This window comes from Podarcis raffonei, chromosome W (assembly GCF_027172205.1).
Source record: "Podarcis raffonei isolate rPodRaf1 chromosome W, rPodRaf1.pri, whole genome shotgun sequence".
Taxonomy (NCBI): domain Eukaryota; kingdom Metazoa; phylum Chordata; class Lepidosauria; order Squamata; family Lacertidae; genus Podarcis; species Podarcis raffonei.
Genome location: NC_070620.1, coordinates 10304899 through 10376539, shown reverse-complemented (window position 1 = coordinate 10376539; position 71641 = coordinate 10304899). Strand labels below are relative to the sequence as shown.

At 47.6% G+C, this 71641-nt stretch overlaps 1 protein-coding gene across 1 annotated transcript; it reads left to right on the top strand.

The window, feature by feature from the left end:
• The first annotated feature begins 12251 nt into the window (after positions 1–12251).
• LOC128406057 (steroidogenic factor 1-like) lies at positions 12252–59812 on the top strand. Its single transcript, XM_053373100.1, has 6 exons — positions 12252–12441; positions 23704–23845; positions 30240–30973; positions 50463–50582; positions 51397–51544; positions 59499–59812. The coding sequence occupies exons 1-6, from the start codon at positions 12337–12339 to the stop codon at positions 59744–59746; spliced, it is 1497 nt and encodes a 498-aa protein (XP_053229075.1). The 5' UTR covers positions 12252–12336; the 3' UTR covers positions 59747–59812.
• Positions 59813–71641: the final 11829 nt, after the last annotated feature.

Genomic DNA, 71641 nt, shown 5'->3' with positions numbered 1-71641 from the left:
AACAGCTGAAGGGGCACTTTTCGCTGCAGCCCTCAGTGGTGGCTCGTCAAAATGCCTTCTACACAAAGCGGCAAGCCCCTGGGGAAACCATAACTGGGTTTGTGACCTCTCTCCGCCAAGCCGCCCGGTTCTGCAACTTCTCAGAGCTGGAGAACATGCTTCGTGACCGCCTCTTCGGTGGCCTGAAGGATGAGAAGCTGCAACGACGTCTCTACGCTAAGAAGGACCTAACGTTCCAGGTCGCTCTGGAGGAGGCCCTGGCAACGGAAGCTGCCGAGAGGTCGACGCAAGAGGCACGGCCGAGCCAGCCGTCCCAACCGGGGGTCCACCACGAAGACCTCACCGACGACTCAGGATCCAACAGGGAGGAGGTGCACCGAGTACAGCAGCGCACTCAAGCAGCCCACACACCACAGCTGCCTCGACGAGAAGGAGGGAACTGCGCAAGCTGTGGAGAAAGTCACGAGAGGAGGACCTGCCGTTTCTGCAACGCAGAGTGCAGGCAGTGCAGAAAATCGGGACACATCGCCCGGGTGTGTCGGGCTCGGCCCACCCGACGCAAGGCATCAGATGACCAATCCAAGTGCCCCAGGTCCCGGGGCCCAACGCACCAAGGCAACTCGACAGAGCTCACGGACTTCCAGGTATACCAGTTGCCCCACCCCAACGTAGAGAAAATTTATGTTGACGTACAGATAGAGGGGGCCCCATGCCGCATGGAGCTTGACACGGGTTCAACTCTATCCATAATCTCGGCAAGGACCTTAAGGAAACTGTGTCCTACTGGGGGTCCCAAACTCAGGCCGGCCCCATTCACCCTCCGGGACTTCCAGAAACGTAAGGTCCCCACAATGGGGGTGGGGACCTTCAGGGTGCAATACCAAGGGCGGACGCGGCAACTGGACTTGCTGGTGGTCAAGGGCCCCTACATTAGCTTACTGGGATTGGCATGGTTTGGACCACTGGGGGTAGCCGTCACCGGGGTGAACCACACTAGCTTACAAGTGGACGTGGATGCCATATGCAAGGAATTTCCGGGGGTTTTCAATGGGAAATTGTGACAGTATACGGGGGCCCCCCCATTGCTCTACAGCTTGACCCCGCAGTACGACCGGTCATGCTCAAGGCCCGCCGGGTCCCGTTCACCCTGAAACCCTGTATAGACGAGGAATTGGACCGGCTCGTGGAGCAAGGAGTGCTGGAGCCGGTGCCTAATGCCCCCTGGGAAACCCCAATCGCCACACCCGTCAAGCCTAATGGTTCGGTCCGCATCTGCGCAGACTACAAATGTACCATAAACAAGGCCCTCACGGCCCATGCATACCCAGTGCCAGTGGTCAGCCATGTTCTTGCCACCCTGGCTGGGTCGAAAATTTTTGGCAAGCTGGACTTGGCCCAAGCATATCAACAGCTGCCGGTAGATGAGGCCACAGCAGAGGCACAGACGGCTGCAATTCGGTGTCAGCGTGGCACCAGGCATATTCCAGAATCTAATGGACTCTCTACTTAAAGGGATTCCTGGCGTCACCCCCTTCTTCGATGATGTGTTGATTGCCGGGCCCACACCAGAGGAGTTTGAGGACCGCCTCCGCACCGTTCTGCACCGTTTCCAGACGGCGGGTCTCAAGGTGAAGCGGGAAAAATGTCTACTAGGAGTGCCTCAGGTGGACTTTCTGGGATTTGTGGTGGACGCAGAAGGGGTCCACCCGACTGGGGACAAGGTACGGGCCATTTGTGATGCCCCAGCTCCCAAGAAGAAGACTGAACTTCAGGCCTTCTTGGGACTATTGAACTTTTACCATTCCTTCCTTCCCCACAAGGCGGCGGTAGCGGAGCCCCTACACAGACTCCTGGACAAGCGGGCCCCTTGGGTGTGGGGCCAGCGCCAGGAGGCCGCATTCCAGGCAGTCAGGGACTTGCTTGTCTCAAACTCGGTCTTGGCACACTTCAATGAGAGGCTGCCGGTGGTGCTAGCATGCGACGCCTCGCCCTATGGAATTGGCGCTGTCCTGGGACACCAATTCCCGGATGGAAGAGAGGTACCAGTGGCATACTTTTCCCAGACACTCAACGCAACCAAGCGGAACTACTCGCAAATCGACAAGGAGGGTCTAGGAATCGTGAAGGGAGTAAAAAAATTCCATGATTTCTTGTACGGGCGGCCCTTCACCGTGGTGACTGACCACAAGCCGTTGCTTGGCTTGTTTGCCCCTGAAAAGCAGACCCCCCAAGTGCTGTCTCCTCGCGTCCTCAGGTGGTCAATTTTCCTTGCCAGCTACCAGTATGCACTGATTCACTGCCCTGGAAAGGCGATGGGCCATGCGGACGCCCTCAGCAGGCTACCACTACCGGAAACAGGCCCCGACCCAGCACCTGCACAAGAGGTTATGAGCCTGGAGCTGCTTCCCGACCGCCCCATTCAGGCACAAGACGTTGCGCACCATTCCAAGAAAGATAGGGTCATCTCCCGGGTCCTGGACTGGGTGTGGAGGGGATGGCCCAGCAGCAGCCCCGGGCCAGAATTCGCCGGCTACACAACCCGCAAACATGAACTCTCAGCCCACAAGGGGTGCCTGTTATGGGGAAGCAGGGACGTTGTTCCCCAGCCCCTCCGCAAAAGGGTCCTCACAGCCCTACACGAGACACACCCAGGGGTAGTAAGAATGAAGGCCCTTGCCAGGAGTTATGTGTGGTGGCACGGGAATGACGGAGAGATAGAGGCCTGGGTCAAACACTGCCAGGCTTGCCAAGAATCCCGCCCAGATCCCCCAAGGGCCCCAGTCCAGTCCTGGGAGTCCACCCGAGCACCATGGTCACGCCTGCATGTGGACTTCGCTGGCCCCTTTCAGGGGAAAACATTCTTCATAGTGGTGGACTCCTACACCAAATGGCTGGAAGTCGCACTGGTACCGTCCACTTCTACGTCCGCAGCCATCCGGGTACTACGCAGGCTGTTTGCAACCCACGGGCTCCCTGACACTCTCGTCTCAGACAACGGGACTGCATTTACGTCAGGAGAATTCCAAACCTTCACAGCGCAGAACGCCATCCGCCACATCCGTTCGGCGCCATTCCAACCTGCCACCAATGGCCAAGCAGAACGCATGGTGTGGACCACCAAGGACACCCTTCGCCGCATGACGCAAGGGGATTGGGAGTACCGCCTTGCCACATTCCTTCTAGCACAGCACAGCACCCCCAGCTCAACGACTGGCCGGAGCCCCGCTGAACTACTAATGGGTCGGCGCCTTGCAATCAGATTGGACCGCCTTCACCCCGATAGAGCTCAGGATGAGGTAGTGGTGGGGGAAGGCAAGAACCCCCGGACCTTCGAGGCTCAGGACCCAGTGTACGCAAAGAATTTTGGGGCAGGCCCAGCATGGGTACCCGCCACAGTCACCAGGGTCACTGGCCCCGTGTCGTATGAGGTGCTAACAGATGGGGGGCAATGCTGGCGCCGCCACTGCGACCAGATATGGCGACGATTCCCGGGAGAAAACCAGGAGGAGGAAAGGGCAGAGGAGTCCCAAGGGAACAGAGGGGCAGTGAGGCCCATAGAGCACGAGGGGCCAGCAGGAGAGGCAGAAACAGTAAATACAGAGAGGACCTACGAGGCCGAAAGGACACCGTAACCAGAACCACGACTGAGCAAGCCGGTTGCGCCAGACCAAACAGCCCCATCACAGCCAGCATCCTTGGAACACGAGCCAGAACCTGAACCCCGGACCAGGGAACACCCCAGGCCGCAACGCACACGTAGGCCGCCGGCGTACCTCGAGGACTATGAATGCGACCTCCCGGGCAGGACTGGAACTTAGAGGGGAGGGGTGTTATGTACTGAGTTGAATAGGATCCAAACTGCAGCAGTCTGATTGGTCCTAGAACATTAGGATCCAAAAGGCAGCAGTCTGATTGGTCCTAGAACAATAGGATTCAGAATGCAGCAGTCTGATTGGTCCTAGAACAATGCAGCAGTATGATTGGTTGGCAGGAACTACCCAATCATGCTCCAGATAGAAGTGAATCCACAACCTGATTGGCTTACAGTAGAATTCCGGAATTAGCCAATCATGTGCAGCCCATTGTGTAAATAATGTATATAAAGCAGATACTTTGAGGGGACTTTCATTCATTCCTCCTCAACACTATGAGCTGAATAAAGAGCATGAAATCACTTTGCGACTCTGAGTATATTTCATGGAGACTCTGCTGAAAGGGTGTGCACGGGCCTTAGAATGTCTCTGAGGCTCGTGTCGCTAATTGACTGATGCTGTCCCACGGGAGACCGGTGATTGTCCGGAGTCAACTGGGGGCCTGCCTGATGCCTCCGTCTCCCTGGCAGTATCCCAACAGGGGCCACCAAGCCAGGACACAGGGATTTTTTGGGTGGGTGGGGTGTCTCAGGGGTACAGTAATGGCACCACAGTCCAAAAGGGTTGCTGAGGGCAGTCAAGTGCTGTTCTACATTTTGTGCAGAAGGAAAATCATGACTGACCCCCCCTCCTGTGTCTGTAGTCTCACGGAGGAAAGAGAGAAGCTGCTTCCCCAGATGCTGTTACTGTTTGAACCTTGAACTGTCACCCAGGAACATGGATGCTACATATTGGTTGCTTAGTGACAAATTCATTTCCTGGGCTGCTGGTGTTGGGGTAGAGGGAAGGTCCCCTGGGGTGTCTTTGTGCCTCCGTCCATTCCTGCCTGCACCACCACCACCACCCCGCCATCAGAAAGGCTGCAGTGCTAAGAAGAAGAAGAAGAAGAAGAGTTTGGATTTGATATCCCGCTTTATCACTACCCGAAGGAGTCTCAAAGCGGCTAACATTCTCCTTTCCCTTCCTCCCCCACAACAAACACTCTGTGAGGTGAGTGGGGCTGAGAGACTTCAAAGAAGTGTGACTAGCCCAAGGTCACCCAGCAGCTGCATGTGGAGGAGCAGAGACACGAACCCCGTTCACCAGATTACGAGTCCACCGCTCTTAATCACTACACCACACTGGCTCTCACACCACACTGGCACCAATGACATCCTGGAGGTGAAGTTTTGACTCCCCGGGGGACTGTATTCCCCCCTCCTCCCCTGACCACTCACCCCGTCATTCACAGCTCTTTTATCAGCAGAGCCTCCTCTTGAGACATTTCTTCCTGCAGTTCCACAATTCACACGCACACCATGCAAAGCGCTGCTTCTCTCTCTAGTGCATACCAGATGTTGGTGGGCTCCAGCTGCAGGCTGGCCAGGGCTGGTGGGAGTTGCAGCCTCTAATGCTATGGGTTCCCCATTCCTGATTTGCTCTCTAATCTTCTCCTAGACGCATTCACTTCCAGGCTCCCCAGTGCTCTCCCAGGTCCTGCCCCCACAAAGCTCCCATCCTTGTGCACATTCCATGGCTGCCCTTCCTCAGCAGTGGATTGGAGAGCTGTGTGAGCAACGGCAGGATAGTGGGAGGGAGCAGCTGGTTTAACATCCTTTTTAATAGGCACAAAGACTTTCTATTACCATTTTGCTTGTAACTGCTGGTCATAACACCCTGGAGAATAGCACCGTTTATGCTGCATGTGACTTAACTAGTGCAAGGCTTGCATGGGGAATCTGGCAGAGCGGAGTGGAGGCCTCAGAGGGGTACAGAGCCCTCATTCTCATGTGCCAAGTTCTCTCGGTCCCAAACACTGGGAGGGCATGCGGGATTCTAGGGACACAGGTGGCACTACACTGAAATACATATGTCATGGACAGAAATGTTTTTGCCTTGCCCCATAAATGCCCACTCAATGCCTTCAATTGGCAGAACTGGCACTGTTACAGGCATGACATAATATGCATTCCACACTTGTAAGAAATTGGTATTTTAGTGTGGCAGCACCTACACTTTGGAACTCTCTGCCTATTGATATCAGGCAGGCACCTCCAGTCTACTTTTTAAGGCACCTGCTAAAAACATTCCTGTTTGGACAAGCCTACCCAGATGTTTAGAAAGTTGCTGCAAGTTCTCATCTGTTTGAGTCTATTGTTATTTTTACTTTTCCAAAGTCTCAAATTACTCTTGTTACGGTAATTCTTCTTATTGATAATTGTATTGTTTTACTATTTTTTTAAACTGCTTTGAGGTTTTGTTTTGGGCTTCTTTAAAAAACAACCACAATCAAGCAGTGTATCAATCTTACGAAATTAATAACAAGCAAATAGTATATTAAGTGTATAAATCTGTCAATTGACTCAGGGCATGTCTGTATCTGGACTGCTGGGCTAGCAGGAAAACGATGTGTTGATTCCATGCTGTCAAAGAGAAAGGATACTGTGGTAGTTATAGGGTTAACCTTCTGTATGTTCTACATCTGGGGAGGAGCTTCCTACATAAATGGAAGCTGCAGTTTCTTTGTCTGTGTGAGACACTTTCACTTTTGACCGGGAAGCGAGAGAGACACACGCAATGTCTCCGAGCTCCTCCGGTGGAGTTGTTTGTTTTACCTGCTGATGTAAATAAAGGCTGTTTAGATAGAAGAAACAGCGTGCGGACTTTTCCTTTCTCTCACACGGAAAGCACTCGCTACTCGTTCTGCTGCTGCCTGGAAGATTTATGCGCAGAGGAAATGTGCCGGACCCAGGCAGTAATTCTACAGATACCCACCCAATGTTTCTTCTATGCAGACTGACAACCCTACATAGGAAGGATAAAACCCAGAGACCCCTTATGCGAAGAAGACAACATTTATTCTCCCTTTCCCCTTTTATGACTTGGACTCTATGACTTATGTACGGTAACTTTACTTATTCTATATGCCTATTTCAGGGTTCTATAAGGACCTCCCCCCCACCCCCAGGTCATCTACTTCAACCCCTTGCCATTCAAGAATCGCAACGAAAGAATCCCTGACAAACTGATATCCAACCTCTGCTTCAAATCCTGCAATGAAGGAAAAATCCCCCACTTTCCCAGGTGGTCCGTTCCACTGCCGAGCGGCTCTTACTGACAGAAAGTTCTTCCTAGTGATTAGTAATAATCTCTTTTCTTGTCATTTGAAGCTATTGGTTCGGCTCCCGCCCTCTGGAGCAGCAGAAAACAAGCTTGCTCCATCCAATAAGGGAAAGCTCCTCAGATATTTGATTATGGCTACCATATCCCCTCTCAGTCTCCTCTTCAAGTTGAACATACCCAACTCCCACAACAGTTCATCAAAAAAGTTTGTAAGAAGCTGTGCAATGGGCTAGTTAAAGATTCAGAAATATTTAATTCTGACATAAACATACTGCAAAAGCTTTTAAAAATTGTTTTGTTTTTTCATCTTTCAATTTTCACCTGTTGTTTTAATTGTTCTCTTACATTAAAAAAATATTTCCCAAAATGCCAACATCACCCCTAACCCCAAAGACTTCTACAAACACATGGAAACCTTCAGAGAGACTTGCTAGAGTGAAACTGTTCGAATCTTCCATGTGACATGATCATAGAATTGTAGAGTTGGAACAGAGGGACCACAAGGATCATCTAGTCCAACCCCCTGCAATGCGGGAATTTTTTGCCCATCATGCGCTTGAACCCACAACCCTGAGATTAAGAGTCTCATGCTCTGCTGACTAAGCTTCACCATGTCTGAATGCACCTCTATTATTCCTTGTAACTGTGTTCAACCTTCATGGGAGAACCTCCATGTTATATTTTGTTGTTTGTTCATTAAGTTTTGACAATGTAATAAAAATATTTGTTTTTTTAAAGGTGGAAAGATTTATTAACCCAAAACATTCATGTCTTTGACTCTTCCTTAGGGCTTTCATAAATAATGTAAATCCAATCTCTTAACAAAACTCAGTTAACAACATTCATCAAAACTAACGAGTCCTTTCCTTAAAAACAGTCAGCCAAAGGTCTGCTGGAATGAAACAGTCTGCCAGCAGAAAGACAGCAAGGAAGGAGCCATCCTGGCTTCTCCAGGGAGGGAATTCCAAAGTTGCCTGGGAGGAGCCAGCACTGCGAAGGCCCTCTCCTGCATCCCCACCAAAGGTCGTGGGGGCCAAGAGAAGGTCCTGAAGACCTCAGAGCCTGGGCAGGTTCTTTTGAGGTCATGTGGTCTTTTAGGCACACCTAAGCCGTGTAGCTTTTGAGTTTAGCTTCTGTTAGTTTTTAGTTGCAACCTCGCATACATATGCAAATATAAAAGTTTATTATTTATTTGGTGATTCTGTCAGGCCTTTTAAACTTAACATAGCTTAGGGCCTCAGCATGTCTTAAACTAGCCATCCGAGTCACCCTCACCTGGTGGAACCTTCACAGCGTCCAAACTGGCCCCTACAAATCACCCCGGAATGCCAAGTACCTTTCATACATATTTGTAAAAAGAGCCGTATCAAAAGCAAAAAAACCATAAGAAGGCAGTTTGTGTCTGTGAAAAGGAACCGTGATGGTCCGCTGTGGGCTAGCTGCTGTGGTTTAACCAGTGCAGAAGAAGCCAGACCACAGTGCACAGTTAAACTAGGGAACTCCCTCCCACAGGAGGAGAGGGCTATGGGAGGCTCTTGGCCACAATGGCTGTGCTCTGCATCCACAGTTGGAGGCAGAGGTGCTTCTGAAGCCGCAGGAGGGGAGAGGGCTCCTGCGTTCAGGTTGTGATTGAGGGCTTCCCATTGAAGCATGTGGTTGGCCACTGGGCTAAACGGGCTCCTTTGGCCTGATCCTGCAGGCTCTTAGGTTCTCATGGCACCAGCCTCCATCTCAGCAGAGTGCCTGGCTTGGCAGGGCATCTCTCTGCCCCGGGGGAGACCTTGCTAAGGCCCAGCAGGGCTGAGCAATAAATCAGGCTGAGTTCCTCTTCCTCCCTCATTTTTTTTAATGAGCTTCTTCTCTGGCCATGAAAGCCCCCACAAGCATCCTTTAGCAACTTCCTTTCCCCTCCTTCTTTATTTATGGCAAAGGTCCCAGTTTATCTTCCTTGCTGCCACATTCTGACGCTGGTTTATGAGCCGCATTTCATATCACAATTTCTTTTCTTTTTTTAACATGGTCACGTGGCCATGGAGAAAGCCAAGGAGGCAAATAATCTGTGTCCACCTTGGCCACCATTTGGAGGCGGGAAGTGAATTGGATGAAGGTCCAGTAGCGGCTGGGACTGGGGTGAGGGGAACCCCAGTCAATCCTTTCCGGATTGAAACCTAAGCCCAAGGATCTGGCTGTTTCTGCTCCTGGAGACTCACGTGAGGGCCCTTGGCTTCTCCAGCTCAACAGACAACGCAGAGCAAGAAGGATTTCCCAAGTAAGTGATTTAAAGCAGGCCATGCCAAGGCCATTTGCAACAGCTGCAACTCCTCCCCTCCTGAAACGATCCCAGCTGAACTGTCCATCCTGTACTCTCTGTGCATTGGTCGCTTGGAAGATTGAAACCCCAGTAAGGTACTGAACTGGGCCTAGGTTTCTGCATTGGCTTCCTGCTTCCTGCACAGATCCTCTTTTTCTTGGTGAATAAAACTGCGCCTCTCAGAGTTCTCTACCCCTGACGTCTGCACCCTAGGCGGCTTTCTAGATGTCCTGATGAGAGCCCCAGCCCTGTGTGCGTGTGAGTGGGGGTGGGGGCGGGGGGAGGCTGCACCGAGCGCCTTCAGGGGGTCCTTCCCGGCCTCTGACAAGGATCTCTTGGCCCTTTTGGCCTGGTGGGACTCTGACTCCCATCAGCCCGAGGAAGCACGGTCAATGGCCAGGGACAATGCGAGGAAACCTGTTTTGTTCGCTTTCAATTCCTTTTGCAAGTGCATTACATTTTGCCTTTTCAACTATCTGAAGCAAGTTGAACTCGTGTATAAAAAAGTGTTTCAGCTCAGCCTCTCTGAGACAACCCACGAAATAATCCAGTAGTCTATTGAAGCATTCGTCGAGATTTGCTGCAATCCATTCATCATCATCACGGGACCACTTGGTACATGCATGAAAAAAGGCAGTTTTGGCAAGGTAAGAATGGACGCGCAGCAACATCGCGCTCGCTGGCCCTGCCGGAGAGTGGCGCGCACGTTGAGGAAGAGTGCAGGGGAAGAGCGAAGCCAGGCTGGAGCGCTTCTGTCTGTTGGTAGATGTTTCCGGGGATGCTGAAGGCCTGCAGAACCCGAACCAAACCCCTGGGTCCGCCTTGCTCAGGGCCTCAGAGGCTCTCCAAGGATTTCAGGCAAGGAGAGTCTCTCTCAGCCCTGCTTGGAGATGCTGAGCGGGATACACTCGAGGACGTCCTGAGCGCAAGGCGGATGCTCTGCCACTGAACTGTGTCGGTCCTTCGACTCTGCGCCCTGTAGCGCATCAGCAGCACCCAGAGGAGACCTGGTTGGGGGAAATACTCTTGTGCGAAAGGGAGAACCGCTGCAGAAAGAGGGGCTGCATTGGCCACTCTCTTTTGTCATGTGGATTTCCCCATCACCACGTTAAAAAAAGACAAAATACTAGGAGCACGTTCTTTTAAATTGCTCATCCCTTTGTTTGAAGGTGGTTCGAAATCCTTTTTCAGGCTTGCTATGGGACATTGGTTTGGCGCGTTCCTCCGTCTTCCGACGCTTCTTTATGTTATGATGATCATGTTTAATGTATCTATTAGCGATACGTGTGTGCTGCGGCTGCTGCCCGAGAGCATAACGCGCTGGTGGCTTACAATATTATTATTACACAATAAAAAAATTAATACATTACAATATTTTATCATAATTACCGTTTATAATATGTTACAAAGTATAAATTTTAATATTATATAAAATGTATAGTGTATAATCATAGTATAACAAAAATAATATTAATGTACCCCCTGAATTAATAATAATAATATAAATATTTTATATTTTATCGTATTAACATTACTATATCTTACAGAGTGTGCTATAAATTATATAACACAATATTGTATAACAACTCTAATATTTATATGTCTTCTGACCTCAATATATTATTACATAATTATCATACATTCTAATTTATATTAACATGCTATGAATTGTAATATATTGTATTTAAAGTGTATAATGTTATGGTATAGCAGTAAGATTGATATTTCTCCCCGCCTTCCGAATTACCCAAATCTCTAATAATTTGGAGCGTGATTTGCTGAGTGGGTGGAAGAAAATAAAAACGGCACATGAGGCTGGGCGCGGGGAAAACAAATAAAAACCGCCACCCCCGTTTTCTTTTCACCGGCGGTAGCGGCATGAAGTTCTCCGGCTGACGCGTGTTCTCTTTCGACACAGGCAAAGAAAAGATGCTTCCGAGTCTTGTTTGGTTTTTTCCTGAAAACAATCCGAAACACATTTTGGAAGGGGGGGGTAATTTTCCCTCCTCCCTCCCCCACTCTTTTGCTCGGTCCCGGACTCCCCTGAAATCCAGGAAGTCTCCTGGCCGAGGCGAACCGGCCCGGCTGAATCTCCGCGGCGCCTCAGTCTGCGCGCTTTGGGCTGCTGGCCAGTTCCCCGGGCTGACCGTGAGGAGCGAAGCGCGCCACTGGGGAGGCCCGGTCGACGTCACACACGCGTGCACCCACCCAACCATCCAGGGTGAGAGAAAACAAACCCGGAGGGAGACTTTTCCCCCCAAGAGGAGAAGGCCGCTGAATACCCCCCCCCCATGCCCCCGCCCCATGTTTTCCCGAGGAGCACAGAGTTTCGGTCGCTCCAATCTGGAGTGGGGGGGTGGGGGTGGGGGTGGGGGAAACCAGGGAGGGAACCAACAGAAGGCCCTCGGCGCTGGACCTCAGTGTCCAGGCAGAACGATGGGGGTTGAGACACTCCTTCAGATATACTGGACGGAGGCCGTTTAGGGCTTTAAGGGTCAGCACCAGCGCTTTGAATTGTGCTTGGAAAGGTACTGGGAGCCAATGTAGCCCTTTCGCCTCCACTGTTGCTCCTAAGTAGCCAGTGCGCCCCGTCGGGGCCTCAAGTGCATGGAAGCCAGTCTCCAGCTGGGCTGATGAGGATGGGACGTTTCGTCTTCGGGCTGCACCAGGAGGTGGGGCAAGCGGAGATCTGCTCAAAAGGTCGCGGTGGGGGGGGGGGAAAGCACTGCCCCCATCGGGTGGGTGGGGGTTCTGACTCCCGACGCCCCACCCCATGGGTATAATGGATCCCTAACTCTCCACTCCCCAGCGCCCTCCTTCCTCGGCTGGGCGCTTCTTACTCCCGCCCATCCCCACCCCCACCTCAAGAGGCGGTGGAAGAGACTGGGCTAGCGCAGCCTCCCCGCCCAGTTATAAAGGCGGCTGCCCTCCCCTGCCCATCGGTCGGTCGGTCGGTGCCGCTGCCAGTCCGCCCTTAGGTCCCGGACCCGCCGCCACCATCACCGCCGATTAAGGCTCAGACGCTGCCCGGCTCTCCTACTTTCAGAGGAGATGATGGATTGCTCCTACGACGATGATCTGGACGAGCTTTGCCCAGTCTGCGAGGACAAGGTATCCGGTTACCATTACGGACTGCTCACCTGCGAGAGTTGCAAGGTAAGGGCCGGCCGTCGAGGGACAGCGACCCGCTCGGGACTGCCTTCCGCAGTCGAGAAAGGGGCTTAGTGGTCTTCTTCTTAGGAAGGAGAGAGGGAAGAGGTTTGAGATCAGGGATCCCCAAATTTGGACCCCCAAAAATGTTTCAGGGCAGCAGCGTGGGCTTGTGGGGTCGGATGCCCTTCTTTAAAAAAAATGCAGGCTCCCCCTTCCCCAATGAACTCCGCTCCACCCGCCGACTGAATAATGACCCCCGGATGGGATTATCATAATAAATGCCGCATTGAAAATTGGCTATCGCCCTGGGCTTCTTAACTGCAGCGCCCTAAAACACCCCAGAGCAAAACAGTCAGTGCAGAAAATTATGGTGGCGTATTTTAATACATGACGCTGGACGTGCGTATTTAAAAGAGGTTCATCTCTCGGCTAGGGATGGGGTTTACAAATATTTGCAGGGCAAAACGGTGAGTACAGGATTGAAAAGGAAATAATTAGGATGCAAACAAAATTTGAATTATTATCGCTATCACTGCTTCATGGTTATATGAAATAGTGATAACTGCTTCAGTATTATTAAAAATAATCATTAAAATTAAGCCATGCTACTAATATTAGCAACATAAATGCAAATCATTATATTGATTAAAATAGCTCCAAAATTATTGTTAAATATATTTTTCTTAAGCACTAAGCCATCCACATCGAACTCTGGATTACCCAGCGCTTCAGAACAGTATTTCATTAACCCCAGAACCTTTCCCATATTCTGTTGAAAATCCCGGTACATATTTCGACCTGTAGAAGCCGTCACTCATCTTAATTTTCTCGGGCCCATCTCTGTAGCGCAGCCCCACAACGCTCGCCCTGTAGAACCCACAATACGGCCTCAGTTCCTTTGGGGTTTTTGTTTTCGATCATTTGTGATATTTTAGAGGCCACAGGAGGACTGCGAATGTTTATCACTTCTCTTCGAACCCCGATTTTACGGATGGCGAGTTTTAAGGAGTTCGTGATCCGGCGCCCAAAATCGCATGTAACGCCGATTTGATGTCACTCCCATTCAGGAGCGATAGGTTCCCTAAGTCTGTTCCGGGGAGGGGGTGGGGGCCGGGGGGCAAATGCTTCCCCTGCGCGGCCTTTTCGTCCTTAAAACTCTTTTCGAAAAATGCGCGGTAGGAATTCTTTGGAAATCTTATCTGAGAATGAATAAAATGCTTCCGGAATAAACGAAATCGACTGGTTTGCGGGCGACTCGATCAGGAAATGTGTCCGGGAAAATGCATCCCGGTCTGGAGTTCTCAAAAGGTGATTCAATGAAGGAGATTCGTCTTTTGGGGAACCACAAGTCTTAGCAGTTAATATTATTAAAAAACTGAACCTAGGGGAGCTTTTGGCGGTTGGGGATCTGGGGACGCTTTCCGGTGAGCAGCATGTGCACGTTGGGGTGTGGATGTGATGGCAATTATTTTCCAAGAAAGTGCCTTGTAGATTTTTAGGCGCGGGAAAATATATGGCTGCGCGAAAGACGCCCGAGGACCCTGCGCGCCTCTTTCCCTGGAGTCGAGGGGGTGAACCAAATGGAGCCCCGGAGCGCTGCACTCGGCCCTTCTGTGCAAAAGGCCTAGTGGTGCTCAGGACCAGACCCGGCTGGCCCGCTCCGTCCTTCTCTCCAGGAACGGGTTTGCACCAAACAGGGTCTCCGGAGGCCGCCAGAGGACGGTGCTCGGCAGGGGCCCCTGCTGGGAAGGGCCGCTTTGCAAGCGGTGGGTGCGAGAAGGGTTAGGGAGAAATTGGGGGGGGGGTGAGGCGAATATTGCCCTCCACCCCACCCCCCAAATGATGACACCCAGCAAGGGCATCCCTTTAAAGTGAGGTTACAGGGAACCAGGCAGAGGGCCTTCTCGGTAGTGGCGCCCCCCTGTGGAACGCCCTCCCATCAGATGTCAAGGAAATAAGCAGCTATCTTATTTTTAAAAGACATCTGAAGGCAGCCCTGTTTAGGGAAGTTTTTAATATTTAAAGCTGTATTGTTTTTAACACTCCATTGGGAGCCGCCCAGAGTGGCTGGGGAAACTCAGCCAGATGGGCGGGGTATTATTATTATTATTAATAATAATAATAAAATAAAAATAAAAATGTCTGTTCTTGGTCATTTTTCTGCTTTGTGGATTTATTTATGTGCCGGGTGAGGGAAGACATTATTCTGTTTTTCTTCGTTCAGTTCGGTTTAGTTTCTTTCCAGTTCCCCGTCCTCCCTTGCTGTCTCTAAAGGTGTTTTTGCTTGCTTGCTTGCTTGTTTTGAGACGGTGCTTTTGAGATTCCCACCTTAATGGTAGGATCAAGGAAGGTGGGGGAGGGAGAGGCCCAAAGACGGAAGCCTCAGTTTACCAGGATGTGTCTCGGGGTATGTCTGTCACATTTGTCGTGAGGCTCCCACAAAGGAAGGGCAAGGTCCATGGAGTCTCTTCAAACTTCCGGAGGTGCCCCCCATCATGTGTGTGTGTGTGGGGGGGGGAATCGGCAGCTCCAGCTTGAAGGCCCGGCCGCCCCCACCCTCACCACCAGGGAAAGGTAGATGCGCTTTCCCTGGGGGACTGATAATGCCCTAAGCGCCTTGCAGGGGTGGGTGGGTTGCCAGTTAGGTCCTGTGAGAAACTCTAGTCTTAAGAAACATCTGCCACCCTGTCTAAGTCTCTTGCTGGAAAAAGTGTATTCCTTCACTTACACTTCAGAATTATAATTAGAATTATTAAATGTATTGCTCACTCTTCACCAGTAGGTCCCAGGGCGGCTTACAACAATCTGAAATTCAGAATTAACAATTGTGTGGTAAGCCGGCACTGCTCCCCCCCCCCCCGTGGTTCTTGCAGTTTAACATCCTGGCTGAAGGTTAGATTCCAGGAGGCAGAATATGACAGGGCATGGGGTATCTGCAGACAGGTGCCAGGGCTGAAGCGAGGGGGCCTGGGCAGTGGAGCCAACTGAGGAACCGTGCCCATCTTGCATTCTGAGAAGAGGCGCGCTCTTGAGGCTCCCTTTCCCCAGGGTGAGGCCACCTCTTCTAGGGATTCATCCCTGGAGCTGAGCCGCCCCCCCTGTTCTGAGTCGAAGATCTTTTTATTTAATTGCCTGAGGTTGTGACGTCATCGGCGGCATGCAGAAGTTCACAAGACAAAATGACTTGCGGAAATGTGCTTTATTTAAAATAAGCACAATATAATGTGATTCTTCTCCTTATGTGGAGGTGGTGATGGTGATGGTGATGTGATGGAATTGGAATAATAATAAGAAAAAATTATTTTTACCCCACCCATTTAATTGGGTTGCCCCAGCCACTCTGTGGGTGGCTTTCAGTATATATATAAAAAATAGTAAAACACAGTAAAACATTACACCTTATAGAGCTTCCCTATACAGGGTTGCCTTCAGATGTTTCCTAAATGTTATATAATTACTGATCTCCTGATGGGAGGGTGTTCCACAGGGCAGACGCCACTACCGAGAAGGCCCTCTGTCTGGTTCCCTGTAGCTTCGCTTCTCACAGTGAGGGAACTGCCAGAAGGCCCTCAGAGCTGGACCTCAGAGTTTTGGGTGCTTGTCGCCCCTCCTTGATAGGAGTCAGGGAGGTGGAGATGGTGGGGGCCAGAATGGGACAGCTTGATTAGATGCTAATTATATTGGAGCTGTGGTCCCCAAAGGGGTCCCTGGCTTCCCAATTCTCCTCTGCCCCAGTCAGCATGGCCACCGGACTGGTTAGGGGTGATGGGAGTTGTACCCTTTGCTATCAAGTGCTTGGGTCCAGGGTGCTCCGGTTATTGTCCCTGCTCAGCCCTGAAACTCTCCCCGGTTGTGCCACATTTCCCTCCTCCTCTCACCGTTGCTCCATTCCTGCTTTGCTCAAACGTCTCCCTCTTCCATTTCTGAGCTGCCTCATGTGGATATGATATGATATGATATGATATGATATGATATGATATGATATGATTTCACTCCTGGTGCGATGTGTAGTCTGCATGTAGTTCCAAACTGTGATAATTTACAACAGGTACTTTATAATAAGCAAACATCCAAACGTGGAAACTATTATTTTATTTTAAAAGCCACATGTTCGATCTCCAGCTTTTCTAAGTAGCGCTGGGAATGACCCCTGCCCGTGAGCTCTGCTGCCAGTCCATACAGGCAGTGTTGAGTCAGGTGAGCCAAAGTTCTGCCTAGGTATGAAGCAGATTTCCATTTTCCTGAACTGCTAAGACCAAAAAAATTAACATGGTATAAGCTTCTTCATCAGATGCATATGGGGACATGACTCTTGGGTTGTGGTATTGTTTAGAGATTGTTGTTGTTGTTTATTGTTTATGACTACTTTGGAATGTTTGTAATTGTGTGGGTTTTTTACATGTTGTAAGCTGCCTTGAATATGGTTTTAACTTTGGAAAGGCAGCACACAAATAAAATGATTGAAAGACAGAGAGAACGTTAATTGTGAAATCAGAGGGAAATTAAATGGATTTATGATTACTCATAGTATCACTATCATCTTACAAAGGGCCCCAAAGTATCTATCAGCTGTAAAGACAAAAACAGTCTATGCCCACAGACTCACCACCAGAGAGACATGGCACAAAAGAAATAAACAAGGAGGAAGGCAGAGGAAAGCAAGTGTTGGAGCAGTTGCTTCCTGACTGGCCCACGGATGGGGCCAGGTTGGTCTCCCCTTTGCAGTATTGCTGTTCCTTGAACAGTCCTTCAGATACCCGTGATAAAGGATGCAAAAATGGTTACAGTCACCCTTCCCAGAGCAGAGTTGATGATCATAATGCTTTGGTACATGTGTAGTGGGATACACTCTCTCTCTCTCTCTCTCTCTCTTTTTTAAGAATGATATTTATTGAAAATTTAAAATTACAGAAAGAAATGAAAAAGGGGGGGGGGAGAAAAAAGGAATTAAACAATACAAGTCAATAAAAAGAAAAAATAGAACAAAACACACAATACATCAAAACAAAAAACAAAAACAAAAAAAATGAAAAACAAATCCAATATTCCCATATCTTTATCTTTCATCAACTTGTTTCATCGACCTCCTCACACCTCCCTTTTTTGTATTCTAGTTATTAATTATTTCAGCAAATCCTTTCCATCTTTCACTATATTCTGTCATTTAATTGTCTTAATTTATTTTAACCTTATCTTACCATAAAAAGCCCTAAAACTTAAAACTTATTTGTACATAACTCCTTATAGCATTTCTACTAAAGCCAAATAATTTCATTCCAACATTTTTCTAACACTCATTAATTTTACAACATTTCTCTAAATAAATTTTTTAACTTTCTTCCAATCTTCATCCACCATCTCTTCTCCCTGGTCTCGGATTCTGTCAGTCCTTTCTATCCATTCCATCTAGTCCATCAACCTGGTGATCTTCTGTCCGAGGCTCTTAACTCTTTTCCATGTCCCTTCTGCAGATCTTCTTCATATTTATACCTGCACTTTACTTTGTCTTCTGCTGATCTTGTTCTTAATTTCCTTCCTTTGTCACTGAGGAGTAGATCTCGGGGAGACTCCAACCTAACAATGTCTTTATCCCTTCTCTACAGGTCAGCTCATTCTCCATAGTCAGCACTAAAATCCAAAAGATATTTCAAAGCATGTTTCAAAGTCCCTCCAAAGTTAAAGGCCCCCACAACTCCAATCTCCCCCTGGCCCAAAACCAGATCCCAGAAGCCAGAACATCCCTGCGTAGGGGGATCTATCCAACTTCCCATCTCCAATCCAAACGGGACTCCATCTCTCCAAATCTGGTTTTCTCCAGATTTGGTCATCAGAGACAACAGCTTATGTTTCTGCAAGACCACGGCTCTCTCAACTTGTATTACTTGAGGTTCAACAACAACCTCCTCCTTTGTCTTCTCCACAGCTTGCCCTGTCAAAGCTGATTCCTGGGTCAGTTCCTGAGTAGTTTCTGTATAGGTGTTCACTTTTTGTCCCCCATCAGTCATTTTTTTGTCCAAAATTGTCAATTGCAGTCGTCATCAAATCCATCTTCTCATGAAGCTGTTCCAATAAAGCACTTGTCTTGCAAAAAGCAATCACTAAGGCTTCTTCTGTCCACATTCTTGTCCAAGGTCAATGTCTAGTTCTCACGATCTTAATCTCTACAGCTGGAGAGTTCCCCAGCTCCACTCCAACAACAGTTTCAAAAGCTCCCTCTAGGGGAAACAATTTCTATTTGTATCCGTCCTTTTAAAAGCAGATCCAGCAACAAAATTACTTTCGTTTTTCAAATATTTTGCTCCTTTTGAGTGCAAAAGGAAACATTGGAATCAACATGTTTCTCTTATTTAACTATCTGTCAACATACGTTTTATTCACAGTCAATGAACTTTCCCAAAACGTCTGTCTTCCTGGCAGCCCGTTCCCAGGTTCAAAACAGTGGAAATTTATCTTTCTTTACTCTCTCTCCTGCAGGCTTAAACAATCTAAAATTTCCCCCCTCTTCTCCTGCTTCCAAGGGGGGTTTAGTAGTTTTAGCCGATGGAGATTTAATCCTTTACAAAAGACTTTCCAGACTTTAGCTTGCAATGTCTTTGCTTCAATCTATTTACAAAAGCGGAAGGTGGACTTCCTGTTTAGAGCCTTCCCGCTTCGGTGCCAAATTAAGATGTTTAATAGTCCAATTTTCCGTTCTACTCATGGGTAGTTGTTTAAAGTCCAATTGTCCACAGGAAAAAGTCAGCGCTCTCCGGCAACAGCAATGCGGCTTCACTCCGTGAAAAGAGCAGTCGATTCGAAGCACCGCGCCACTCACCCCACGTTGCTCTGGATCCCCGAAACCGGGTTTCCCCGCGAGTAGGGGAGGCGCAAAAGGTGCCAGCCGAATCCCACGTCCACAGGCTTCTCCCGCCTGTGGTTTTTGATGGGTCTCCGCCTCGCCGTGGCGGTCCAGACCCTAATTTCCACGAAGCGGATTCCTCCCGATCAGAGGAAATCCGCCATTGCCGGAGGCGCTAACCCGGAAGTCCCACTCTTACACTTATTCAGGTCTCCCGATTCCACCCTGCCGCTTTCCCAGTTGCCCCCCTTGTGTCCCAAAGAGCGCCAGAGGGAACTGGGTTTTGAGACAAGGAGCAGAGCTAGCTATCTAAACACATTTAAAAGGACACAGAATGTTAATTGGCTGAATGCCTGGCTGAAGTAAAACATTTTCGCCAGGCGCCACAGATATGTATTGGAGGCGACAGCCGAGCCTCCCTGGGGAGAGCATTCATTTTTTTTTTAATGATATTTATTCAAAGTTTCATCAATACATAAAAAATCCCCAACCCTAGCCCAAAAATAAAAAATAAGATAAAAAGAAAAAATACAAATCTCCAATTACAATTTTCCATTTGCTTAATTCTTGAACCTCCTCACACCTCCCTTTTTGTATTCTAGTTTAATTCGTTATTTCAGCAAATTCTTCCCATATTTCTCAATTTTAATTTAAATAGTTAATCATCACACTCTATCTTATTTATTAATCAACATAGCCTTTCCCTCTTTTAATATAATCTATTATTCAATTTACCTTACTCCATTTAACCTTATCTTATGTTAAAAATCTTAAAATTTCAAAAACACAACACATTCATGCATTTCTCCTTAAAAACATTTCTACTAAAGCCAATTTAGTTCCCTTCCGGCAAAATCCCTCAAATTTCAATAATATTGCATTAATTCCAAAGTTAACATAAAAAATTCCCTTCATATTTCTAATTTTCATCCAACGTCCCTTCTTCCTGGTTTCGGGTCATATCAGTCCTTTCTGTCCATTACTTAGTCCATCAATCTGGTGTTCTGATGTGCGAGGCTCTTAAGTCTCTTCTAGGCCCCTTCTGCAGATTTTTTTGTTCTTGTTTGTACTTACGCAGTTCTTTGTCTATTGTTAGTTTCTGGGGGAGTGGGTCTCCGGAGGGTTCCATCCAGTAATAATTTCCATTTTTCTTCATCTGATTGTCTCCTTCCCCCCAGTTCCACTCCCAATCCTCATCTTTGTAGTCCAAAAAGTATTTGTCCAAGTAGTTGTTCACCTGTTTCAGAGTCCCACTAGAGTAGAAAGCTTCCTTGACTTCAAATGTTTCCCAGCACTCTCCAAATTCAGTCTTCCAAGGCAATAGCTTTTGTTCCTGTAGAACTTTAGATCTTACCATTTGTGTTGTATAGGGAATAGCTACTACCTCTTCTTTCTCCATCTGCCCTTGAACTTGCCTTGTCAAGCCGGATTCCTGAGTTGATCGCTGTGTAACTTCTTTATCCTTGTTCCCTGTTAAATCATATTCACTGGCCACAGCACTCATAAAGTCCAATTTTTCATTCATCAGGCTCATTTTCCCGGACAGCTGCTCCAGCAGAGCATTAGTCCTGTCAAGGGCAGACGCCAGAGCTTCCTGCCAAGACATTTCTGTTCAAAAACAAGGTCAAACGGCTGTTCCCACGGTCCAAAACCTCACATATATAAGCTGAAACCGCAAACTGACAGGCTCCCTCTAGGGGACACAATTTCTATTTGTATCCATTTTTCAGGAAAGTATCAAACAAAGAAAGTTACTTTCGATTTTCAAAGTCCTTTCAATTTCAAATACTTTGTTTCTTTAAAGAGCAGAAATGCAAAAGGTGGCGTTGAAGTTAGTTTGTTTCTCTTTTCTTTTATTTTTTCTATCTGTCAAAATACTCCACTTTCAATCAATGGACGTCTCAAACAGATTCTGTCCCGATACCCCGTCCCCAGGTTTGGGACGGTAGAAACTTATATTCCTTCTCTCACTTCCTGCAGGATTAAACAGTCAAATCCCCCCCCCCCTTTTCTCCTGCTTCCAAGGGGGGTTTGTTGATTATGGGTGCAGGAAATTTCCAACTTTAAACAGACTTTTTAAGCTATTAGGTTGCAAGGTCTTTGCTTTAATCCGTATACAAGAACGGGTGGCGGACTTCCTGTTTACACCTTCCCGCTTCGTGCCTAATTCATAAAATTTGCAGGTTCTTAATCCGATTCTCCGTTTTTACTCACGGGTACTTGATTTAGAGTCCAAATGTCATCAGGAAAAAGTCAGCGCTCTCCGGAGATGGCTGCGCGGCTTCCCTCCATGGAAATAGCGATCGGTTCGATGCACCGCGTTGCTCACCCCACTTCACTCCCGAGCCCCCAAAATGGGTTTCCTCGTGAGTAGGGGAGGCGCTCTTGGTGCTCTGCCAAACCCCACGGTCCCAGGCTTCCTCCGCCTGGGATTTCTAGCGGGCCCCCGCCTTCGCCGCGGCGGGAAGCCCCAATTTCCACGGAGCCCGTTTCTCCGGTCGGAGGAACTCCGCCATTCGCTGATGGTGCTAACCCGGAAGTCCCCTAGGGAGAGCATTCAGCAAGCGGAGAGCCACCACTGAAAAGGCCCGTTCTCCTACTGCAGCTCTCCGGGTCTCCAGTGGAGGGGGCAAACGAAGAAGGGCCTCAGGTGGTACAGTCTTCTCCCTCCTGCACCCGAGCTTCATCTGTGTCGGGTTCACCGTGAGTTCCTCAGAATCATAGGCTCTGCTCTGGAAGGTCTGGCATATTTACTGTACTAAAGCGAGAGTTATAATAATAATAATAAATTTTTATTTATACCCCACCCTTCCCAGTTCAGAAAACTGGGCTCAGGGCGGCTAACAACAAATTTAAAACACTTAATTGAGGCAACAAAAAACAGCTTAAAATACAGTATAAAACGTGAATAACAATAAATTCAGAATTCAAAAATCAATTGGGGGGGAAATCCATCCAACAAACATTAGATGATCACCAGGGCTAGCTGGCTGAGTTAGTCCTATTTGGGCCAGCGAGGAGACCAGGGGAGAATGAGCTGTGGGATCCCAGAGCAGGTAATCTTCATAAAAAGGGGAGGGGGAGGGAAGGAAGGGGAATAAAAGATTAGGCTAAGTTCAGATTGAGAGCCAGGTGGAATAGCTCTGTTTTACAGGCCCTGCGGAAGGAATTAAATCCTGCAGGGCCCTGGTCTCATGGGACAGAACATTCCACCAGGTCGGAGCCATCACTGAGAAGGCCCTTGCCCTGGTGGAGGATAATCTGACTTCCTTAGGGCCCAGTGTGGGAATGTTCAGGGATGCAGGAGAGGATATATTGTCTGATTATATCCTTATCCAACTTGTGTTAACAAGTTCCCCAAGTTCAGCAGAGTAACACATTCCCCTTTATTTTAAGTTTGCAACGGCAGCATTTGCTCAGGCTCGCTAAAGCCTCTATAATAACTGTTCTGGTAATTTCGTCTTATTCCCTCATAAAATAGAAGAGACGACACAGTCTTTTACAAAAGTATAAAAAGAGTTTACTCACATTCTGTTCACATTCAGATCCCAGAAGGCAGACTTAGCTTAATGAAGTAACATACACTTGGAATCTATCTCTTAAGAAGACAGTCCCTTTGTCCTCTCTTGGGAAGCCAAGAGGGCATCTTTGGCTTAGTAGATGTTGTGTCTTCGATGCATGTGGTGAAAGAGAGAGAGATGGCTGCCCTGCCCTGTGCTTTTGTCATTACCTGCACAGGTGAGGCCACACCCACCTCTAGTCATATGCAGAGGAAGTCTGTCCCAGCCCAGAAGGAAACAGGAAGTTTACCTGCTGGCTGGACAAACATCCCTCCCCATGTGTAAACATGTTCACTCTAGGAATGTTGTACTTGACTGCTCTTGTGTTTCACATCCCACACCCAGGACCTCTAAACTATGATTATTCATGGACCTTAAGGACCTCTGCGGGGCATACCAGGAGAGGTGATCCCGTAAACAGTTCCACTGGGCATACTCAGAGAGCATTTTTGAATTCTCCTCCCAAGTGACAGCTGCTTTGGGCAGGGTGGGGTCTTCAAGGTGAGGAGTGTGGGACCCACCTGTGATCCCCGTTTCTGGGGAATTCTTCGCACTTCCAGACTCCTTGAACTTCTCACACTTTCCCCGCACATTTTATTAAGATGTGGTGTTAAGATGTTAAGAACGGTGGACTCATAATCTGGTGAACCCGGTTCGCTTCCCCGCTCCTCCACATGCAGCTGCTGGGTGACCTTGGACTAGTCACACTTCTCTGAAGTCTCTCAGCCCCACTCACCTCACAGAGTGTTTGTTGTGGGGGAGGATGGGAAAAGGAGATTGTGATAAAGCGGGATATCAAATCCAAACTCTTCTTCTTCTTCTTCTTCTTCTCCTCCTCCTCCTCCTCCTCCTCCTCCTCCTCCTCAGGGGTTCTTCAAGAGAACGGTGCAGAATAACAAGCACTACACGTGTATGGGGAGCCAGAATTGCAAGATCGACAAGACACAACGCAAGAGGTGTCCCTATTGCCGGTTCCAGAAGTGCCTTGTGGTGGGCATGAAACTCGAAGGTGACTCCAGTTGGCATAGTCTTGGGCGGGCGGGAGGGGGTGAGTCTTTGCAACACAGAAGGTAGGTGCTGACGGGAAAGTGCCTTCTGCCAAGTGGGTGGGGGAGGGATCCTGACATGCAGCCTATGTCCTGGATGCTGCTGCCTCTGAGCTAACCACGGCCAGGAGGGCTTCATCTCCAGCCCAAACAAGATGTGGGGACGTGAGACTTGACGTGGGCGGGAGTGGGTGGAAGGACTGGTGATTTGACTCCTACCAGCCATTTTCTTCCTCGTTCCCCCTCTTAACCCCTGTTGCTTTTCTACCTCTGAGGGGGCGGGGAAGCAAAACATATAGGTATACATGCATTTCTTGCCTAGAATGCAAAACCTTCCCTGGCCAGGACGTGTGCCTCCACACACAGCGTCCACCCAAACAACAGTGCCAGGTGGTTTAAAAGAGACTTTTTGCGATCTGCTTCCTTTATATCTTTAGCCTCTTTCCCCTCTACCCACCCCGTCCCCTAGTAATCCCCCCTTCTCCTTCTGCTGGGTTTCCATGTGTCCCGTGTGGGTCTCTAGAAGAAGGGCAGGGACCTTACCCTGCAAGGACTCTTGGAAGTGAGACCATGTAAAATGTAAAGGAGCTGAGTGCTTTCTTCTGTCAAGCTTAGTTGCAAGCCACAATATCCTTATTACTATTAATTCAGTGTTCCATTTGAGTGGAGGCCCCCTAAGGCCGTTATCATTGGGAAAGTCGGATAATGATGACAGTATTCTTGTGGTTCCTCAGGAGCCAGTGATGGTAATCAACCTGGAAGGCTTTAAAAGAGGATTGGACGAATTCATGCAGGATGATAAGGCTATCAATGGCAGCAATGCTTTCAGACGTGCTCAGATCCTGCTTGCATGTTTCCCATAGGGGTATCTGGGTGGCCACTGTGAGAACAGGATGCGGGGCTGGATGCCCCCCCCCGGCTTGGGCTCCTCTTATGTTCTTGAGGCAAAATGCCTGTGCAGCCTCTTCTGACGCTCTTATGTCCAAAGAGCGTTTCGTGCCCGCCGCCCCACCTGCGTCATAATGCTGACTCTTTGAGAAACGGCTAGCAATAGGGCGATAATTAAATCTGATAGGAGTCCCTCCCCACGTCTCATTGCCCAGGCCCAATTCCTGATGCTCGGTGCGCTTTGCTGGAGAAGTCCTGAAAAAAATCCACATTTATTTTTATATTGCTTTTAAAACCTGACTTTCCAGCTCTGTTTCCACTGAGTGAGCTGAAGATTGGTATATTTCCCATTTAGAGTCTAGCAATTAAAAAGCCGCAGTACCGATTCAATGCACACTATTTGCTGGTACTCCCAGTTTAAAACCCGACTTTCCAGCTCTGTTTCCGCTGCTGCTGCTGCTGCGGGTTGCTGTCTTGTTCGTGGGGACCTTCTTGCCTTGGAGAGCTGAGGGCTGCCTGTAGCTTGCAGCGGTGTGGCAGCCTGGAGAGCAGGATGGGGCAGCGGCTTTGAACGACATAAAGTGAAAGCAAATTCCTCCATGGGGTGGTCCCGCGGGAGGCTGCTCCACAGCATAGTAGTCTAGGTCTGGAAGGACACGTGTCTCCGGGAACCAATTGGGGTTTCAAATAATAAAAACAAGATAAAAATAAACACACAGAGAGATCATATGAGAGCCATCTTCAAATACATAAAGGGCTGTCACATGGAAAATGGACCATGCTTGTTTTCTCCTGCTCCGGAGGGTAGGACCCGAACCCATGGTTTCAAGCGACAAGAAAGGAGATTCATTCAGACTCAGCATCAGGAAGAAATTTCTGACAGCCAAAGCTGTTCGACAGTGGAAGGGTCTCCCGTGGGAGGTGATGGTCTCTCCTTCCTCGGAGGCTTTGAAGCAGAGGTTGGAGAGCCACCTGTCAGGGGTTCCGTAGTTGTGATTCCTGCACTGCGGGGGTTGGGCTAGACGACCCTTTGGATTCCTCCCAACAAAGCCCAAGTAAAGACTACCAATTTTATCAGATCATTAAGGCTAGTTCCATAGTTGCCAGGCTTGCGATGAGGGTTGTCTTGAAAATGATGGTTCTGTTGCCTATGTCATAAAGGAATGCCAAATCATATAAAGTGTCCGGAGGTTCTACTCGTCTTCAAAATCTCAGATATGTGTGCTTCTCTCCATTAAAGCTGTATTCCAGAGTGTGTGGTACAAAGTGTCCAGTGTAAGATTTTGGGCTGTGTTCCACTGAGTTGCAATTATTATTATTAATATTAATTAATTACATTTCTAGACTGCCCTTCATCCGAGGATCACAGGGCAGTGTACAATATAAAATCACCAAAAAATACATCCCTTAGTAACAATTAAAAAACAATGTCCCCCCACAGTTTAAAAGGCCACAGATGATGATGGTGATAATTATACCCCACCCATCTGGTTTGGTTTCCCCAGCCACTTTGGGTGGCTTAGCATATCTAAAAACATAATAAAATTAGCCAAAGGCCTGGCTGAAGAGGAATGTTTTTGCCTGGCACTTAAAGATATGTAGAGATGGCACCAGGCTAGCCCCCCATGGGGAGAGTATCCCACAAGTGGGGAGCCACCACAGGAAAGGCCCCTTCTCATCTTGCCGCCCTCTGGATCTCTCGTGGAGGGGCCACATGAAAAAGGGCCTCAGAGCTTATGGATAGAAGCGGTCCTTGAGGAGTGGTGCTCCTGAGCCATTTAAGGCTTTATAGGTCAAAACCAGCACTGAATTGGGCCTGAAAACTAAGTGGCAGCCAGTTGAGCCACAGTTGGCATTATATGCTCAAACTGTCTTATTCATGGTCATATATAAGACCAATTCTTTTGACAATATATTTACATTTGTATCATCAAAAATATTCAGTAACATTAATTTTGGGCAACGAACAATAGTTTCTTTAGCAATATTTATCATTTATCATTCATGTCAAGAATAAATTCCAAAAATCTTGCACCAAATTACAGTAAATGATAATATGTACGAAGTTTATTGCAGTCCCTCCAACTAGTAGGTGATAAAGAAGGAAATACAGTACTTTTGACATTTGCAAAGGAGTGCAATACCATCTGTGAAATAATTTCAAGGAGTTTTCCCCAAAAAAATCTGGAAGCAGATTTTAAGAACTGTGATTCCCAAATTTTATTCCCGTCCTTCCTAAAAAATATCCCCATATTTGTGTGCAAATATATAGTTCCCATATCTTTTTGAGGGGTTCCATAGATCCATTGATAACCTACATTAAGCAATATAGAGTATAATTAAAATCTAATCCTTTCTCTGCTCTACCAATTATAATTTTCAAATTTTGTTAAGGGTGATTGTCCCTTCACCATTTCCAGTTGCACATACAGACTCAGACATGCTTATGGGTGAGCTGTGTGATAAGCCAGTGGAGATAGGGTTTTCGTGTATGTGTGCGGGAGATACTTTGTACATGCTCAGAAGCACCCTCTACACATATCCCAAGGCATGTGGATGAAAGCAGGCAGTGCCAAGAAGGCGTGTCTGTGTGTTTGTTTGGGCACTAGGGGTATACCAATTTCCTGTATCATAATGGGATGCACTTTTGCTTAAAAACACTGAAAAAGGGACTAATTATTCTCAGTTATGGAAAAAGTTTGCCCTGAAATGAAAAGTTGGAAACACTGTATATGTAAAGTTACTACTCATAACTATCAGCACTTCTAAAAACTTCATGGAACTGTTTATAACTTTTACAGCTGCCTGGAACTTCCTAAAACTGTGGCGAATGTTCAAGAAGAATCCAAATATTGGTCTATAGGGAAAGATTTTTGGGCAAACAACTAAACTTCTTAATTTTTAATATTTCTTTCTGTGGCAATATACAATTGTGGTTGGAGAAACCCAGCTGGATGGGCAGGGTATAAATATAATCATAATCATAATCATTACAATGTCACACAAGATCCTCAATTTATTCTCAGCAATAGAAGTGATGAACCATGTATGAAACATTGTACATGTATTAGAAAATTTGCAAGCTCTATTTTTCCTGTATACATGCTATGCATAATACATTATACAGTTACATATACCAAAATTGATGTATTGATTTCAGGGTGACCTTTTTTCAAAAGGTTTGGAAATGACAGTTCATTCCTTTGTAAAAAGTTCATCTAACTAAGCTACAGGAACATGAGGTTGTAAAAAAGTTCTAACCCTAGCAGACACTTCCCTTTCCAAAGATCCCAGGGGAAAGGAATAAAAATAATATTAAGATCTGTTTTTTGTTTAAATCCCAGCAGTCCGGACATTTATTCCGGCAGGTGCTCAGCTTTTTCTACCATTGCAAGGAAATAGCCTCCTATCCTGAGCAGTACCGAGTGTCTCGGCCACGATCCCGACTCACTGGAGTCCCTTGGGCACGCCCATCGTGCAGAACCTGGCTGGCTGGAACCCCTCTGATAGCAGGCGCCATGGGGGGGGGGAGATCTGCTCGGTGGTGAAGTGCCCCCACTTTGCATGCCAAAGGCTCCAGGTTCAATCCCTGGCACCCCCACCCCCCTTAAAAGGACCCTTGGCCGGAGAGCTGGTGCCAGCACAGCAGACAATACCGGTGGGTTAGATGGACACCAGTGTCCGCCAGATTCTTCTGTTCTGTGCTTTGGCGGAGCAGGTGTGATGAAACCTTGGGCCTCACCCCGGAGGTTTCTGAGCTACAATTCCCCTCAGCCCCAGCTGATGGTGGTTGATGGGAGTTGTAGTCCAAAATATTTCTTTGTTTGCATTTGTATCCCACCTCGTTCTCCCAGGAGTTTAAGGTGGCAGAGGTACAGGGTTCTCCCTTCCCGATTGAATCCCATCGCAGCACTCTCTAGCAATACCATTGCAGTGCCTTTGAGTGCATGCAGAGTGCCCATACCCTGTGATGCCTTGCGACTGGCCTTCACGTGGCTTTATCCACCAGGGGTCGCCGCGAGGGGCGGAGAAGGGCTATAGTTCAGAAGGTCCCAGGCTTAGTCCCCAGGGACATCTCCAGCAAGCAGGGCTGGGAGAAGACTATGAGGAGATGCTGCCAGTCAGTGGAGACAATTCCGAGCTCTATAGACCAGGAGTCTCTGACTTGGCAAAAGGCAACTGCCCCACGTTCTTCTGTTCTTCTATTATTCTGCATGGAGCAAATGGGCGCACGAAAAAGGGAAGGAAAGAGAAGGAGGGGCACACATTCCAACACAACTCCCTGGTTAGATGCTATTTTTTCATTCATTACTTGCATTTATATCTCCTCTTTTCCTCGGAGAAGCTCAATGTGACATCCACGTAGCGTCCAGAGTGGCGCAATCTAATCCCAACGACAACCCTGTGAGGTAGGCTAGGGTGACAAACTTGTCCAGGGGGCAAACTCGTATGAAATATTGTGGGAGGGCAGGTAAGCCCCTTCCTGCACACACATCACATCACTTGAGTAGCAATGCCCATCAACCGGGGGGGGGGAGCTGTCCCCCTCGAATATTTTGTTAGGGGGTGGACAAAGGAACCTCGACCCCTAGGAGTTGGTTTCTATGGGCTGGCCTCTAATGCCACACCCAGGGAGCTTCGAGGCCGAGTGGGAGGATTTGAACCCAGGTCTCTCCCAGGTCCTAGTAAACTAATCACTATGCCACTATGACAGCAATTTTGGATGGCCTTGGGGTGTAGTGGTTTTTTTAGCTTCTCTTTTAGCACGTCCCATGGCGCTGCCTGGACTGCTAGTGGCGCGACCAAAACTCGGGCCGTCTCGAACACCTCGGGCTCGCAGAGGCTGAGGAATAGGCCCCACTTACGCTCCTCTGACCCTTCCGTCAGCTCATTTGCTTGGAGGCAGCAGCCGAACCGAGCAAGATAGGAGTCCCATGATTCAGAGGCTGGGGCAAATGGCAGTAGAGGCACGAGTGAAGCCATGGTTCCGATGCCGACGTGGTGGGCGATGGATGGAACACAGTGCTCTAGCCAGTATGGTCAGCTCTGAATTGGGTTCTGTTCAGTGATTTTGCTCAGTGAGTGTCCAAATGTGGCTGTGCTCTGATGTCCATCTGATCCCATCCCCGTCGCCAGTATTAAATAGTGGGTGGACATAGCAGACAACACAGAGATTTCTCCAAGTAGTTCTTTATAAGTAAGCTGGAACTGAACTGAACAGCAAACAGCTCAGCCGGCCTGCTTTTATAGGCAGCCGGCTGTCAACATTGTAACAACAACAGCCCAGGGTTTCCCACCTAAATTAACTTACGTGGACCTGAGTGAAAACTATATACACAATACCCCTGTTGGCCAGGGTGAGAACTTCAATACATAACACTGGGCCTTCCTGGCCGGATTTTGTCTGACACCTTTTCCCCGCTTTCTCTCCCTTTGCCCCTTCTTCTCCTCCCTCCCTCCTCCCTCCAGCCGTGCGTGCCAACCGCATGCGGGGTGGCTGGAACAGGTTCAGGCCCATGTACAAGCAGGACCGAGCCATGAAACAGCAGAAGAAGGCGCTGATCCACGCCAACAGCTTCAAACTGGAGACGGCGGCCCAGCCGCCCATCGTGTCCCCGGTGCAGGCGGTGGAGGAGTCCGGCGGGCTGTTGGCCTCACTGCACGGCCTGAACCAACACCACCAGCCTGAGGTGGCAAAGGGGCTACCCCCACCCAGCAGCAGCAGCTCCAGCAGTGGCGGTGGCAGCGGGATAAGCAGCTCCACCGCCATAACGCCCATTGACTATGAGTGCAGCTCCTACGGGACGCCCGCGCTGGCCATGCCGGTGCCCTCGGGTCACGGGCCGCTCTCAGGTTACCACTACCCGCCCTTCGCCAGCTGGGCCATCAAGCCTGAGTTCCTGGACCCATACGTGATGCATCCAAACGAGGCAGCCCCGCCGTACCCCTACCCAGAGGTCTACCCCAGCGGCGGCTCCCCAGCCACTGGGGCCGACATGCCTGACATGATCCTGAAGTTGCTGGAGCAGGAGCCCGACGAGGTGCAAGTCAAGGCCTGCATCCTGTCCTGCCTGCAGGAGGAGGAGAGCAAGGGCCTCCACAACAAGCTCAGTGCCTTTGGCCTCATGTGTAAGATGGCAGATCAGACCCTCTTCGCCATCGTGGAGTGGGCACACAGCTGCATCTTCTTCAAAGATCTGGAGGTGAGAGGGGGGGGCTGTTGCTTTTCACGGGGCGGGGGATGAACCCTGAGAGGAAATGGCTTCCCACGACCTACATCTCCCCGACTTGGACATGTTTCCTGCGGTTGCTTTATTTGGTCCTGGGGGTGGGGGTGGGTGGTGAGGAGGAAGGTTGAACTGTGGCTGGAGCTGGCTGAAGCGAGGCCTGCTTTGAGCACGTGCAGAGCTCAATGGTTAGAGTGTCAGACTAGGAAAAAGTTAACAGTAGATTGGGAGCAAAATTCTCTTAGCAGTCTGTCCTGAAATGATGACGAACTTAACACCAGTGTGTACCTCACAGCATACCGGTAGTTTTGAGGATAAAATAGAGGGGAGGCCAAGGTAGAATATAAATCTGATATAACAGTAAAAGGCGGGTTAGGCAAATGCGTGGGGTGTAAGGTGAACAGTGGCTACTTGCCATGATGGCACCTCCAGAGTGAATACTAGTTGCCTGGGGCTCAACAGTGGGAGAGAACTGCTAACACCCCCCCCCCGCAAATGTCCTGCTTGCGTGGCGAGTTCCTGCCCCCCCCAGTGGAAATAAAGACACATGACACAATTATTAAGGTTAATGGGCTAAATAAGGCCACAACTTTATTGGTTACAGATGATGAACAGTATTGGCTTAGGCATTGGTCCTAACCGACTATATCCGGCTTCAGCCCATCCGCTTGAAGTCCGGGAAGGGTTAACCACCAGTAGGGGGAGTCCTGCTGATGCACATCAACTAGGAACTCCCCCGGGGTCACCGATAGGGGGCGTGCCTTAGGCCCTCACCTCTGGGCAGGGAGGTGGAATAGATTGCTCCTGGGGTTTTTCCTGGGTTTGGGCTCTTCTGTCCTCTTCCAGTGACAACCTATAATTTAATAAATTATATAGAAATGGATTTCTGCCGGTGATGGGAGGCTTGAGGGTGGCTCCAAGCAATGGGAATCTGACGGGATGGGTGCCGTGGCTTGATCTGGGCTGAGGTCTTGTGATTTGTATTTGAATGGCCAGCAGGGTGTGGATGGAGAAATCTGAGGCTGGCTACAAGAAAGAACCAGTGTGGTGTAGTCATTAAGAGTGTCAGAGACCAGGGTTCAAATCCCCACCTGGCTGCCATGAAGCTCACTGGGTGTGACCTTGGTCCATTCACTGCCTCTCTCAGCCTAACCCACCTCACAGGGTTGTCGTGGGAATTGAATGAGGAAGGGGAGAAAACCATGTACACCACTTTAAGCTCCTTGGGGGGGGGGGGGAAAGCTGGGATATAAATGCTAATGCTAATGCTAATGATAAGGATAATAATACAGTCATACCTTGGGTTGCAGACGCTTCAGGTTGCGCACCGCGCCGAACCTGGAAGCACCGGAACAGGTTATTTCTGGGTTTCAGCACTTGTGCTTGCGCAGAAGCACTAAATTGCGCTTTGCGCATGTGCAGAAGTGCCGAATTGCGACCCGTGCATGCGCAGACACGGCGCTGCAGGTTGTGGATGCTGCGGGTTGCGAAAGTGCTTCCCGCACAGATCACGTTTGCAACCCGAGTGTCCACTGTAATTTAAAAAAAGATAAAACATTTCAAGATATTAGTACTGTGCAAGTGATCAGTGATGTGAATTCATGAGTCGGCACGGGGGCGGGGAGTGGTGTTGTGTTCAAACTGTGGGAGATGGAAAATGTTTTGCAAAAGTGACTCTGAAATAATTGGAGAGGGCAGGAAACTGCCTTGGTGGTAGAAGCAAAGACCCCCTCCACCCCACTCCCCGCCTCCTGCCGATAGATTGGACAATTGCAGTGTCTGGGCTCTCCCTCCAGACTGGTGTGTGGGTTCTATTTTGCAGCATTTCACTGACACAATAAGAGCGCGTTCGTGGTGGAGTTGCACCAGACTGTCCAAATATCATTCTGCTTTATTAGTTGTTCTGCAGTGTTATTGTGCTATTACTATCTGAAGGAGCAACTCTTGTGCAACAGATGCTGAATGAAAAGACGCCCCAGCCCACACAATAGCCCTCACATTTCTGGTATGAAATGTTATAGGATTTCAGCAGGAAGTTATGGGGCCTGCACCAGTTGTGCTCCCTGAAACTTTTGCAGGGGCAAACTGTCCTGAAAGTGGGATAACCTATAACCACCCTGATACCTAGAGATGGGAAGGCCTGGAAAACCCCCAGGAAAAATCGGAAAAAAAACCCAGGTTTTTTTCTATTTTTCCCCAAAACTCTTTCCCCCCGGAATTTTTTTTTAAAAATAGTTTGATATAGTTTGAATATTCCACACATTTTTTTTCAATTTTTCTTGAAAAAAACAGCTTTGGGAAAAAACAGAAAAAAGCCTGGTCCCCCCCCCAATTTTTCAATTCCCCTCCACTGACACCAGGAGGCAGGTGCTCTCACTGTACTCTTTCCAGCAACTGCTCAAAACATTTTCGTTAGGGCTGTTGTAAACAGCCCATCTGAACATATAGAAGCTGCATGCGATTTACTTCCTTTTAACCACTGCTGCCTTTAATCATCTTTTGAATACTCTTAAATACCTGCTTTTAACTGTGTTTTATCAATCATTTTAATGTTCTGTTGTATATTTTTGTTAACTGTTTAGAAGCTGTCTTACTATCATGCAGTTTATAATATATAATAACAAATTCAATTAAAAAACCCACACACACTCCTTTTCTTTTCAAACAGAGTTTGAGCCTTACTGCAACATTTCTGGGCCTGGCATGCAAAAAAATTGAAAGCTGTTTTTTATTTTTTTAAAAATGATATTTATTACTTTTCCAACAATTTCATCACAACACTACAGACAAAAAAAGAAAAGAAAAAGAACAATACAAATACAATACAAAAACACTACATAACACCAACATATTAAACTAACAAAACAAAACAAAAACAAACAAAAACAGTTTAAAAACACCTCAAACATTTTCAATATCTTATCTTTCATTCGCTTATTTCCAACAACCTCCTCACACCTCCCTTTTTGTATTCCACTTCTATTAATTGTTTCAGCAATTCCTTTCCATCTTCCTCTATTTTCTATCCTATAATTATCTTAACACATTCTTGCCTTATTTTTTCCTTTAATTTTCTATTAATCTATTTATACTTACCGTATTTTTTGCTCTATAAGACTCACTTTTTCCCTCCTAAAAAGTAAGGGGAAATGTGTGTGCGTCTTATGGTGCGAATGCAGGCTGCGCAGCTATTCCAGAAGTCAGAACAGCAAGAGGGATTGCTGCTTTCACAGCACAGCAATCCCTCTTGCTGTTCTGGCTTCTGAGATTCAGAATATTTTTTTTCTTGTTTTCCTCCTCCAAAAACTAGGTGCGTCTTGTGGTCTGGTGCGTCTTATAGAGCGAAAAATACGGTAATTCCTTATAACATTTCTACTAATGCCATATAACTTCATTCCAACATTCTTCTAACATTCATTAATTTTACAATATTTCTATAAATAGTCTTTAAACTTTTTCCAGTCTTCTTCCACCGACTCTTCTCCCTGGTCTCGAATCTTGCCAGTCATTTCCGCCAATTCCATATAGTCCATCAACTTCATCTGCCATTATCCAACACTTCAGTGCTTTCAAGAAGCAGCCATTCTCTCAGCCAGCAAAAAGCAGATGGTTCACAACAAAGTTTAGGGGTCTGGCAGGGCAAGTCCACCTCCTTCTTTGGCATCCGTCAATATCTTAAATTTTACTCGAGGCTTCCTGCCCTGCCAAACAAATCTAGAAACATCCCTCTGCCACCTCCTGAAACAATCCATCCCATTCAAAGCTTGTAATGTTTGAAACAAAAGCAACATCCCCGGCAACACAGCAACCCTCATCCCCACCACAGCAACTCGGCCCAACAATAACAACTTCAGATTTGTCCATATTTCCCAATCCCCCTTCTCTTCAATCCAACGTCCTTCACAGTTATCCTTAAATAGATTCACATTTTTGGCGGTCATACTAACCCCCAAATACCTCTCTTTCTCAACCGATGTTAGTCCTGTCTCCTCCTGAAACTCTGTCAAGCTTTCCTTTTCCAATTCAGGTAGGGCTCTGGTCCTCAAATTCGTCTGTTTTTCTTTAAGTTCAATCATAACAAATGTCAGCTTATGTTCATCAAGTTGCCTTTGAATGGATGGGACTCTCTCTCTCTCCAGTTGTATTGCTTTACATTCAGCAGCAAGGGTTTTCTCCCTGACTTCATCCGCAGTTTGCCGTATCAAAGTAGATTCCTGTATCAATTTCTGGATGGTTTCTGTATTGGTGTTCACCTTTTGTCCCAGATTATTTAAACTTTCTGCAATTAAGTCGATTTTAATATTTGCAGCATCCACTTTCACATTTATCACGTCTGTTTTCTTGTGAAGCTGTTTCAGCGAATCGTTTATTTTCACTAATGCGACCGCTAAGGCCTCTTCTGTCGACATTCCATCTGTTTTTTCCTTTCCATTTGCCATAACACTTAAGAGATTCAAGGTCAATCCCAGAGTCTCACAATTTTTTATCTTGCAGCTGGAAATTCCCCTAGCCCAGCTCCTGTAAAGCAACCAATTTCAAAAGCTTCCACTAGGGGAAAACAGTTTCTACTTGTATTAGTCAGTAAAGTCCTCTTTTAAACACAGTTCCAATAATCCAAAGTTAGTTTCAGTTTTCAGTTACTTTTACTCCTTTTTTAAAAAAAAACAAAACAGCCGGAGACAGTAGAAACAAATTATTCTCTTGTTTATTTTTTTATAAGATATTTATTAGCATTTTACAAAAAAAAAAGGTTTACAGAATAAAGGCAGTTAAAACAAAAATCAACGAGCTAGAGAAAAAACATGGAAAAAAGAAGAAAAAAGATAACAAGAAAAATACAAGAATTACCAAAAAATACATAGAAGAAAAGAAAAGAAAATACAAAAAACAAGTAGCTAAGAAAAAATTAAAAAATAAATCCATTTTTCAATATCTTTAAGCTCATTTGCTTGTTTCCTTGACCTCCTCACACCTCCCCTTTTTGTATTCCCATTTACATAATCATTTCAGCAAATCCTTACCCTCTTTCATTTATCTTTACTCTATATCTTAACCTATTATAACTATATATTTTCATCCATTATCAATCCATATTTGCATATTCTTATTAACCTTGTTACCAATACCACTTATTTTCAATCCAACATCATTTTAACATTCATTAATTTTACAGTATTTCTGCAAATAGTCTTTAAATTTCTTCCAATCTTCTTCCACCAACTCTTCTCCCTGGTCTCGGATTCTGCCAGTCATTTCCGCCAGTTCCATGTAGTCCATCACCTTCATCTGCCAATCTTCCAGGGTGGGTAAATCTTGCGTCTTCCAATACTTTGCAATAAGTATTCTTGCTGCTGTTGTTGCATACATAAAAAAAGTTCTATCCTTCTTTGGCACCAATTGGCCGACTATGCCCAAGAGAAAGGCCTCTGGTTTCTTCAGGAAGGTATATTTAAATACCTTTTTCATTTCATTATAGATCATCTCCCAGAAAGCCTTAATCTTTGGGCACGTCCACCAAAGGTGAAAGAATGTACCTTCAGTTTCTTTGCATTTCCAACATTTATTATCGGGCAAATGATAGATTTTTGCAAGCTTGACTGGTGTTCATGTACCACCTGTAAATCATTTTCATAATATTTTCTCTTAAGGCATTACATGCCGTAAATTTCATACCTGTGGTCCACAACTGTTCCCAGTCAGCAAAGTATTCTCTTGTTTAGCTACTTGTCAATGAACGTTCTAAACGCTGTCAATGAACATTCCAAAAGACATCAATCCTGCTAGCAGCCCATTTCCAGGATCAGAGCGGCGGTATTTTAACTCTCTTGACTCTCTCCTACAGGCATATTCAGTCCACCACTCCCCCCCCCTCTTCTCCTGTCTCCAAGGGGGGGTTGTTTAATGTTCTTTGCCGATGGAGATTTAGTCTTTTACAAAAGGCTTTCCAAGACTTCAGCTTGCAGCCTCATTGCTTCAGTTTATTTACAAAAGGGGGAGGCGGACTTCCTGTATTGAACCTCCCCGTTTCGATACCAAATTAAACGTTTAAAAATCCAATTCTCCCACTTCAGCTCTACTCACGGGTAATTACTTTGGAGTCAAATTGTCCACAGGAAAAAGTCAGTGCTCTCCGGCAACAGCTATGCGGCTTGGCTCCGTGGAAGAAGCAGACGATTCGAAGCACCGCGCCGCTCACCCCACGTCGCTCCGGATCCCCAAAACCGGGTTTCCCCGTGAGTAGGGGAGGTGCAAAAGGTGCCCGCCGAATCCTACGCTCACAGGCTTCTCCTGCCTGTGATTTTTACGGGTCTCTGCCTTCGCCGTGGCGGTACAGACCCAAATTCCCACGGGGCAAATTCCTCCCGATCAGAGGAATTCCGCCATTGCCGGAGGCACCAACCCGGAAGTTTGAAAGCTGTTTTTTAGAAGTCCATGAGAAAAATGACAAAGAGGAAGAAGAAATGGAAATGATAGCAGTAGTTCAGAAAATGAGATAGAAGAAACTGCATGTATATGTTGTGTCTTCTGTTTCTTTTCTTTTTTAAGCACTACTCAAAGGGTAGACCTTCTATGGAGCTTAAATATTGAGGTGGACCTTAACTTCATTTGCTGTTGGTGCTAAGGAGCAAATCTGATTATTTTTTATGTTGATGGTTTCTTGCTTTTTTTGTTGCTTTTGAGGGAAAGCGGGGTGGTTACCTGTTTCATTGCAAGCATAATACTTTTACATACATTGCATTTCATGCAATTTGTAAAACTACTCCACACTGAACATTTTTTCAATTTCCCCAAAATTTCTATTTTTTCTGGGAAAAAACAGGGGGAGGGGAACATTTTTTTCTCATGGCATCAAAATTTCTGGAATTTTTACATCTCTACTGATACCATCATGAATGTACAATGACCAGTTTTGGAACTTCGTTTGCTTCCAAGATTTGTGGCTAGTTTCCTGATGGAAGCCTTCTTCCCTGGGGCTCTCCTGTCTGATAAATACTTTGAAAGCTCATTGGAGAGTCTGTAGTGGGATGGTCTGCAAAGGAGGGCCATGGCTGCTCTTGGACTCAGCTGTAATTATCTTCATAGAATCATAGAATTGTAGAGTTGGAAGGGACCTCCAACCCCCTGCAAAGCAGGAATCTCAGCTAAAGCATCCAGGACAGATGGCCAACCTCTGCTTAAAAACCTTCAAAGAAGGAGAGCCCACCACCACCTTCCCAGGTAGTCTATTCCACTGCTGGACAGTTCTTACTGTTAGAAAGTTCTTCCTAGTGTTTTGTTGGAATCCCATTTTTTAAAAAGTTGAATCCATTCATTCGGGTCCCACCCATCAGAGCAGCAGAAAAGCAGATTGCTTCATTTGCCAAGTGACAATCCTTCATATATTTGAAGACGGCTATCCCATCACCTCTTAGTCTTTTCTTCTCCAGGCTAAACATCCCCAAATCCTTCAAGCTTTCATCATAAGTCTTGATTGTGAACATAGCTCCACCCCCCCCCCCCGGAACTCACCAGAACTTAGTTCCTGCACCTCTCAGGTGGGCACCATTGCCATTATAAGAGAACAATAGAGGCGTTCAGGGTGAGTTGCGGCACCTCTTTTTCTGGAAAAATAGCACTGGTTTTGAGACCGTTGATCTTGGTCACCCTCCCCTGCACACATTTCAACTTGTCAACATCCTTCTTAAATTGTGGCACCCAGAACTGGACACAAGACTCCAGGTGGGATCTGTCCAAGGCAGAATAGAGCAATACTATGACTTCCAATGATCGGGACACTAGACTTCTGTTGACGCAACATAGCATTGCATTACAGTCGTACCTTGGTTGTTGAACGGAATCTGTTCCGGGAGTCCATTCAACTTCTGAAAATGTTCGACAACCAAGGCGTGACTTCTGATTGGCTGCAAGAGCATCCTGCACTCAATCAGAAGCCACAGAAGCCACGTCAGACGTTCGGCTTCCAAATAACATTCTAAAGTCGGAACACACACTTCTGGGTTTGCAGTGTTCGGGAGCCAAAACGGATGAGTACCAAGGCATTCGACAACCAAGGTACGCCTGTCCTCCCCCCCTTTTTTTCTTTTTGCTGCTGCTGCATCACACTGTTGACTCATGACAGGTTTGTGGTCTATTTATTTATTTATTTATTTATTTATTGTGAATATATAGCAAAATACACCAGAAAATTTTAAAAAACCAGTAATAATAATAGCAAAATTTGTTGTTGTTTAGTTGTTTAGTCGTGTCCGACTCTTCATGGCCCCATGGACCAGAGCACGCCAGGCACTCCTGTCTTCCTCTGCCTCCCGCAGTTTGGTCAAACTCATGTTAGTAGCTTCGAGAACACTGTCCAACCATCTCATCCTCTGTTGTCCCCTTCTCCTTGTGCCCTCCATCTTTCCCAACGTCAGGGTCTTTTCCAGGGACTTTTCTCTTCTCATGAGGTGGCCAAAGTCTTGGAGCCTCAGCTTCAGGATCTGTCCTTCCAGTGAGCACTCAGGGCTGATTTCCTTAAGAATGGATAGGTTTTGATCTTCTTGCAGTCCATGGGACTCTCAAGAGTCTCCTCCAGCACCATAATTCAAAAGCATCAATTCTTCGGTGGTCAGTCTTCTTTATGGTCCAGCTCTCACTTCCATACGTCACTACTGGGAAAACCATAGCTTTCCCAGCAAAATAGCAAAATACACCAGAACAATGAAAAAACAGTAATAATAATATACCCCCGCTTCTTATAGCAATGTGTATACAGGAACAACAATGTGTTGTTTCAGCAGCAATATTATCTGACACTAAAACTGAAAGTTATGATACATTTACAGCTCCATCTGGATGGGCTCATTTTGTTGATTTGCGTATAGATTTGTGGCGGAGGTTGGCTGGGGCAGGTGGGGACAGCCTTTCCACTGTGGAGTTTGTGCTTAACTTATGTGGATGGTTTTTGAATCTAGCTGAGCTAAACCTAGATGAAACCACCCAATTCCCTTGGAATGCCAAGTAATAGGGGGAATCTCCAGTCCAATTAACTATAAGGGAGAGAATAATTTTTGTCTGCATTTTGATGAAAAAGTACCCAGTTCACACAATTTGAACCAATAACAGTATCCTTCAGAAGGATATTGAGAAGCTGGAACGGGGGCAGAGGAGGGCGACCAATGATAACGGTTCTTGAGACCCAGACTTAAAATGAATGTTTGAGGGATTTGGTGATGTTTAGTCTGGAGAAGAGGAGACTGAAGTGGCCATATTCAGATATCTGAAGGGCTGTCACATGGAAGATAGAGCAAGCTGCTTCAGAGGGCAGGGACCAAACTATCAGATTCAAGTTATAAGAAAGGAGATTCTGCCTAAACATTAGGGAAGAATTTTCTGACGGTAAGAGCTATCCAACAGTGGAACAGATTTCCTCAGAAGGTGTGGACTCTCCTTGGAGGTTTTTAAGCAGAAGTTGGATGGGCATCAGTCATGGATTCTTTAGCTGAGATTCCTGCATTGCAGGGGGTTGGACTAGATGACCCTTGGGGTCCCTTCCAACCCTACAAATCTGTGATTCTAAGTGAGTTGAAGCACAATTATCTTTCAAAATTTGTACTTCTCTGAATTAAGTAATGCGGTTCTCCATCCAGTGTGTACAAGAATGCATACATTAGGAGGAAGTGTGCCTAAAAAGGCATGCATTAGTAAAATTAGATATAGAAATGCATTCTGTTTGGGGAAACTGATTGCAGGAATGTTTTAAGTTCATCAAAGGTGCATCTAAAAATAGTGTTTGTTAGGTGAAATTCACAATTAAATGCTGATGAATTTTCATGAGGATTTCTTATTTTTTACTTGTGGAAATGTGGAAAGCTGAATTTAATATTAGAAAAACAAGAAACTGAAATTGACAGATTCCTCTCATTAGCCCCAGCCAACATGGCTAGAGGTCCGCAGCGGCGGGAGTTGTAGTCAGATAACATCCATTGGCAAGGCTGTGCAAGGAGCAAAGTTAGTTCTTTGCATTTTTTGCTTTCTTTTAGGTAGGGTTAAATGTCCTGCACACCCAGAGCTTGGGACGGAGAAGGAGAAGGAGAAGGAGAAAGTTGCAAGCCTGTTGTGCTGAACTGACATCTAGGCAGGCAATTAAACAACATCTTGTTTTCCTGATGATCTTGGTGGTGGTTGGGGGAGGGGATAGGTCAGTCACTGTGACATCTGAAGGGTGTTAACCTCTTATTAACCCCTTCAATTTGTGAAAGGTTTTGATTGTCATCTCCTGGCCCAGCTTTGTCCCTTCCCAATTGTCGAGGGGACACATCCAATCTTCACCAAATAATTGTGCCCTCTGCAACTCTCCCCCCCCCCCCCTGCTGCAGTGGCTGCATGCATAGCAGCCTCTCAGAGAGACTTATGGACATGTTTCATTTTGAGTGATCATAACAGCACAAGAAGAGGCTGCTGGATCAGGCCAATGGTCCATTGAGTCCACCATCCTGCTCTCAGAGCAGCCAGTCAGATGCCTAGGATGGGAAACTTTGGAGGCTGAGCAGAGCCATCCTGGCTAGAAGCCATTGACAGCCCTCTCTTCCTCCTCCATGAATTTGCCCGGTCCTCTTTTCAAGCCATCCAAGTGGGTGGCCATCACTGCCTCCCGTGGCAGGGAGTTCCATAGTTTAACTTTTCTTTTCTTTTCTTTTCTTCCAATATCTTCCAATATTCAACTTCATTGGAATTTCTCCACACCATGTGTAATTTTACAAGCTTCTGTCATGACGCTTCTGACTTGCCTTTTCTCTATAAACTAAAAAGTCTCCAAAGTTACAACCTTTCTTCATAAGCAAGTCACTCCATCCAATCTATCATTTGAGTTGCCCTTTTCTGCACCTTTTCCACCTTGTGGTTGGCATCCATCTGTCTCGAGAAGGCAAGCTGCTTCTTTTTAGCAGCACCAAAGTGACCTCCCTGGGATGCAAACCCAGGCAGTGTGTCTGGAGGTTCTGGGCTGCCCAGATGATACTCTCAGCCTGCTTCCAAAGGAGAGCAGAGCAAGACATTTGGCACCAGCTTGGCTGCAGGAGTTGCTGGAAGGAGGCGTGCAAGGCGCCACACTCCACATTTGTGTCGGGTTTGCTCCTTAGCTTTTTTTCCTCCCAAAGATATCTTGCAAGGCAGCAGATGTTTAAGATCAGTTTTCTTTCTTCTAGATGGGCTCCCTTCCCAGGTGGACAAGCCCCACCTACTCCTCACTTTCCTCTGCAGCGCAGGCAGAAACTGCCTTCTTGACCTGCTCTTGGTCTCATCTGTTCAATGCGTGAGAACCTTGTCTTCGCATGCAGGGGAAGTTCCTAACTCACTGAGGGTTTGAAACCCATTAGCTCCCCTCACCTGATTTAGCCAGCCAGTCGAAGCCATTGCTGCTGGGCTTGTGGCTCCTGTCTCATGCTGACAGCTTCTGGGAGCCACAGTTGAGAGCTGAGTTCCGGGTGGGGACCAAAGGGGGATGAACTACCTCAGAAGGAGCATCATGTGTTCCCCCCACCTGAGGTACTGCCCCTCCCCTAACATGCCATACACCCCAACTCTACACTGTCCTTTTTTAAGATGAGGCAACCAGTATTCCAGGTGCATAGCGGCAGTATGGTACTGGCAGTTTTATTTTCACTCTTATTCCTAATGATCCTTGGCATGGAATATAGCTCTCTCTCCCCCCCCTCTCTCTCACACACAGTTGCCAGTTGCTGGAAATCACAGGAGGGGACAGAGGGCTGCTGTGATTGAATCCTGCTTGCTGGTTTACCAATAGATGCACCTGGTTGTCCACTGAGAGCTGGATGCCAGACTGCATGGGCCTCTTTGGCCTGAACAAGCAGGGCTCTTCTTGTGTCCTTGGCCTGTTCCACTTGTACTTCAAGGCACCCATTTCCTCTGTACTCCCTGAACTCTGTAGCACCCTTGTTACACAAGCCAGGCACGTTACCCAGACCTTGAAACAATTTGCACCTCTAAATAGCTACTTGGGACCAGTGCTCTTTGTGTTGGAGTGCTGTGCACCAAAGGTCATCGGTCAGAGTGACATGGGCTTGTAGGTGTCTCTCACCCCCCAGCCTAATTCCTCTTGGAAAGCTTTGATGCCAGAAAAGATACTTTCTGTAACTACCAAGGAGTTAATTGTCAGCTTCAAGCAGTGGAGTTCTAGCCCACATTGCACCCTGCTGTTATGAAGGTTTCCAAAGACAATTAAAAGCCCTTCTCCTTTCCCCACTAGCCCACACACACACACACACACACACACACACGGATTATACCTCTTTTTGGCTGTGAACCGAGGTTCATTGCCTAACACCATCAAGCAGCGGGCTCCAGTAGCATCATGTTTTGATTGGTGTGAGCTGTCTCTGCTTAGGTCTCCTGGATGAAATGAAGGTCCTTAAAGCAAACTCTCAGTCTGCATGTGCAAAGAGGTGATCTCATGACAAAAAGAGACTGTGGGAATTGCACTTTGTTCATGTTCATTTCTTCCTTGTTTGCACCATGCACACACTTTGAAACAGGTATTACTTGGTTTGCACTCTGGGCTGGAAGAGATAGTGCTTTGCTTACACCCTTGTAGGACAGGGAGGGAAGAGGAGACTCCTGGCAAGGTTGAAAGAGAAAGTGGTAGTCTCTGAGGTTTGGGTTGGCTGGCTGCAGATTCAACTGCTGCCCTTGGGGCCCATCTGCCTAGACTCGTGCTCAGTTGCTCATCTGCAAAATGGCAACAATGGGGGCCTATTTCCCCTCTAGGTTTGTTAGGTGGCCAGGCGTAATTAACGTCTTTGCAAATAAGGAGCACGAAGAAGAAGAAGAAGAGGAGGAGGAGGAGGAGTTTGGGTTTGATATCCTGCTTTATCACTACCCGAAGGAGTCTCAAAGCGGCTAACATTCTCCTTTCCCTTCCTCCCCCACAACAAACACTCTGTGAGGTGAGTGAGGCTGAGAGACTTCAGAGAAGTGTGACTAGCCCAAGGTCACCCAGCAGCTGCATGTGGAGGAGCGGAGACACAAACCCCATTCATCAGATTACCAGTCCACCGCTCTTTTTTTTTCTTTCTTTCTTTGCATCCTGACTGCATTTTATTAAAGGATGTATTTTATCATTTTGGATCTCTCAGCTGCAGGCATTTCTAAAGCATGCCTCAGGAAATGTGAACTTAGAAAGCAAAGGAACCCCCTATATTGAGAATGCCAAAAAACCAAAAAGTTTTGTGAATGAACTTAGAGCCAGTTCTGTATTTCAATATATTTAATCATTTGAAATACACATTATCTTTAGGACCCACATCCAGACCCCAAACACATACTGCTCTTAACCACTACACCACACTGGCCCTCTGCTAGCAACAGGAACTGCTTGAGTGGGGCAGCTCCTGGGATTATGCATTGGCTGAGGCAGGAATGTTGGGTCTTGGAAGTCTCCTGCAACTCCACCTCCCATTCCCTGAGTAATCTTTCTCCTGGCTCCTGCTTTATTGCCACTCTCTGCTGGGGAATCCCGGTGTCCTCTGCTTCCCTAGTTCCACACCCATCTTTTTTCTATTATAAGTGCCTTGCACAATGGGTGCAGAAGCCAGAGCTCTCGGGAGGAAGCGTAGGGCTGTGTGTGTGTGTGTGTGTGTGTGTGCATCTTCACAGTCCATGAAATGCTCTGCTCACTTTTGCCAACACTGTTGTTACGGAATTGAAATGGAGGAAACTGGCAAAGGAGTTGATTTTAGATTATTGTTAAAGCTAGGTAACTTCCCTGAGCTGTCAAGTCGAAAGGATATATTTATGCATAATATTTGTAACATTTAACAACTTGAAAGATGTCCCCCTCCCCCGTAATTTCCACAACACTGTCTGTTGGGAAAACGCCCCCAGGAAGGGTGCCACTCTCTGGCTGGAAATTGCCCTCAGTCCAGAGAGACGGGTAATAAGCGACCCCTCCATCCTGAGAGGAGCACACTCGTCTTCTGGTATCCCATCACAGAAGAAAGAACCAGTCAGCAGTCTACACACTACTTTATTTACAGACTGTACACGCAGCTCTCATCCAACATGTCTGCTCTCCTGAGCAGCAAGCACAGAAGTACGACTCAACACCCTCTTCACTCAGAAGCGAAAGTAACTCTCCAGTTACATGAGAACAAGCAGAGACTTCCTGTCTCACGCTCACAGACATCACATGATGTCAACAACCATTGTGCTGCTCCTCGCAGCTGGTGAGATATAAAAATCCCAACACTGTCAAGGTGTCTGTTGCAGGAGAGTAGCAACATTTTGAGGAAGCAGGTGGACTGAGGGGAGCTTGAAAGAGGGTCAAGGTAGCAAGTAGCACTCTTTTGTGGGGCAGAGGGAGAAATGAGGGCATGGCATAATGTAACTTTGTCCAAACTGACACTGCCCAGAGCTTTTGGGACTATGACAAGCTTGATTGGGAGTCAGTTTTACTTTCTCTGCTAGATTTTGGATTTTGCTGTGGTATTTTTGACTGTCCTGTGTTTCAGCTGAACCCTTCCCCCCCCCCAATAATTTTTTATTATTTTCTTTACACATTCTTTCTTTCAATACATTAATCAACATATAAACATTTTTGCTCTGCCGAGCTTGTGACTTCCCTCCCTCCCTTCAGTTGGTATCCCTTATCAAATCCATTCGCGTATTTTATCTTTTCACATCTTCTATCATCTACATTGTAGGAGTTACTTCAGTCCTGCTAGTGTCTTTAGATTTATACAGCTGTCCTTTAAATATACAATAAATTTACTCCAATTTTCCTGGAATCTCTGATCGTCCTGATCCCGAATCCTTCCGGTCAGTTTGGCTAACTCCGCATAGTCTGTCATCTTCGCCTGCCACTCCACAATGGTAGGAACTTCTTGTGATTTCCAATTTTGGGCCAACAAAGTCCTTGCAGCAGCTGTGGTATACATGAATAATCTTTGATCTTTTATCTTACAGGTAATCTCCTTTCCCATCAAGCCAAGTAGAAAAGCCTCTGGCTTTTTGGGGAAGGTATATTTTACTATCTTCTTAAGTTCATTATAAATCGACTCCCAAAATGGCTTCACTTTATCACACGTCCACCACATATGGTAATATTCTCCATCCACTCAGCTGAACCCTTTCGGGGGGTTGGAATAAACTTTTTATTCTGCTTTGCCCAGAGAACTATACAATGGGACAATTCACAGTTATCTAAGTACGTACACTAAACTAATAATAAACTGCCCTGCTTACTGAACTGTTCCTTTTTTGTGGGCGGGGGGGAGGTGCCCCCTGACACTCATCCGTCCATCCTCAGTTTCACTTCTGCCTCCTAGACTGAAGACTGTTCTCTGCGGGTGGTGTCCCTGGAGAAGCTGAACCCCTGGCTTGGCTGTGCTGGCAGCCGCCTTGGGCAGCGGGAATGCCAGGATTTGCTTTGCATTTGAGGGCGTGTTTGTGATGACCTGTCCTCCTCGTGGAGGCATCTGGGTACTTATGGGCAATCTTGCTATACTTGGTGCGGTATGTCCTCACTGAAACGTTTGCAGGTACAAACTGCTTCCTTTCCAATCAGTGCCTGCCCCATAACTTCCTGCTGAAATCCTGCAACATTGCATACCACAAATGTTCCTATTTGCTTATTTGTTTGTTTTGTCCCACTTTTGTTGAGCTATAACACAAGAGATGCCCCTCCAGGTGTCAAAAATATGGGAACTTTGGGAGAACTTTGTCCAGAACAAATCCACCACTAATGAGCTATTACTATTGCAGAAGACACCTGACAGTGTGTGTGTGTGTGTGTGTGTGTGTGTGTGTGTGTGTGTGTCTGGTTTAGAGAGGCCCCAAAGTGTTTTTTGGGGAGTTTCATGTATTCAAAGCACATCTTGCAAGTCTTGACAGAGGAAGGGCCACAGCTCCGGGGGTAGAGCACCTGCTTTGCATGCAGAAGTTCTCTGGTTCAATCCCCAATGGCCTCATCTTGAGGTAGGGCTGGGGTCACCCCCTTCCTGAGACCCTGGAAAGCCACGGCTGCTGGAGGTGCACGTACTGTGTCTTGGAGGGCAAAATGTATCGACAGCAGCCTCCTGAGAGACGCTGGCCTTTTTGTGTGCAAACAACAGGGTGGTTTTCCCTCCCTCCCTCAGGGATGTTGGACGGGGGATGTGCCCAGCAAGACACTGTGTTGAGAACTGGGCGAGATGCTTGGCCCAGGAAGGGACTCAGATAAGAGTGCAGATGAGCCAAGCAGCCATTGTTGCTCTCCCGCTGTGGGCTGTGTTTGCTTTGCAGCTGGGTGGTGGGTGGTGGGGTCTCCAAAGCCAGCCTTGCTGAGCTACCCCCACAAACTGTCCCTGGAGCTCGAGGAGGAGGTAGGGAGGCTGAAACAATTCATTGCACTTCCCTCCTTCTTTCCTGCCTTCCTTCCAAGGGAACCTTAAAGGCCAAGAAATTTATTGCTGCAACTCCAGCTCACTCTGCCAGATGCCTGAATTGAAATCTTAGTTGGGGGAAACGGTATGGTGGGAGCGGAATGGCAAGGAGATGCAAGAATTAGTCAGTGACACTTCTGCTTGAGGCGCCACGGAAGATGGCTGACAATACCATCGCTCCAGCTCCCACGAGGTAATTAGAGGCTGAGATGGGAGTAATCAGCCTCCCAAATTCTTCCTGGTGTAAGGGAAGATGCAGTCTCATCCACGGATGCCCAATAAACTACCCCCAAGTTCGTAAAGAAGGAGGGGTGGGGGCACTGGATGGAAAGCCCCCAAGGGAGTTCGGTGCGAGCGCACCAAGTTCCATTTCTTAAGATGAAAAATTGGATTTAAATTTTGGACATGCTTCGAGTGAGGAGGGGAAAATTAATCTGCCAATTAAGCCAGCCACTGAGGTGCCAAGAGTGATGGAGAGGAAGAAAGAATAACATCTAAGAATAACACCTAAGTTGGTATGTTGGAACGGAATGGAAAAGGAGGGGGGGGGGTAAAGCCTTTTTTACTATGATTTATTACAATACCTGACAAATCCCCTCCCCCCCAAGAACTGTTTACATTATTTACAGCAAGTGAGATTCGAAAATATAAACTGTGTGGAAATAACAATACTATATAATTAAAGCTTTTGTTTCTTGAATTGCTTGGAAGAAGATAAAAGACCCTCCAAATATTGATATTAGAAAGAAGCAGGATCTTGTTAGCCGCTGGAGAGACTTAAAAAAACTTTGGACGGATTATGAGAAGGGTGATGAGATGCATTATTTAAATGAGATCTGCCATTATGGGATAAGACCGAGCTGCAGAGATAAATTGTCATAGGGGGAGGTGAGCTCTTAATTTGTTATTATATCTGCACTTTAAGTCCGATTTGGCAAATCTCCCCTGGAAAGGCTAATGTTTGATGCAACCGGTCTGGGAAAATTAATGAGCAAATGCCTAGATTTGATTTCATCGGAACTGAGAGAAGATGGCGTCTGCCAGCAGCGAAATGACTTTTGGATTGATTTGGCATAAACACCAGCGTGTGAGGAGATACTGTAACAATAGGAGAGTCAAGTACACAAAATTCACACAGAAACACATCATTGCTTACTTCATCTTGCCTGTGGAAACAACTCAGAGGCCATGAAAGAAGGAAGTTTAACAACAGGAAGATTTAAAGGAACTATTGGAAACTCAAGGCAGCAGAGATATGAGATGATCAGAGCCCCCCCCCCCCAACTTGAAGCATGGGAAGTCCCAATAAAAAATTATAATTTGGCAGAATATTTGGACTATATGATAAGTATTTGTATAATTTGGAATCTTTAATGTGATTTGATTGGATTGTTAAAATGGAAAATTTAATTAAAAAATTATTAAAAAAAAGAATTAGTCAGTGACAATTAAGGCTTAAATATATGTTCAACTGGCACACCTTTAACCTTTTACAGTAGCAGGTTGGTGATAATTGACCTAGAAGCCACTGAAGGACACTTTGGATTTGCCCCGTGGAGTTATGGCAGGGCTGGCTCCAGGTTTAAGTGGGGCCCATGTGTTTGCTGGTGGGTGGCCTTCTCCATTGGTGGCCCAGGTGGGCTTACCTGGCTGTGGGGACCAGCCTTCTACGCACCTCTGGTTCTTATGTGCTTTTAAAAGATCCCAGAATGGTGTTAGGTCAGGTGCTGTGCACAATTTTTTTTAAAAGTGACTGTATGTAGCCACAAGGCACCCATCAGTGTGTCTGGCTGGGGGCAGGGGGGAATTACAGGGTGCATGGTAGGCAGGCATCCTCAGTAGGTCTTGCTGAAGTCCTGGGGCCCTGCCTATAAAGTGAGAAAAGAGTCCTTACATCAGATGCATAGCCCTGTTGCCTCTCGTTTAACTGATCTGTAACACCTAGCAGGACCTGGACCTGGAAAGGGCCCCAGCTCAGTGGCAGAACATCTGCTCTGCATGCTGAAGGTCATGCCACACTTGTCAAAGCCCTGGAATATCCAAATGACTCAGACCATTGACACCAAATGCCCCGGAGTTCCTTCTCCTGCTTCATGGAGCCCACCTGGCTCCCTGGTATACGCCAGAGCTTCGGAAACAAGCTAGGAAGTGGCTTGAACATGAGTGGAGAACTCCGGTCAGATTCTTGCTCTTGATGGGGTCACAGTCCTTCTGAAGAAGCAGGTATGTAGCTTGGGGCCCTGGATCCATTGCTGTCACTTGAAGCTAAGGTGGCCTTGGTGGTGTGGAGCTATGTCCTTATCTGGACAGGGAAAGCCTAACTTCTGTCGTCTATGCATAGTTCAGCCTCTGAAGATGGTTTGGAAACTTAAGCTAGTGCAGAGTTTGGTGACCAGGTTGCGCTCACTGGGACAAGACAATTTGAGCGTGTTACACTGAGGGTGACCCAATGGCACTGGCTGCCAGTTAGTCTCTAAGCCTGATTCAAAGTGCTGGTTTCAGCCTCTACAGCCTGAACGGCTCAGGACTGCAGTACCTCAAGGACTGCCTCTCCCCATATGAACTAACCTGGACCCCAAGATCATCCTCTGAGGCCCTTCTCCATGTGCCTCCTCCTTGAGAGGTCCAGAAGGTGGCAACATGAGAAAGGGCCTTTTCTGCAGTGGCTCCCCATTTGTGGGATGCTCTCCCCAGGGAGGCTCACCTGGCAACTGCATTATATATCTTTAGGGGTCAGCTGAAAATGTGTTTCTTCAGCCAGGCATTCTATGTCCTTTTAAATGTGTTTGTAGGAGGAAGGTTATTGGTTTATTTTTTGGTTTTTTTAATGTATTTTGTGTTCTCATTTTGTATTTTTATGTTGTGAATTGCCAAGAGATTTTTGGATGAAGGATGATATACAAATGCTATTATTATTATTATTATTATTATTATTATTATTATTATTATTATTATTATCATCATCATCATCATCATCATCATCTCAACTATTAATCCTCTTTGGAGGAAGCTTCTCAGCTATTTTCTTTTCCTCCTCCTCCTCGTCCCAGGTGGGTGACCAGATGAAGCTGCTGCAGAACTGCTGGAGTGAGCTGCTGGTCTTTGACCACATTTTCCGCCAAGTGCATTATGGGAAGGAGCACAGCATCCTGCTGGTGACAGGCCAGGAGGTAAAAGCACTAGTGTTTGCAGGTTCCACAATGACCATTTTCAGAAATACTGCCACAAAATGTTGTAGCATGAAGTGCCACTGCTGCGGCTCAGGATTCTGGCCACTTCCTTTCCTTTCCCCATGCCCACCCCCCTTATCTCATCTCCCCCACCCCCAAAGGTTGGTCAGCCTTCTTTGCCCACTGGGCTTCTGTTTTTGGGGGGAGTGTGTGTGGGCGTTCCCTCTACATTCTTCCGCCCCAAATCCCACCACCACCACCAAGAATGGGTGGGACAGTTTTGGCTACATAAACAACAGCACACATGGAGAGCTGTTATTGTTGTGGGTATATAAGAACGATGATTTGCCAGGAATGTACAAAGTGTAAGAGGACACAGGTCCCCTGCCCCACAGCAGAGGGAGATAGAGGCCGGAGTAAACATGGGGGTGGGGGAAGAGAATCTGCAAGTACTCCATTGCACATATTTAGACTTTGGGTTGCAGTTCTCTGCACACTTACTTGGGAGGAAGCCCTATGGGATGCTAAGGGACATCACTTGTGAGTCAGCCTGCATTGGATTCCTGGCTAGTTAGACTTTGGTCGTTATTGCTTATCCTTCTGTGTAAAGCCAGCACCCAGATATAACCATATTTATTGTAATTTAGGCAACAACTGAGTCCATTAACTGCTTTAAAGCCTTAACAGCTGATTGCTCAAAAGTCTTTCTGATGGAGGTTGTCCCCCACCGCCCAGCTCTTGAACCTCCTTGTTCCCCTGACAAGATGGTACTTCTTGGGGGTCCTGAGCCCTGCCCACCTCCCCTTTCTTCCAGGTGGACATGTCGACCGTTGCCATGCAGGCGGGATCCATCCTGAACAACTTGGTGCTGAGAGCGCAGGAACTGGTGCTTCACTTCCATTCTCTCCAGGTGGACAGGCAGGAGTTTGTCTGCTTGAAGTTCCTCATCCTCTTCAGCCTTGGTAAGTGCCAAGGGGTGTGGATGGGGCAGCGAGACACCTGGGAAGAGCAAACAGGGGCTGCCATGGAGAGCTTTGTGCTTCAGCCCCCCCACCCTGAGTTCTCAACCACATGAGGTGTTTGGAGGAGACTTGCTTTGCTTATAGGTTCGTCTGCCTGGCGGGTGGGGCTGGAAGCAGAGCCCCCATTGTCTTTGCCTTCTCCCTACTGCCAGAAGGACGTGATAAGAGCCTGGCTGCTGGACCAGGTCCATCTATTCCAGCCTCTTGTTCTCATAGTGGCTAACCAGCCGCCCAGGCAAGCAGGACATAAGCAATGAGCCCCCCCCCCCCTTTGTGGCTTCCAGCAGCTGGTAATCTGGAACATTGCTGGACAGCCCTTTCCAAAACATGGATGTTGGCGGTCTCCTTGAGCATGTTGTTGAGAGCTGAGGGGGTGAGGGGCAGTTCCTGTTCATCTGTGTTTGTGTCCAGAGGAATTCAAGGACAGCCTCGGATGTGGTCAGCCACACTGGAGATTGCAGGAGATTCCAGCCCTGCCTATTGCCCAGAGGAACTGTGCACAACACCTGACCTTGACACAATATATGCAGGGAAACGTGGGAGTGCAGAGGAGCCAGGTTTGGCTTGTCTGGTACCTGCTTCTGATCCCCGCCCACAAAGACCCCTTCTTTCTGCTCAGAAGTTGATTTGCACCAGTTCAGGCAGCCTTGCCTCCTCCCCTCCTGCGCATGGCAGTGGAGCAGGGCCGTCTGTGTGGGTATGAGCGACACCTCGCCCCCCACAACCTCTCCTACAAATAGTTGCACCAGCAGTGGTTGAGGGTGGTATTGGCTGCATCTGCTAGGCCTGCAAGGTTGCACACCAGCCCTGGGGCGGCAGGGGTCAAGCAGTGACCTTTTCTGCACTGGGAAGCTGCTTTGTTAGTGCTGAAGTCTCAGGCTCTTGGTCTGTCCGGCCCAGCGTTGCCTACACTGACTGGCAGCAGCTGCTGCTCTTTGGGGTCTCAGGCTTGCGGTTTTATCCCAGCCTCTACCCATAGAATGCCATTTGGCAACTGAACCTAGCAACTGAAATGCAGAGCTTCTGCCTGTTCTGTGGAAGTGCTCAGCGCTGCAGTTCTCTGAGGAAAATGACACCAGCAGCAGTATCCTTCCTGACATTTGCCAAAACTGTTGTCCAGGCTCCTTTGAGAAAAAAGGTTCAGAAAAGTTTCCTCCTTTTGGCAAATGCTGTGTTTGCCCATTTCATGCCTAAAACCTGCCCAGGATTCTGTACCTGAATTGTGCAACCTGAATGCAAATCAAGCCTCTTTATTTTGCATAAATCGAGCCGTGAGGCTGGATGAGGCCGGTGGCCCACCTAGTCCAGCCTCCTGTTCCCACATTGGCCAGCCAGGTGCCCCTGTGGAAAACCCACAAGCAGGGCTTGAGCACATGAACACTCTTCCCTCCTGCCAGAGCTATAGCTAGGTGATCTTGTGCCCCTGGCAGAACCGTCCAGATTGTGCCCCCTAGCCATGGACAAATTAGCTCTTCTTTCCACCTCCCCCCCCCATTCAATTCACTCTCTATTCTTATGAGGCAATAATCAATATTTATATTTATGGACATATTTTTAGCCAATTTTGCAGCCCCCCCATCACCTGCACCCCTGGCGGGGGGCCACCTCACTACCCCCTAGCTATGGACCTGCCTCCCATCAGCCAGTTATGACCCAGCTGCAGAGTGGCACAGCTGTGAAACGGTTTCATGGTACATTCTGTACGGCATCCCTCTAGGGATGCTTCCTGTAGTGGTCAAGAGACTAGGGTATGGAAGTCAGAACCGCTAGCTAAAGGTTGCAACTTGAGCAATAATGGAAATTAAGAATTGGAATAGACACACACAGCTCTTCTAGCTACTTGATCTTGAACTCAAAGCATGAGCTCCATAAACAGACAAAAGAACGTTGCAGGTTTGGCTGCTTCAGATTTAACACACTCAAAAGATTCTAGATACCACCAATTCCCTGCCTTGTCCCTCAGCCACATGGTGCAAAGCAACAGGAACTGCAGCCGTCCCCATTCCCAAAGAGAGCAAGGTTTCAAGCTCAGGAACTGAGCAAAGGCAGTGGAAACGGAGCATAACCATTGTGACTAATCATCATCATCATTTATTATTTATAACCCGCCCATCTGGCTGGGCTTCCCCAGCCACTCTGGGCGGCTTCCAACAAAATATTAAAATACAGTAATGCATCAAACATTAAAAGCTTCCCTAAACAGGGCTGCCTTCAGATGTCTTCTAAAAGTCTGGTAGTTGTTGTTCTCTTTGACACCTGGTGGGAGGGCGTCCCACAGGGTGGGTGCCACTACCGAGAAGGCCCTCTGCCTGGTTCCCTGTAACTTGGCTTCTCACAGTGAGGGAACCGCCAGAAGGCCCTCGGCGCTGGACCTCAGTGTCCGGGCAGAACGATGGGGGTGGAGGCGCTCCTTCAGATATCCTGAACCGAGGCCGTTTAGGGCTTTCAAGGTCAGCACCAACACTTTCAATTGTGCTCAGAAACGTACTGGGAGCCAATCTAGGTCTTTCAGGACTGGTGTTATGTGGTCTCGGCGGCCGCTCCCAGTCTCCAGTCTGGCTGCTGCATTCTGGATTAGTTGTAGTTTCTGGGTCACTTTCAAAGGTAGCCCCACATAGAGCGCATTGCAGTAGTCCAAGCGGGAGATAACCTTTGTAGTAGCTTTTGTACTAACCTTTGATAGCCCTCTCCTCCTCCTCCACGAATCTGTCAAATCCTCTTCTAAAGCCATCTAAGTTGGTGGTCATCACTGCCTCCTAGGGGAGAGCGTTCCATAGTTTAATCATGCACTGTGTGAAGAAGGGCTTCCTTTCCTCCTGCCGGAAGAATTCTGGGTCAAATGATCTTCTTCAGAGCATATAAGACAAGCTCTGCACTTGGGCCAGGCCAAAGGGGGCCCATCGAGTCCACAACCCTGATCTCAAAGATGCCCCAATGGGCAGCCCATAGGCAGGACCTGAGTGCCAGTGCACTCTCTTCTCCTGTGGGTTTTCAGCAACTGGTGTTTCTCTTTGGCTTTGCGGCAAAGGACCACCCCCCCCCGCCTCCATGATGCCTTCCCTTCCCTTTTTGCGCATTGCGTTAAAACTTCCACCTGCCGGTGTGGAAGCTTTTCTCCTTCACCGAAGAAAATCAGGAACAAAAGGTTGCCCTCTGCCCATGCCCCGTGCCCAACTTCCCTCTCTGAGCGTGGTGCCGATTATGCTGCAAGCCATGTGCCCTCTTCAGGCTCGGCTGTACGGGAGCTGCCACCTCCTCGCTTTTATATGCCGGCTGTATTTGCCCTGAAGAAAAGAATGTCTTCTCTTTCTCTCTTTCTCCCTCCAGCTCACAAGCTGCACTTGGCATCTGTGTGTGTGTGTGTGTGTGTGTGTGTGCGCGCACACACACACACACACAGGCGTGCGAGAGGGGGAGGAAAGGGCGCCATTTGAGTCTAAATAGATTTTTCTCATGAGCAGGTAAAAGAGGTTTAATTAAAATTAGGGCTCCTCTGAACAGCAATATTTATGAGGGGCGGCACAGGTTAGCTTTGTTCTCCAGAAGGGCTTAATAGAAGCTTAATGGATCAACACCCCCCCTCCACATGTGCCGGCCTGACTTCCATTCTCCAGCCAGCCACTCGAGGGGATGCGAAGTGTTATGTACAGTGGACGCTCGGGTTGTGAACGTGATCCGTGCAGGAGGCACGTCCGCAACCCGCAGCGGCACGTCTGCACACGCACGGATTGCGATTCATGTGCGACTGCCGAAAGCCGGAAGTAACCCATTCCGGTGCTTCCAGGTTTCGGTCGCCTGCAACCCAAAAAAACACAACCTAAAGTGTCTGTAACCCGAGGTATGACTGTACAGTGGTACCTCTGGTTGCGAACGAGATCCGTTCCGGAGCCCCGTTCGCAACATGAGCAGAACGCAACCTGCGTCTGTGTGTCTGCACACGCATGGGTCGCAATTCGCCGCTTCTGCGCATGCACGTGACGTCATTTTGAGCGTCTCTGCATGCATGAGCGGCGAAACCCGGAAGTAACCCGTTCCGGTACTTCCGGGTTTCGGCGGTCCGCAACCCCAAAAAAACACAACCTGAAGCGTCTGTAACCCGAGGTATGACTGTATTAAGATCAGCTGCAGTTCTCACTCAGGGCCACCAGTATGCAAATGAAGGACTGAGAACTGTCGCTCACTGACTGGTTAGCTAGTTGGGAGTTGTTACTGTTACAAGTTACTTAGTATTATATAAAGCAGCCAGCTAGGCTGCAGTCAGTCTGACTCCAGCAGCAGTTCTAACTGCTGTAATAAAGAGCTGAGAATCTAACAGAGCTGTGTCCTTCATCCATCTTCCCCACTATTTAACATGGAGCAAGAGCGGTTTTGTGCGCTTGCATTCCCTTAAGCGATTGCAATTTATCTGACGCCTCCAGCAGACAAAAGCGGCACTGAATGCAAAGAACTCTTAAGGGCATAGAAATGGTCCTGGCAGCTCTGCCTGTGTGTGAGGCGGCTTTTGTCGCAGGACGGAGTCTTTGTGGCCACTCTCTCTCAGTGGAGTGCGTCAATGTTATTTGGACAACATTCTTTATGCCTTACAGGAATGAAAAGATTATTCAAATATTCAATTAAATCGTGAATAGGGTTTCTTCTCCAAACCAGGTGAGTTGATCAAGACGAACCCTCTATTTTTGTGCCACCTCAAAGTGTGTGGGGGGGGTGGTGGTAGGGAAGAGAAGGCTTTAGCAGCGTAACTTCTAGGGTGTGTGAGTGTGAGGACTGCATGTCCCCCCCCTCTTCCTCCTGAAAATGAAAATCACAATACAGTGGTACCTCTGGTTGCAAATGGGATCCGTTCCGGAGCCCCGTTCACAACCTGAGCAGAATACAATCTGTGTCTGCGCGTGCGCAGGTCGCCACGTCTGCGTATGCGCGTGACGTCATTTTGAGTGCGCATGCACGAGCGGCAAAACGCGGAAGTAACCCATTCCGTTATTTCCTGGTCGCCGCGGTACGTATCCTGAAAGAACGTAACCTGAACCGAATGTAACAAGAGGTATGACTGTAATGTTATGCAGATGAAGAGATTCCATAATTGCGTGCCTGATTATCCCAGCAGTGACTGAGAAATGAAAGGGGGCAGTCAGCACTTCAACTGCTAAGCACAAGGCCCAGGTCAGGGGAATGTCAAAAGAGCCCTGAGGCAGGATGGGACCAGTGGCCCTACCTGCCCTGCATTCTGTTCTCGCAGTGGCCAGTGAGATGCCCATTATGGGAAACCCACAAGCAGGGCCCAAGCGCCAAAGAGTGTCCTCTCCCCTACTGCTCTTTCCAGCTGGTTCTCCACCTGTGGGTCCCCAGATGTCGTTGGACTACAACCTTTTGGGAAGGCCTTGTTGGCCTTTAGTTGGGCTGGATCCAGAACTTGGCACGGCTGAGAGAAGCATGTCCTGAGTGTTTTTATAGGGATGGGAGCCATGCAGTCCTCTAACTGCCATCAGCCGTGGCCAGCCTGATCAGGGACTATGGGAGCGGTGTGTCCAGCAATGTTTGGAGGGCACCAGGCCTTCCAGAACTGCTTTACAGAGGACACAAGGGCAGGTCCCTGCCCCAAGGACCCTGCAGCCTAAAATTCTACCCAGGTGGGATGCAGCAGGAAGCAATATGTTGTTGTTGTTTTCAGTTACAGGTGGTTAGGCTCGGTTGTATCCCCTGGGAACTGTGTGCAAGCCTTAGGGTGAAGCCAGGCTGTCCACAGTTGTCTGCAAGACCCCTGGGGGAAGGAGATGTCTCTTGAGACATTGGCGGACACTTGAGGGCCTTTTGACAGCGAATCTGGGCCCTGAAGGAGGGCTGCCCCTCATGGTGCCCCCATCTCCAACATTGCTGCTGGATGCCTTGAGAGTCTACAAAATGAGAGCTTGCCACTGTCAGGAGTTCAGCCTACACTCGAGTAGGACCCTGGCAGAGACACATGCCAGACTGGCATGTTCTCCCCCTCCTGGTCTTTTGTTCGGGAGCTTCATAAGCTTTCTTCAGCCCGAACAATACAGCGACCGATGCCAACCGACATCGGCACACTTAGGGATCCGCAGAGTCTTCGCAGCATTGCGTAACAGACCTCAGCAACTCAGCATTTTGGCTAATCTACAGTGGTACCTCGGGTTAAGTACTTAATTTGTTCTGGAGGTCCGTTCTTAACCTGGAACTGTTCTTAACCTGAAGCACCACTTTAGCTAATGGGGCCTCCTGCTGTCGCCGCGCCGCCAGAGCACGATTTCTGTTCTCATCCTGAAGCAAAGTTCATAACCCGAGATACTATTTCTGGGTTAGCGGAGTCTGTAACCTGAAACGTATGTAACCTGAAGCGTATGTAACCCGAGGTACCACTGTATTCCGATGCTGTTTGTCCGAGGAGATAGAGTTGTACTTGTAGCTCCTCCACTGTGGGTTGGCTGAAACCATGAAGAAAATGGTCATTGTTTCAAAAATGTTGGACCTCTGGACACTGTCTTCTGATACCCTTAAACATTAAGATTCTGCCCTTAATTCTGAAAGACCATCCAAACCTGATTTGTTGTGAAGGCGTAAGATCATTTGGCATATAAGTTGATATAACGGTCTCCCCCCGAAATAACTTAAGTGCAGGTGTCTTTATGTGTCAGATCAGTGGATATAAACATTTTAGTTGCTCCCCCTGCCCTCCCCCAGTGGCCCCCCTCCACGCCCCACAGTTGAAGTCAGGCCCAAGGAAGGAAGTTTCCATTGGCAGCTTTTGCCGAGTTTTCAAGAGCAGTGTGCATAGAGCAGGCACATTTTCAGGCAGGTGGGCGACAGCTTAAGAGGGATGTGCTTATCACTGCACATTCACACCCGTCTTTCTCATCCTCCTACCACGTGTTCTTTGGCTGAGGTGCTTGAGGCACCTTGGATCATGGTTTCCATGTCAGCTGAGCCCTATTTTCACCTGGGAAGGCCAAACAGATTAAGCCCCAATCCCTCCAGCTGGTGTTTAGAGAGGAACACAACAGAGTGGCTTTGAAGTGAAGGTTTGTTTAGGGAACATCAGAAAGTAAGAAGAAGATCGCTTGTCAGATATGGTTTATTTATCTTGCATAGCCTTTACCAGCCTGATGCTCATCTGCAAAGCATAAGGCTGGCAAGGTCAGACCCTGTTCATCCAGGCAGATGGCCAGATGAAGCTTATGAAGGTAGGAAGAGCCATTAGCTGGATCAGGCCAATGTGCTATCTAGTCCTGTTCTCACAGTGGCTGACTAGATGCTTGTGGGAAACCAGCAAGCAGGATCCTTGCACAAGAGCAGATCTCCCCTCCTGTGGTTTCCTGCATCTGGTATTCAGAAGCGTCGCTGCCTCTGACCATGGAGGCAGAGCGCAGTAATTGTGGCTCATCTCCTCCTCCTCCATGGATTTGTCCAAACCTCCATCAAGGCTCTCCAAATTGGTGACCATCATTGCCTGCTGTGGGAGGGAGTTCCATAGTTTAATGTTGCGCTGCTTGAAGAACTACTTCCTTTTCTCTGTCCTGAATCTTCCAACATTCAGCCTCATTGGATGCCCACGAGTTCTGGTGTCATCATGCGAGAGGGAGGGGGAAAACTCCGCTTTCTCCACACCACATGCAATTGTTTATGCTTCCGTCAGGTCGCCTCCGGTCCCCTTTTCTCTACACTAAAAAGCCCCGACTGCTGCAGGCTCTCCTCACAGGGGAGCCTCTCCATCCACCTCAGCCGTTTTGCAGATATCAGCCGATGGCTTGTGCGCGCTTTGCAAGCGACACCTTCCATGTTTGCGGCCTGTGTGCCCAGGAGGAAGTCCCTCCATTCAAGAGAAGTTACCCCATTCAATGCATCCCCCCCTTATTTCCCCTCCCCCTCCCCCCTGCTGCAGATGTGAAATTCGTGGAGAATTCAAGTGTGGTGAAGGAAGCCCAGGAAAAGGCCAACGCAGCCCTGATGGAGTACACCCTCTGCAACTACCCACACGCCACAGACAAGTTCCGCCAGCTTCTGATGCAGCTGGCTAACGTCCGGTCCCTGAGCATGCAAGCGGAGGAGTACCTGTACCACAAGCACCTGAGCGGGGACGTGCCCTGCAACAGCCTCCTGATTCAAATGCTCCATGCCAAGCGGACATGAGAGCGCAAAGCAAGGCTCTCTGTCCCCCCTTCGTCTGGGGAAGAGACTCACGGCAGCAGAGGTGCAAGGGTGGTGGCAGATAGGTCAGGCCCCAGGATTGGGGGGGGTGTAGGGTGACAGGGAAGGGTGAGTGTCTTGTCATCCCCTCCCCACAGGCGACCTCTCCCAGTTCTGACTTTCATACATGCCATTGAGAAGCTCCAGGTCGCCTGGTTTCCCCACCAGGCAGCTGCGGGTGCAAACCCCAACCCTTGCCTGCATTTTGGTGTGATTCCTCCTGAGTTCCAGGCTCTCGCTCTCTAAAAGCCATGGGGCTAAGCTGTGTGGGGACTGCCCTTGGAGGCTGTTTAGGGGATGCTTTGGGTGGGGGTTGGCTTTCCTAACTGGGTGGGAGAGGAGTCTTCTCCCAGGGTGTGTGAGAGAGGAGGCATCTGCCCGAGCTCCCCACCTGCTCTCCAGGCATGGTCCTCTAGCTGGATGGCTGGGAAAAGATGGAGAGAAAAAGGCCCAGTACAGCTACCCATTGGAAGGCCCCCGCACCCCGTCTGTCCCTCTGCAGGTAGTGGCCAGGTTGGCCACAAGGATGATTTCTGTGGCCCATGGGCCACCATGAGAGCGAGATTGTTGTGCCTCAGATACACTGAAACCACTCTCCCCCTTGGGGCTTCATTTTGGGAGACCTTTCTCCGAGGCCTTGCAGCTATGAGTTGAGCAAGTCCGGTGCTCCTTCTATAGTTTGCATTGGTTATCTGTTAGTTGCATTCTCATATATATTTCCCTGTGGGTTTTGATTACACTTTGCAGCATTTTCTGCTCCACATATAATGTTTGGACTACTTTTGTGTGTCTCTTCTGGTTTGAAAGAGTTGGAGAAGACAGTTTGGAAGTGCCAGGCTCTGCCCGTATGTGTTTTTTCCCTTCTGAAATAAAAAGTGCTCTTAAGTGTCTCCCTTCTCAACATTTTACTCAGAAGGTCCTTCTGAGCATTGGTTAGTGGTGAACTATCTTACCAAATAAGACATTCCAATAAAGTTTTCAATTCAGTTATAGCTCTGTGTGTGCGTGTTTTCTTTTCCTCCCCTCCTCAAAAAAGTCTGCATCTTTGGTTGGGTACCATTCAGGGCGGTAGGCAGAAAGGCACTCTGCACCTGATCAGAGACTCTGCTCAATTTATCACTACATTACAGGTTCAGGGCTGAGTCCTGCCATGAGAGCATGATATGGGTGGTCAACACCTTGGGTGCAAGAAGTTTCCAGCAGCAGGGCCACATCCCTCTCTCTGCACATTTCTCTCCCTCTCTGAAGGACATCTTTTTGCAGCAGATGGTAGGCAGGCTATTTACAGACCTCCCATGGCTGAAGCTGTTCGAATAGTGTCCTCACAAGTGAACCTGGGAATAGCAGCAGTTTGGGGGAGTTTGCAATTCTTATGCATGGACAGTTGGCCGGCTCTGTACGGAAAGGCAGGGGCACACACGCACGCACACGCATGCACACACACACACACCACCCTCCCCATAATCCTCAGCTAAAGACTCATTAGTCTCCTGCACTAATTGGCTTCAGTGGGCAAATGCTGGCCTTCTGCAATGGCATTTGTCTGGGCACCAGAATTAAAATACGAGCCACCATTTTTCCTTTTTTCCTTTTTTTTCAAATAATCTTTATTAGTTTTTCAATTAGATACTCCACATACACGTATTGTATTACATTTTACATTTATACTTGCTCTTCAGAGCCCAGGTTTGGAAACAGCAGCAATTACCAACAGTAGAAGAATGGTGACAGAAGGTAATGGAATATGCAGAAATAGCCAAACTAACAGGGGAAATTTGACAACAGGGCGATGAAACATTTCAAAAAGAATGGGGAAAATTTATGTTGTGTACAGGAAAGATAAGATGCAATAGTAAAACCAGTAGAATTGGAAACAGACCTCATAACAGGAAAGATTAAGAACAGTGATGGATAATGAAAATAAGAAGAAGGGAAATGTATAAGGAAACTACCCGGTAATATAACTAACAGTAGTGGTAAATGAATACAGACAGACAACAAGAATTGTATAAACACAAGGATTTAATCTGCAAGTATTTGGTTCTTTGCTTGCAACTCTCTGAGTTCAGCAAAGCCAAACAGGATCTATTGTCTTGATACACCTGTATAGGACATTTCACAGAAGCTCTGATGTCCTGAAGCAGTTGCACCAACCATTCACAATCCATGAGTGAAAATGACAGGGCATTGAGTTCTGCTTCACAGGAACTTAGGTTTACTGTTGTCTGCTTTTTGCACAACCAGTCAAACAGACAATGGCTGTACATGTAGCATACTCCAGAAGTGCTTGTACCATCCGTGGTATCACTTCCAAAGCAAGCATCTGCAAAGATTTCAAGACCTCCAGTCTTCTGACTAGTGAACCTCAGTCTGTAGTGCAAAGTCCCCTTCAAATAGCGGGCTATGCGCTTCAGAGCTTTCCAATCCTGAACAGTAGGATTGTTGGCATGTCTGCTAAGCAGGTTAGTGCTTACAGCTATGTCAAGTCTTGAACATCTAGCAATGAAATTCAGCTTGCCTAGAATGCATCTGTACAGTGTGGTGTCAGAAAATGCTTCAGCAGTACTATCTACCTGGTAACCTGTCACCATCAGTGTGTCTGCTGGGTTTGCATCAACCAAATTCAGCCTGGTCAATACATCAGCAATTTTCTGTGTCTGGTGTACCAGAAAATTACCTGTTTGGTCCTTCTTCACCTGCAAAGAAAGATAGTTGGATACCTCACCAAGATCCTTCATGTCAAAGTGCTCCTTCAGCTGAGCTAGGGTGCTTTTGTACAAAGCCTGATTCTTCCAAAACAAAAGAAGATTATCAACAAAACATAAACAATACAGTTTGTTTTGCCCCTCCTCCTTGACAAACACACATGGATCAGCTTTGCCTTGGTGAAAACCAAGAGAAAGCAATGTCTCAGTGAGTTTTGTGTTCCAACACCTGGCACTCTGCTTGAGACCATATAGGCATTTCCGTAGTTTACAGACCATTCCCTTCTGTACCTGCACTCCATCAGGTGGAAGCATATACAGTTCATCCCCCAAAACCCCATACAAAAAAGCTGTGTTCACATCGTGATGAGAAACATGCAGTTTCTCTTCTGCAGCAATCTTGAGCATTAGCCTAATGCTCTCATACTTGACGGTGGGTGAGTAGGTCTCGTGGTAATCCTGTCCTGGTACCTGAGAAAAACCTCTGGCAACCAATCTGGCTTTGTGTCTGACAACTTTGCCAGTCTGGTCTGTCTTGGCCTTTTGCTGCCAACCAGTCTCATTCCTGGGACTACTGGCACTAAGTTTGGTTCCTATCCAAGGAATCAACTTCAGCCTTCATGGCATTAAGCCATGGTTCAGCATCTTTAGAGGTTAACACCTGAACCTCTTTGAAGCTTGCAGGTTCCCACACCTTCTCTGAGCTACCAAGAACTGCAGTTCCTGTCTTAGCAAACTCATCAGCAAATCTGTTTGGAGGTTTGCCTTTTGTGGCCCTTTCAGATCTGCGTACTAGACGCAAGTCTTCTGCACTCATCTCCTCTTTCTTAGGAGAAAAGTGGCCAATGGTGAACAGTGGTTCTTCCAGTTCAGTGTCAGATGTATCAGATGGTCTGACTGAGGCCTTTGCACTCTTGTAGTCTGCTGTGTCATCACTGTCGCTGACAGCAGCAGCAGCGCTGCCCACTGAGCTGGAATCTGAACTCTGATCATCATCCTCAGTTTCCGCTTCTTCCTCAGCCTCTTCATCCTCTTGTGAGTGACTCTGGAAAATTCCCACATTTTCAGGGGGCTCCACTAGGGGCGCAACAGAAGATGGCCGACAATACCATTTCTCCAGCTCCCAAGAGGTAATTTAGAGGCTGAGATGGGAGTAATCAGCATCCCAAATTCTTCCCGGTGGAAGGGAAGATGCAGTCTCATCCGCGGTGCCCAACAAACCAGCCCCAAGTTCGTAGAGAAGGAGGGGTGGGGGCACTGGATGGAAAGCCCCTGAGGGAGTTCGGATCTCCTGGACGCTGTCTCCGCGAGCACACCTAGTTCCATTTCTTAAGATAAAAATTTTGATTTAAGTTTTGGGCATACTTCAAGCGAAGAAGGGGTAATTAATCTGCCAATTAAGCCAGCCACTGAGGTGCCAAGAGTGACAGAGAGGAAGAAAGATAACATCTAAGAATAACATCTAAGCCGGTATATTGGAACGGAATAGAAAGGAGGGGGGATAAAACTTTTTCTTTTTCTACTACGATAATACCTAACAACCCCCCCCCCCCGAAGAACCGTTTACATTATTTACAGCAAGTGAGATGGGAAAATATAAACTGTGTGGAAATAATAATACTATATAACTAAAGCTTTTGTTTTTTGAAACGTTTGGAAGAAGATAAAAGACTCTCCAAATATTGATATTAGAAAGAAGCAGGATCTTGTTAGCCACTGGAGAGACACCAAAAAACTTTGGACGGATTCTGAGAAGGGTGATGTGACGCATTCTTTAATTGGGATCCGCCATTACGGGATATGAACGAGTTGCAGAGATAAATAGTCTTGGGGGAGGTGAGCTCTTAATTTGTTATTATATCTGTACTTTAAGTCCGATTTGGCAAATCTCCCCTAGAAAGACTAATGTTTGATGCAACCTGTCTGAGAAAATTAATGTGCAAACGCCCAGATTTTATTTCATCGGAACTGAGTGAAGATGGCGTCTGCCACCAGAGAAGGACTTTGGATTGATTTGGCATAAACACTGGCATGTGAGGACATTCTCTTGTGCTGCTGTTTTCCCCTGCCTTTTCCTCTTCAGCTGAGGAAATAGCTACATACGACTAGCAGGTGCATTTTAAAATACCAGGATCCCTGCCCCCCACCATGTTGCCCCTCCCCCACAGGAATCAACCTGGACCCTGCAATTGTCACCTGAGGCTTTTTGTGTGTGCCCCCCCCCCGTTGGATATCTGGAGTGTGGCAACACAAGAACTGGCCTTTTCTGTGGTGACTCCCTGCTTGAGGAATGCTCTCCCCAGCGAGGCTTACCTGCCACCTTCATTGCACCTCTTTAGGCACTAGGCGAAAACCAGGCCTTTGGCTTTTAACTATCTCTACAGCCTTTTAGAGTGGGTGGGATTGTTGTAAACAAAATCTGCCCTTTTCCCTTATGGGGTATCCAAGAGCCCGTATAGAGTCCTTACATAGGTTCCCTATTGGTAGGAGAAAATAAGAGAAGCCAACCAGAGAATATTGAGAAGCAAAGCACCTAGTAAGCCTGATCTTTATTGATCTGTTGCAACAGGTTCCTCACTCACCACACAAAGGAGGGAGGAGGAACCCAGAACAATGACGCACAAGGCCTTATATAGACTTTTGAAATTGCCACCCTGTAGATCAAGACCACCCCCAGATACATCATACATACATCACAGAAGGGGTGTAACCTAAGACCACCCCCCAGATACATCATACCTACATCACAGAAAAGGTGGTCTAAAACAGAAATTTGAATGTTGTTTTTCCTATTTGCCAGGTTATCTGATTGCATTTCCTGATAGTGTGTCACCCATTAAAATGCTGATTACTCAATTCCTGAGACAATGGGAAGGTTCCCTGATGCCCCCTCCCTCCTAGCAGGGAAAATATTTGGTCAGTTTGGGAATCAAAATGGTTTCAGGTCAGTCTTCCTGTGCTGGTCTATGTGTGTGCTTGGTTGTTACACTTATGAACGTTACCATATATCAAGACCTCAAAATTCCTATCACAATATCCCCCCTTTGGGGCTAGAATTTTTCTTTAAAAATTTTGCCCCACAAATAATCACAGGGTATGTTGTAAATGGATGCCTTTGTGTAAATATAGGATATCACATAAAAATAACACGTTGCATTGTTACTAAATTACTTGCGGCATTCTAACACTCTGGGAGAAACATTTACTCAATAGTGGTCTATGCTTTTCACTTAGCAGGAAGGTCCAGTAACAATTGAAAAATGCAGTTTGTTTTATTTATGCCTTTTGTGTGTGTGTGTTCTCAGGCGTCAAACTTAGCTCTCCTCCATCATACCACAGCAGCAACAATCCCTGGTGAATCCCTTTAGGGCTTTCATAAAGACCATGTCACCTTGTGTCAGGGAACTGCCATCAGTGCCGGGGGGAGACAGCAAGCTCCAGAGGGATCCCAGAGAGCGTCCCGGGATTGGGAGAGGCAGCCCATCTTCTGGGGAAGGGAATCAGCTTAGCTCCAGTGGAGAAGGGGGGCAGATGGGGGAATCAGAGAGGCGGTCACATGACTCCTTGCCGGGGACCAGCAGGGAGAGGAAGGGTCCTCCGCTGCCTACGCCCTCCTTGCGCAGAAGGCTTCCGTGCAGGGAGAGTAGGAGGAGACTGGGCATCAAAGAACTTCTTTGCTGGAAGAAGTTTAAGAAACGCCCACTAACGGATTCTGCCAGCAATTGAGACAGCCACGGGTGAGTGGCTGTCCGGACAGAAAAGGTTCACTTAGGCAACCCAGCCAGGTGTTGGCACAGGCTTACGCACGAGCAACCCCTAGAGCCATTACAGCAATCCGTCAGTCCCTGACGTTGCTTGTGCGCAGCCCCGGAGAGGCAGCACGATGAGCCAAACAGAGCCGGCCGGAGGAACAGAGCAAGAAGCCTTGGTGCGAGGTCTGGTCGAGAGGAACCGAGACCTGGAGGCGCATGTAGCTACCCTGACGGCGCGGCTGGAGGAGGGACGGGCTCAGCATGCACAGGTCAGAGCCACCCCGATAGGGAGGAAGGTTCAGGGGCTGGTACACAAATTTGGTGGAAAGCCCCAAGACTACAATGCCTTCCGAATGGAAATCCAGTACGCTTTGGAATTGCAGAAAAATGACTTTGCTGATGATGGGGAGAGGGTGGCTTACATTGTGGGACATCTGCAGGATGGGGCGTGTGAATGGATCAGGCCCCTAATGGCGACGCAGAATGATGCATTGAAAAATCTCAAGAAATTCTACCAGGGAATGGACGCGATGTTCTCCAGCGAGGTTGAGCAAAGCGTGACATGACTGGAGCTGATGGGGTGAAAGCAGGGGAGCCTGTCCGTCAGAAACTACTGGTCGCGTTTCGCGATGTTAGTCCACAAGCTCGGGTGGGATCTGGGCTCTGAACCAATGCAAATGTTGTTTGAGGCGGGTTTGTTCCCTGAAGTGAAAGACGAATTGTCCCGAGCGCCCCGCCCGCGGTCGATGGATGAACTCACAAAGACTGTGCTTGCGATCGGTGTACGCCAGGAAGCGCGGGCTCAAGAGAAGCGGAAGATAAGGGCAGAACGTTTCCATGACAACCGCATGTCCAAAGGCTAAAGGGAAACAAAAGAAAAAGCCTGCAAATGGCCGGAAGCAGGGAGGGGGTGAGAAACCTATGCCTGTGCAAAACAAGACTTTGTTTGCTAGCACTGCTGCTCCAAAGGCCAAAAGCCATTTTATTGTCAATTCTGGAGCCATGGGGCACATCTGTGGAAATTGACACCTGTTTATTTCCTTTACGCCTCAGGTTGGGGAATCCAACAGGCTGATGGTAAGACTTTGAGAATTGCAGGAGTTGGGACAGTGAAACTAGCAAGTCTGCACACCACCATCAGCAAAGTACTTTTTGTTCCACATTCTGCAGACAATTTGCTCAGCATCCCACAGCTGACTGAGCAAGACTTTGAGATTTTTCTTCAAGAAGGGCATCTACGTTATTAAGAAGGGCAAAGGGGACATTTTGCATGCTAAGTTTGTAGATGGCTTGTTCTTGCTAAATTATGATGACAAAACTGTTGATGTGTCTAATGTTGAATCTTGTTGTGTTGCACAAACAAACAAAGTTCTTCATTCAGGTTGTATTCACGAACAGCACAGAAGATTTGTTCACATGTCATGGCAGGCACTGGCCAAGATGCCTGGGATGGTTCAGGGTTTAACCACAAAGCCCTGTAAGTTTCACATGAAATGTGTCTCTTGTGCAGAAAACAAAGTGAAGGTTGCTCCCAAAGGCAAGTCTAGCAGACAGGCTTCCAAACCCTATCAGCTAGTCCACGCAGACCTGGTTGGTCCACTTGCGCCCTCTTTGGGTGGAGCAAGGTACTTCATGGTTCTAATTGATTCTTTTTCCAGGTACATTCATGTGTTTATGCTCCAGCAGAAGTCAGAAGCGTTTCCTAGGTTCAAGGCGTTCTGTGCTTGGCTGGAGAATGCTCACAATAAATGCATTGGCTGTTTATTTTCTGATCGAGGCGGTGAATTCACTTCTCAGCGGTTTGAACCTTTCCTGACTGAGAAGGGAATCCAGCACGACCTCTCAAGTCCCAGATCTCCATGGGAGAATGGACTTTGCAAGCGGACAGGCCAAAATTTGCTGCAAGGCCTAAAAACCTTGTTGCATGATGCCAATCTCCCTGAGAAATATTGGGCGGAGTCTTTGAATACTTTTGTTTATTCATACAACAGGAGACTGTCATCACCTATTGGTTGTACTCCCTATGAGAATATGTTTGGTAAGAAACCTTGTGTCAAGCACATGAGAATCTTTGGTTCTGACATGTGGGTCCACACCCCACAGAGCAGCAAGCTTGGGAAGCGTGGGGCACATGGTTTGTTCATGGGGTACGAAAAAGGTTCATACAGAGTATGGATGGCTGACTCTAAGTCCATTAAGTTCACAAAGAGTGTTGAGTACAATCCTAAGGGGGGGGGATGTGGGAATTTTCCTTTTTAAAAACAAAAAAATATTATTTTTTCCATTTTAACAATCCAATCAAATCACATTAAGTATTCCAAATTATACAAATACATATCATATAGTTCAAACAATCTGCCAAATTATAAATTTTTATAATTTTTAAAATGCATCTGCTAGTCGTATGTAGCTATTTCCTCAGCTGAAGAGGAAAAGGCGGGGAAAACAGCAGCAACTGCCACCCTCCGTTGGGTGCCATCTGTCCACAGAGGAGTCAGTTGGGGAGCAAAGTTGTCTGACATGCAACAGACTTTGCAGCTAGCTTTGCAGGCTGCCTGGAGGACTGAGATTGTCCCACAGGCTGGAGGTTTCCGCATTCCTGCTCTGTGGTGTGGCTGCGTCTTACACGGGGGTTTGACTCCTAGGGTTCCACGTATATGCAGAAAACTAACATTGTTTGCACAAGATCTATTGGGAACTTGGATGACCCTAGGACAGGCATGGCCAAACCTGGCTCTCCAGATGTTTTGGGACTACAACTCCCATCATCCCAAGCTAACAGGACCAGTGGTCAGGGATGATGGGAATTGTAGTCCCAAAACAGCTGGTGTGCCAAGTTTGGCCAAGCCTGCCCTAGGAGATCTCGCCAGCAGAATGACAAGTAGTCAGAATGCCACCACACACACACACATGGGAGGATCCAGCAGATTTCAGGGACCCCCAAGGCTGTGACCATGAGGGTAGATGTCCTTTCCTAGCTGGTTTCACAAGCCATTGATCACATCCTTCCAAGCCCATTTTCAAAGTCTGGAGAGTTGTTGCAGAGAAAGCAGGGTGTCAAATCCCCCCCTTGCGTAGTGTGGCTGTCTCTCACCTGGCTGTTGTAGATTGCATAGACCAGGAATATGTAGAGACCCTGTAGGAAGACAGAGGAAAGAATGACCTGGAAACAGCCGCTGGGCCAGCATCCTTGCTTTGTTAGCCCCCCGAAGAAGAAGAAGAAGAAGAGTTTGGATTTGATATCCCGCTTTATCACTACCCGAAGGAGTCTCAAAGCGGCTAACATTCTCCTTTCCCTTCCCACAACAAACACTGTGAGGTGAGTGGGGCTGAGAGACTTCAAAGAAGTGTGACTAGCCCAAGGTCACCCAGCAGCTGCATGTGGAGGAGCGGAGACGCGAACCCAGTTCCCCAGATTACAAATCTACCGCTCTTAACCACTACACCACACTGGCTCTCTCCCAACCAAGGCCAAATGATGTCTCTCTCCCAACCAAGGGGCAGAACTGCCCCTTTCTCAAAGAGATGGGCAATTGCCAGCCCTTGGCCTGATTTCATGCAACCGTTGGCTTAATTCATCCAGGGGGAAAGGAGGACAAAATGGGGGGGGGCAGAAAAGAGAAAGTGTGGGGATTGGTAGACAAAGTGAGAGAAAGGGTCCCGTCCATTTTTTATTCCTAGTAACTGAGACAAACTGCCTCCTACTTTGGAGGTAGAACACAGGCCAGTGTGTGTGTATGTGAGCCCCCAAACCAGCCCCCTTTTAAGACAGCGTACAGCAAAAACTAACTTTTGACCAATATGGCCTCAATACCTAGCCAAATTTTTGTTTCCCTCAGTCCCCGCACCCCTGCCCACATTCTGAAGAAGAAGAGCTCTGGTGAATTCAGAAGCTTACCTCACTATTTTGTGACATTTTGTCTGGTCATAATGAAGGGCCTTTGGGCATTTTTCAAAATAAAAGTGGCACTGCATGCAGAAGTCTAACCTTCCTCTTCCTCCTCTCAGCACATTTGGAGTTTTCTGCTCTAGAGCTGGCACTTACAACAAAGAGAGGTTCAGTGATGTCTCAAACAAATACAATACAAATGAATTAACAGTGTGTTGTGTGAAATAACACTTCCTTTGGTCCATTTCTTTCTCTTGCATTCGGAGAGAGGAAGCCACCTCAGAAGTCTCAGTTGATGAACCTTCAGAAACACAACTGCAGGCCAAGAGTTTTTCTAGTACATCCCCCCCCCCAACTTAAACAACATCCTGCTCTCAAGTCCCTGAGCTCAAAAATTTAAACGGAAGATGTCTCAAAAGCCTCAAAAGGACAGTGTCTCCAGAATGATACTACTGTTTTGTAATAGTCTTCATCAGCTGGAAATAAGATACAAGGCATACAGCCGATGAATGATAACAAAACTGAGCTACCTGCATACACATTGTAAAATAAAGCAGAGTATACAAAACACAATAAAAGGTACATACCCAATATTTTTCAACAGAATATGTAAGTGAGATTCATGCTAAGGATCACTCCAATCCAATCAAACCACATTAAGTACTCCAAATTACCGTATTTTTCGCCCTATAGGACGCACTCCCCCCCCCCAAAATGAAGGGGAAATGTGTGTGCGTCCTATGGGGCGAATGCAGGCTTTCGCTGAAGCCTGGAGAGCGAGAGGGGTCGGTGTGCACCGACCCCTCACGCTCTCCAGGCTTCGCACACCTCTCCGCAAGCAGCGGGAGCCCAGCGCTGGGCTCCCGCTGCTTGCGGAGAGTTGCCTGCATGCCGAAGCCTGCGCGCGCTCAGCTCAGCGCGTCCAGGCTTCGCGGACCTCTCCGCAAGCAGCGGGAGCACTCCCACGGCTTGCAGAGAGCTGCCTGTTTGGGGGCTGGGGTCGGGGGAAGCTCAAGCTGAGGGGGAAATAATTTTTTCCCCTTTATTTCCCCCCCAAAAAAACTAGGTGCGCCTTATGGGACGGTGCGTCCTATAGGGCGAAAAATACGGTATACAAATACATATCATATAGTCCAAATATTCTGCCAAATTATAAATTTTTGTTGGGGCTTCCCATGCTTCAAGTTCAGTGGGGCTCTAATCATCTTATGTTTCTACTGCCTTGAGTTTCCAATATTTCCTTCTTTAAATCTGCCTGTTGTTATCCTTCCTTCTTTTTGTGGCCTCCTAGTTGTTTCCACAGGCGAGTTGAAATAAACAATAATGTGCTTCTGTGTGAAATTTGTATGACTCTCCTTTTTTTTTGCAGCTGGTAAGTCTGTTGTTTGCAGAATGTCCTCACATGCCAGTGTTTATGCCAAATCAATCCAAAGTCCTTCTCTGGTGGCAGACGCCATCTTCACTCAGTTCCGATGAAATAAAATCTGGGCGT

Coding starts and splice junctions, on each gene's coding strand:
- LOC128406057 (XM_053373100.1), top strand. CDS start 12,337: ATGATGGATTGCTCCTACGACGATGATCTGGACGAGCTTTGCCCAGTC. Junction 30,974..50,462: donor TCTTCTTCAAAGATCTGGAG/GTGAGAGGGGGG, acceptor TCCTCGTCCCAG/GTGGGTGACCAGATGAAGCT. Junction 51,545..59,498: donor CCTCATCCTCTTCAGCCTTG/GTAAGTGCCAAG, acceptor CCCCTGCTGCAG/ATGTGAAATTCGTGGAGAAT.